The 72,089-nt window shown below is 33.2% G+C and overlaps 1 protein-coding gene and 1 non-coding gene across 2 annotated transcripts; both read right to left on the bottom strand.

The window, feature by feature from the left end:
- Nucleotides 1–33,891: 33,891 nt before the first annotated feature.
- Nucleotides 33,892–48,070, bottom strand: LOC108330623 (callose synthase 5). The gene is made up of 42 exons (XM_017565115.2): nt 47,890–48,070; nt 47,571–47,671; nt 45,507–45,628; nt 45,312–45,408; nt 45,079–45,189; nt 44,864–44,992; nt 44,698–44,790; nt 44,435–44,526; nt 44,192–44,318; nt 43,925–44,062; nt 43,761–43,837; nt 43,572–43,650; nt 43,368–43,493; nt 43,169–43,283; nt 42,681–43,015; nt 42,428–42,480; nt 42,267–42,327; nt 42,099–42,180; nt 41,970–42,019; nt 41,781–41,867; nt 41,413–41,535; nt 41,241–41,332; nt 41,026–41,113; nt 40,789–40,949; nt 40,276–40,399; nt 40,078–40,172; nt 39,858–39,975; nt 39,606–39,757; nt 38,993–39,102; nt 38,785–38,910; nt 38,631–38,699; nt 38,212–38,401; nt 37,989–38,100; nt 37,788–37,907; nt 37,598–37,713; nt 37,433–37,516; nt 36,874–36,986; nt 36,514–36,743; nt 35,378–36,175; nt 34,907–34,957; nt 34,640–34,825; nt 33,892–34,346 (listed from the first exon to the last, which is right to left on the bottom strand). The coding sequence occupies exons 1-42, from the start codon at nt 48,068–48,070 to the stop codon at nt 34,110–34,112; spliced, it is 5,751 nt and encodes a 1,916-aa protein (XP_017420604.1). The 3' UTR covers nt 33,892–34,109.
- Nucleotides 38,624–38,702, bottom strand: LOC128196419 (small nucleolar RNA J33). Its single transcript, XR_008248705.1, has one exon. It is a non-coding gene; the product is annotated as a small nucleolar RNA J33 (small nucleolar RNA).
- Nucleotides 48,071–72,089: the final 24,019 nt, after the last annotated feature.

Below are 72,089 nucleotides of genomic sequence, written 5' to 3'. Positions count from 1 at the left end.
ATGCACAATGCAGGAGATAAGTTGTAAATTATCAAAATAACTGACCAAATACTGTGATTGGCACTTAAATTATCAAATGCGTTCACTCCATCAGTGGCTAAACCAAGCCTAAGATTTCTACAATCTTGACCAAATTGAGAGAATTGTTGATCAATATTTTTCCATTGCTTTGAATCAGCTAGATGACGAAGCAGCCCGTCAATTTTTCTGTCATCTGCACGCCATTTAAGGTTTTTAGCATCTTTTGGATTCGCAAACAAATGCTTAAGTTTGGACACAATTGGAAGGTACCAAACTACTTTCAAAGCAGATACATTTTTTTGACTTGTATCGTGATAACCCACATTTTGGACACTTTTTAAAAAAAATTCAAACTCTTTCCTATATAAAATGTAGTAATTGGGACAAACATGTATCCTTTTATACTCCATACCTATCGGACAAAGAATTTTCTTCGCATCATTATTACGAGTGGGTAGTGTATTTCAATCTGGCAATATTTCATTCAACAACGTCAACAATTCTGTGAAACTCTTATTAGTCCATCCATTGGTTGCCTTCAAATTCATGAGCCTTAACACCGCTGAAAACCGTGTGAACTTAGTTGAATCGACATACAAAGTTGTTTCCGCATCAGTCGACATCGTCTCATACACATGAGCTTTGGAAAAATTTTCTACGCCAACATCACGGATCATGTCCTCTAATTTGTCTTCATCCACTCGATCTTCTTCCATGGTGGAATCAATAATATTTCAGTTTGAGAGACAGTCAGAAAGTGTATTTCTTCGCCGTGTCATATCCATGTTGTATAACATCATAGGAAACCATCACAGATAAGATGTTCCCTAATTTGGGTTGCGTTCAACTTTCTCTCATTCAAACAGTTCACACAAGGACATCTAAACTTCACTTCACCATCACGTCTACCCTCATTAAGTTGCGCAAATTGTATAAATTCATCTACCCCTCTCTCGTACTCAACACTAATGCGTGATAAATTAATCCAATTTCGATCCATACCTAAATATTAAAAAATTTTCTACAAAATTACAATCATACAATCATATAATTATACATATTCAACATTAAATCAATTCAATCATACAATCAATTCAGTCATACAATCATACAATTAATAAGCATTCAAATGATCAATTCAAAAATTCAATCACATATAATTACATATATTCAACAAAAAAAATTAAAAATTAACAAAAAATATATTAATAAACACAATAGGAACCTGAGAGCGTGAATAAAGAGACAACAACCGAGAAGAAACGACTACCTGTGTTTTGGAACACATCAAAATCACAATACCTACACACAAATACAACAAATCGTAAGTCTCATCATCCAAGAGAATAAAAAAACGCAACAAAATAATCAAAAAACATATCTAAACAAACCAAAAACACGAAAAAAAAATGAACAAACCACGACGACGACGACACAATAATGCTTCAAAACTGATTTTGATCGGTGCAAATACTTCCAAAATGATCACGAAGACCACGAAGGCAATAAAACATCAAGGATGATCGGTGGAAATGCAAAGAAAACGAGAGGCAAGGCGCGACGGAGGAGAGCTCTGTAGAGAGTTTGAACATTTTCGCGAAGAAGACGAAATTGTTCACTCTCTATAATATTATTTTTAACCTACTTAAATGTTAATACCTCGGTTCATTAAATAACCGATGCAATAGGGGGGCTATGGCCTCAATTGTTCAGCTAACCGAGGCCAAAAGTAATTTAAAACAAATTTGAATTTAATTCAAAATGGTAGTTTTGCAATATTTGATCGAACCTTTTGCCTCGGTTTCGCGCCAAATCGAGACCAAAATACCAAAAGTATATATTAAATATTTAAAATATGTCAAATGCGGGTCAGTTTTCATTTACATTTTCTAGGTTTCATCTTCTAAAATTGAATCCTTATGTTTGTGTGGTACTTACTTTAAAGGGGTTTGTTTGAGCATGTTATTTTAATCTCATTTTCAACTTGGCTTTCAGCTTACTATGCAGTTTGGGATTTCTGTCATGGTCATAGCCTGTCCATGTGCTTTAAGTTTAGCAACACTGACTATAGTAGTGTTACAATATGAAATTTACTTCGTTTTATTTTACCAATTTTGTGAGTCTATAGACAAGTCTCTATAGAAGAAAGGGAAGCCAAAGCATGCGATCTCAATGTCATGTGTTAAGACAAAATCGTCTATACACTTAGACGTTCTCATGTTTTGAAGTTTAACGAAATAACATTAAACAAAATAATAATATGGAAATAACATAGGAAGAAACATAAGACCTAGAACCAGAATTTTCAACATAGAAAAACCTTAGGAAAACACTTAAGGACTTTAGGAAACAGAAAAACAACTAAGTCAAAACACTGGGACGCTATGTTAAATGACTATTAAGTAAAAAACGTCTAAAAGAGTTGAAGCTAGTGTAAAGCTTATCATGCCCAAAGGGTATTCAATTTAACTATCGAGAAAATGTTAAAACACCAAAGAAAACACAAACAATGTTAAACGTTGTCTATATAAAGAAACAAATTCACAAGAAACGTTTACTTAGTCTAAACGATATCGTGAGCTAAACTATTATTTCATCTAACGATGAAGTCTTTACTCAACACTTAGTATCTTTAGAAGAAAACCCTAATTGTTAAATGCTACCTCAATGGTAGGAAATCAAAAAGCACTTTGTTGTTCTAAGCAAGCATTAACTGACATTAAATGCTTAACGTTCAAAAATAACAAAAGTGATAAGAGAAAAGACATATTTGCTGCATGCACAATCTACTCTATTCTTTGCAGATGAGCTACTCTACACGCATCGACAAGCTTCAAATTAAAATATCAGAAGTGGACGTTACAGACAGAAGAGATATTCACAGAGTGTTCTTTACTTGAAGCGGTGTCTAAAAGAAAGTACAACCTACTTCAAGAAAAGTACTGAAAAAGCATGTCTGCTCTGACAAGTTGACTTTAACCAACAATTGTTATAACGAAGAAAGATAAGACATAAGAATCAAGGCCAAAAGCTTAGTCTAACAGACACTTACCCAAAAAGCCTTTAAATAGAAGATCAATCAAATGAAGAATCAAGAGGATAACATACAACAAAATATTCATCCTTTAAAAAGAATTCAAAAGAAAAGAATAGAAAGAGCTCAAGAAAAAGAAAACATTTGAGGAGAAAAATAGAAGAAGAGGAAAAAAGAAAGGAAATACTGTAACACCCCAAAATCCAAAATTTTACGCCAGTTTTTTTTTTTGGATTAACATCGCGGAACTATACAACAGAAGTCTAGGCGTCTTACAACATAAGGTTGAAACCTTACAAATATCAAATTCATTATTCAATTCCCCATAGTATTTCCCATAACTCTCGACGTGCTACTTCATCTCTGCCTCATCTGCAACGCCATCTACTCCCGTACAAGTACGATCATCATAGGTTGAAACCACAACCACAACATGAAAGGGTGAGTAACTAAGAACCTAACATAGCATATAATTTCAATATCAAAATATCATAACTTAGATTATCCTAGTCACAACCTTCCAATACAACACAATATTCAACTCATAACTTAGATCATCACTACCCAGACTATCAAGGTCACAACATTACAATACGTCACAGTATTAAACTCACAACTCAATCCATTGACACAAGCTTCTGTTGTTTCCTTGAATTTTGTCGTACCAAACCTGTTTCGCAAAACAGGGCGATTCGAGTCATCTTCCATCGCAACTTCAGACCTATCTCCCCGACTCCTCAAGGAATTACGAGTAAAAACTTCGGTTAGGCGCACCCACCGAGCACTATACTCACACGAGCCGAAGTCATTGGGCGAGACATCCAACTCTCTCTAGTCCCCACCATGAGGAAAGGGTGACACTCGAATCTCAGCCTCCGCAGAGACTCAACACACTATTGTATCGCAATACGAACACCATCGATTCGACAAAAATTCTAAGGAAATGACAGAACGCTTGCTCTCACAATTTTACCATCACAACCATCACACTCGACCTCAATCTCCGCAGAGACTCAACACACTATCGTATCGCAATACGAATATCATCGATTCAACAAAATTCATTGACTAACAAATAATTAAATAACTTAATTTAATTATTTATCCCACTGTCGCACTCCTCTGAAACTACTAAATTCACACTTCCATAAACTAGAACAACATTTCTAGTGCACCCCCATTTTTACTAAATTCCCAACACCAAAGAAAACATCTAATATCAATACACCCATTTTTACTCTAAACACACTCCCTTCTACATCTAACTCTTCAAGTAAATCCCAAAACCATTAAATTTCATTTTCTCTTACTTCCAAGTAGGTCCTACATGAAACTACTAATTTCTTACCAATTCTCTCTTTCTCTATTTACATAATCCTTCACTTCTTTCTCTTTCTCTTTTGTTTTCAATACATAAATTTCATTCACTCATCTTTTATCATAAAGCCATGGATCCCATTTCCCACTTTATTTGACATTTCAAACCAAACAATCTCTTCCTCACACCAAAATTACGTAATCACTCTTCTTCACCCAACCACCTTACCCTTTTCTTTTTCTTAAATTAAATCCACCAACACTCAAGACCCCACCATAGTATACACCACTTTCTCCTTGTTTTCCTCTCTTCATTTCATTAAATCCATCAACACTTATGACCCCACCATATTATACACCACTTTCTCCTTGTTTTCCTCTCTTTATTTTTCCCACCACTTACGGCACTCCACTTTCTTCTCCTATCTTTTCTTTAATTAACCAACCTTCCACCAACACTCACTTCTAATTTGTTTAATCTCTCCTTGACTTTTCAATCCCAACTTCACACTCATTCCTCACTCCATTTACGTCCCACCCATGTAACTCCTTCTCCACACACCTAAACACTACAATTTTCATTTCACTATTCTCTTTTTCTTCATTTTCATAACATTCCAAGTCAACTCCAAGACTCTACTCCATTCCTTTCTTTCTCAAATCCTACCCCAAGACTCTCATTACTTCTCCTTGCCTCTATTGTAATGTGCCCATCTCCACCTTTCACTTTCATAATTCTTCCTTCATGTTCTTCTTCTACTCAAGACATACATAATCGTACATGACAATCCGTTAAGCAAACAACATTAATCAATCCAATACATATTACCAGACAATAACATTCCCAAGAGAACCACTAAACAACACAAAACCCCGTAACTCATACTTAGACAAAGAAAATGGCTTTAAAACCATCACCAACATTTCCGGACAGGTTCAAAACCCCCAAAACGACCTAAGAAACGTCCAAAACAGACATCTAGAACCCCAAAAACATTCAAAAATAAAGACAAAGCCACTTTCTACGAACACCTCGCACCCAGGCGCGCCTGGGGGGGCGCTAGGCGCGACTTTTTGCGAAAACCTCGCGCCTGGGCGCGCTTGGGGGGCATTGGGTGCGAACCGCCTCGCATCCAGTTGACAGCAACCATGAAATTTCACTTTTGATGCACTTGGAACCTGTTTTAATGGCTAAAGGGTTTCTCTATACATTGATTGATATTGATGGGAAACACGTTTATAAGTTGAAACAAACATCCTTTTGATCACTAGATCCAAGACTAGGTGTATCAAACCACTTTTGACACTTTAAAAGTCCAAATTCACTTCTACAAGTTGCCCAATTTCATTTCTATCCTTTAAAACCTTCAATTCTTCATACTATCAATAATAACACAGTTTTATATCAACAACATACCAGCTCAGAATTTGACATACATACAGATCATACAACATATTTTCAATAAGACACTAGCTCCTTTACCTTCTACCCATCATACACTATGTTATATCCCAACTTAAACCCCTTACCTCTTGAAGGCTTCCTTTGCAAACCTTGAATCCATCTTCACAAGACTTGCAGCACCTTGGCCTCCTTGCAACTCTAGAAGCTCTCAACTTCACATCTCTCACAGATTTTGCAGCAACAACTCCACTCCCACAAGTGCAGAACCCACTTCCTCCTTTTCCCACACTTGTAGATATGTCCAAGAGACACCATGGCCCCCTTAATCCACTAAGAAGCACTTAATAATTGGAAAGGAGGTCTGCCCACGCTCCTCTCTGGCCCAAGGGACAAACATTATGATTATGGAGCATATTCCCCAACTTTCCACGCAATCCCCACTCATTTCAGATCTGAAAACTGATACGCTTGCGCCCGGGCGCCCCACAAGAGGCGCTGGGCGCCACTTTTTGCGCAGGCCTCGCGCCTGGGCGCCCAAGAGGAAAGGGCACTGGACGCAAGTCCCCCAGCTGCACAATTGTCGCAACTTTGACCGTCCGGTTGACCGCCTTCCCGAAGTCGAAAATACGCGTATGAGTACTCAAATCGAAGCTCTTTGAGTCTACTATCCAATAAAAAAAGAATCAACTTAATTGATATTTTCTACAAAAAGTTATAATTAAAATAGTAAACCATGTCAAACTTTGACAGCATTAGGGTCTTACAAATACTCTCGAGCTTCATTGTAATATTGCTTACTGATTTTAAGAAAGAATGAAAGAGAAAAGAGAGAAACACCTGCGAGTGTATAGACTACATTGTATTGTAATCTCATCCTCTACGAGAGTAATAGTCTGAACGACTTGTAAGCAATCGTTGATTGCAATTCTGAAGAGAATTAAAACACTTGTTGAACTTAGTTGAGTTAAGGAAATCTAGACAGGGTTGCTTAGTACTAAGAGTGGTGCGAATACTCATTCAGTCTAAGGTAACAGGAGGTTATTTGCTGTCTGAAGAGACCAGGAGTAGTGAGAATACTCATCTAGTCTAGGGTAATAAGAGGTTATTCGCTCACTGAAAAGACCAGGAGTGGTGAGAATACTCAGTTGTAATCTTGTTGAATATTATAGTGGAACCCTGTGCTTAGGAGACTGGACGTAGCTCAGTTGGAGTGAACCAATATAAAAATATATGTGCAATTATCTCTTCTCTTGTAAAACCCGCAACTATGTTTTTATTTCTAAATACAAGAACCTTCTGCACTAAACGATTAATCTTTATCAATGGAAGTTCTTATAAACTCTGCCGTGTACATTCTGGATAACACGTCAAAAGAAACTATCTTTTATGATCACTTATTAGGTCGAGCATCTAAGCCTTTATTAGAAAAACACAAAACTCAACAATATGTTATATCAGAAGGGTTGCGAAAAGAATTTTTCCTTTAACACTTCAGTTGGTATCAGAGCTAACCTCGCGGGGTTAGTTCTTAACCGAACTCGAGGAAACGATTCTTAAATATGGAAAACAACAGGTGCAACCTCGATGGTCTCCATCATCTCTGCCACAACTTGCACACAAGGAACATCACAACTTTAGAAAACTTTAGGAGCACAAACTATATCCTTGAACATGAAGTAGATGACCTCATGTATCACTGAAATAGACAACAACGGTGAAATAGACTTTTTTGATCTAGAATCAGTCACTGAAGCCTATAATAGAGTTCTCGCAAAATGCACAAGATTGACCAAGATCTGTCAAAGATTGAAGATACAAGCTAAAGGAATTTCAAAAGAAAATGATGAGCTAAACAAAAAACTCACATCGTTTGAGGAGGAAACAAGGGATCTTCAAATGAGTATCAGCAAGATAAAAGATGAAATGGCTATCTCGATAAGAGAAAAGGACAAATCAATATTGAAGCACAAAAAGTTGGTCAAAGACACAATAAATGTGAAAGACATGAGATGCCTCAACCGTCTCACACAGGATAACCACATATTAGTTGTTGAGCTACACAAAATATATGGTGATTGTCGGAACAATCAGTACCGTTATAGAGTCGCGCAACGGAATGAAATATAGATAGCGAAAAGCGTGTTCGGTCAAACTTGTATTAAGATGGTCCGTTTTAGAAAATTAATTTTCTTAGAGAAAATTTATCGAACAGTTGATATGCGCAAAATGTAAAGAGTGTAGGGAGTAGAAAAATTCAACACAGAATTTTTATCCTGGTTCGATTCAAAAGAATCTACGTCCAGTTGTTAATCACTATAAAAAGTGATTGACGTTTTTCACTAAAATTTTTTTTCACAGATTTACAATGGAGTGAATAAAATAGAAAGATAAAACCTTTCTTCGACGAACGAACCGGAAGGGAGTTTCCTTCGACCAATCAATCGCAAGCAGGAATCTACATTTTCCTTCGACCAACGAACCAAAACAGTGCGAATAAAAATTTTCCTTCGACACACGAACCGGAAGATGACAACCTTACCAACTCGAAGAGAACCGCTCCGACCTTTGACCCACAAAGCGCGAGCTTCTCCTATTCACGAGACCAGGCAAAGCACTTGAACTAGCTTTTTGGAACTTCCTCAGACAAACTGTATTCTCAAAAAGCTCAGAGTTAACCCTCTAAGGGTTTTGGAACAACTATATAAAGGCAACTGATCTAAGTTTGAAAAGACAGATTACAACTGCCACTGATAATCGATTATTGTTAGTGATAATCGATTATTTAAGTCCGTTACAGGGTTTTTCAAAAAGTGATAATCGATTGTTCTAGCGACTTGGGCAGTTCTCATCAGGACCAGTTGATAATCGATTATTTGATGGAATAATCGATTATTCCAAAGCGAAATGTTTTTTCAAGAGTGCTCATGATAATCAATTATAGCTTCACACAATCGATTAAATGCATAACTTAACTAAAGATACAAGATTTTCTAAGTATTACATATTCAAAGACTTTCCTAATACATTTATATTCTACAAAGTGCTTTTAAAACAATTTTAACAGCTTCTTCAAGTCTATCTTCTTGCAGAATCATCAAAATTATTTATCTTCAAATTTACCAATGCTCCTCATTGGTAACAATCTCCCCCTTTTTGATGATGATAAAAAATACTTGTTTAAAAGCAACTTTGGTTAATCTGCAAAAAATACAAGTGGATAGACAATCTCCCCCTTTTTGATCATAAGCAAAAAGATGAATGAAAAATGCTCCTCCTTAATATGAGCTCCCCCTCAATTAAACAATGGATGCACTAAAATAAGAGATCATTTTATTCATGAAAAAAAAGGTTACATTTTCATCATAAAGAAGAACATAAAACATGAAGTCAAAACAAACAATCATCAAAGCATACTAACATAAAATCCTAAATCTAAAATTCAAGATTGGGTGGTTTTTCTGGAGGTTGAAGATTAAAGTGATTTTCAATGTTTCCAAGACGAGTATCAAGGTCATTGAACTGGTCGATCACATATTTTTCATGATTTTGTTGCCACTCATATATCTGTTCAAAGTGGCTTGTTGAGCAAGACGCATATCCTCCAGTTGTTTAGACATGTTTCCAAAATGCTTCTCCATAGTTAGTGAGGAAGAGGAAGGCATTTGAGAAGGACCAACATCAGCCGGATCAGCAGCTTGGACTGGGTTAGCCATATGGGCATCCATATCATCATTGTCATCATCTTGGTGATCATCATCCTTGTGAATGATCACGCGGTCACGAGCAATAAATCCCATTTGTCGAAATGTTGTCTCGTCAATCTTAGTTCCAATTGCTTGAATGGCTTGAGTGAGTTTGCCTTCCACACTTACGCCTTTGTACTCTAAAATTCAAGAGATAAGAAGTGCATATGGAAGATGATAAGCATGGTATTTCCTGGCCTTCAACATGGTGTCGGAGATGAGTGTTGGCCAATCAATGTGTATGTGATTTAAAATCCCATACAAGAGTAGAAGATCTTGCTCCGAACATTGAGCATGGTTAGTGGCACGAGGACATAGAAGCCATACAATCAAGTAGTGGATCATCCTTTCCTCAACCTTGAATCCACCAACTAGCAGCTGCCGACGTTTGATTTGTTGGTCAGGATGTTGCAAAAAAGATTGAAAGGCGAGGAGGCGATTGAAGTCCGGGACGCCTAGATGGACTTTGACAGCATCATCCCAGATTGTTAGTTGAGCAACAATCGTCCAGACGTCATCATCCAAAATGATTGAAACTCCTTTCACTTTTGTGGTGATGATGTCGTCACGATAACGCAGATTGAAGTAGAAGACACGGATAAGATCAGGGTATATACATCCCTTTTGCTCGACGAGATGCGAAAGACCTTGAGCGTGGAGCAGATCTCAAAATTGAAAGCCGTAAAATCTTTAAAAGTCAAGGCGGATGAACTTTACCGCCATTATCCGACGTTCTTGCTAAGAGTGAACGTACTCAGCATGCTTTTCCTCATCCAAGATCCATCCTTCGAGGGAAGCAGGGCGAATGTTTCTGGGACGAGATGATGAAGCACCAGTAGTCCTCCTACGTGGTCTTCTTGAATCAGCCATGGGAAAAAATGGGATAAGTGGAAAAAAGGGAAGAGATTTTGTGCAGATTGTATTTGAGCAATGGTTTGGGTGCAAAGGAATGACCATTAATCGATTATAGGAGAGTATTTATAAGAGAAAACGAGAATCTAGCCGTTTTTAGCCGTTTTATGGCTGTTAGAGTTCGTTGCAACGACTCTATTTTTGAACTAGTCACGTGATAATCAATTATTGTAAGTGATAATCGATTATCTATTCAAAAGTCATTTTCCAAGAATTGTATGATAATCGATTACTGATGAAGATAATCGATTATTTGTTCTTGAATACCCAGGTTTGGGTTTGAGTTAGGATAATCGATTATTCCAGGGGATAATCGATTTTCTGCGATTAGAACCTTTCTCAAAAGCCAAAAATAATCGATTATGATCTTATGAAATCGATTAAAAACGCTAAGTTTACGAAAAATGCGAAAATTTCAGAAATCTTAAATTTAAGACATGTCTAACAGTCCTAACTCTCTTCTAAGTTCATAGAATCTATCTTTAGGCAGAGTTTTTGTAAAGATATCTGCTAATTGATGTAAAGTATTATTCTATTTGGAAATCTCCCTTTTGAATATGATCTCTTAAGAAATGATGTCTAATCTCAATATGCTTAGTTCTTGAATGCATTATGGGATTCTTGGTTAGGTTGATGGAACTAGTGTTGTCACATTTTAGAGGAATGTGATCAAGGAAGATATCAAAATCCTCCAATTGCTGTTTCACCCATAAAATTTGGGCACAACAATTGTCAGCAGCAATGTATTCAACTTTAGTGGTAGATAAGGGCTACACAAGCTTGTTTCTTTGAGTGCCAAGACACTAAAGAACAACCCAAAAAATGACAAGTTCCACTAGTACTTTTCCTATCAATTTTGCAGCCACCGTAATCTGAATCAGAATAACCTATTAGCCTAGGTGAAGCATCAAAAGGATACCAAAGTCCAAAAGATGTGGTTCCTTTAAGGTATTTCAAAATCCTTTTAACAACAATTAAATAAGATTCCTTAGGATTAGCTTGGTACCTAGCACACACACATACACTTTGCATAATGTCTGGTCTACTAGCAGTTAGATACAATAAAGATCCTATCATTCCTCTAAACATGGTTTCATTTTCTCCTTCACCAGATTCATCCTTATCTAAATAGCAAGAAGTTGCCATCGGTGTGTTGGCTTCTTTACAAGTATCCATACAAAAATTTTTAAGCACTTCTCTACAATATTTAGTTTGGAAGACAAAAGTTCCCCCATCCATTTGCTTTATTTGCAGTCCTAAAAAGAAATTCAGCTCACCCATCATAGACGTCTCAAACTCACCTTGCATTATATGTGCAAATCCTTCACAAAATGAATCATCTGTAGACCCAAAAATAATATCATCTACGTACACTTGAGCAATCAAGATGTGTTTTCCTACTTTCTTAATAAACAAGGTTGAATCAACCTTTCCTCTACAAAAATTATTCTCAATCAAAAAGGTACTAAGTCTTTCATACCAAGACCTAGGTGCCTGTTTAAGACCATACAAGGCCTTTTTCAATTTATAAACATAATCAAGATATTTAAAATCCTCAAAACCAGGAGGTTGACTAACATAAACCTCTTCTTTTATGAAACCATTCAAAAATGCACTTTTTACATCCATTTTGATACAATTTAAACTTCATCAAAGATGCATAAGCAAGTAACAATCTAATTGCTTCTAACCTGGCTACTGGGGCGTAGGTTTCATCATAGTCTATACCTTCCTCTTGACATTAGCCCTTTGCAACTAGCCTTGCTTTGTTCTTTGTGATGTTTCCATCTTCATCAAGCTTGTTTCTAAACACCCACTTTGTTCCAATGATTTGATAATCATATTGTTTAGGAATGAGTTCCCAAACATCATTCCTTTCAAATTGATTCAGCTCTTCTTGCATAGCAACGCACCATTTATCATCTTGAAGAGCTTCCTTTATGTTCTTAGGTTCTATTTGAGACACAAAAGCTATTGTTAAGCAGAAATTATTAAGATTGTGTCTAGTAGTTACCCCTTTTGATATATCTCCAATGATGTTGTCCAGAGAAAGTCCTCTTGGTTGTTGATAGCTTTTATGATCAATCACTTGATGATCATCTTGAGTTTTTGGAGGATAGTTTTCATTTAGATACATCTCTTCAAGAGCCTCTCTCAAGTAATCCTCATCTCCTGCAATTGGTTTATTTGACTCAAGAGGGTTCACCTCAAGGTCCACAATTTCATCAAAGACAACATGCATTGATTCTTCAATTATCAAGGTTCTTCTATTAAACACCCTATATGCTTTGCTAGTTAAAGAATAACCTAAGAAGATTGCTTCATCTGATTTAGCATCAAATTTACCTAGATTATCTTTACCATTATTCAAAACAAAGCATTTGCATCCAAAGATTTTCAAATGAGACACATTTGGTTTTCTACCGTTAAACAGTTCATAGGGAGTTAGCTTAAGAATAGGCCTAATAAGCATCATGTTCAATACATAACAAGCAGTACTAACTGCATCAGCCCAAAAGTATTTTGGTACATTAAATTCATTTAAAAGAGTCCTAGCTAATTCTTCTAATGATCTATTTTTCCTTTCAACAACACCATTTTGTTGGGGAGTTCTTGGTGCAGAAAAATTATGAACAATTCCATGTTCTTCACAAAAATTTTCAAAGGATTCATTTTTAAATTCACTACCATGATCACTTCTCAAAGTTTTGATTGTCAAATCCTTTTCATTTTGAACACGTTTTGCAAATGATTTGAGTGCTTTAAAAGCTTCACTTTTCAACGTTAAAAAGAATGTCGAAGTAAACCTAGTGTAATCATCAACTATCATAAGAGCATAGTAGTTTCCACCAAAACTTTTAATTCTAGATGGACCAAACAGGTCATATGCAAAAGTTCTAAAGGTTTTGATGTAGAAATCATGCTTTTAGATGAAAATGAGGATTTGGTTTGTTTTCCCTTTTGACATGCAGAGCATATTTTGTCTTTTTCAAATTTTAATTTAGGCAAACCAATCACAAGATCTTTTGAAATCAATTTATTCAAATGTTGCATATGAATATGTGCAGCTCTTTTATGCCATAGCCAATGATTTTCCTCTTTAGCAACCAAACATGTTATACTATGACTAGATGCACTTTCAATATCAATCAAGTAAATGTTATTATGCCTAACACCTTGCAAAGCAATATCAGTAGAATTTTTAAAGTATACAGTGCATTTATCACTTTCAAAAGCTACCTTGAGACCCTTGTCACATAATTGGCTTATGCTTAGGAGGTTGTGTTTGAGACCTTCAACATATAACACGTCCTTTATTGTCAGTGTGTTTCCTCCTCCAATGTCTCCAGTTCCAATGATTCTACCTTTGTTGTTATCCCCATAGGTCACAAATGCTTGCTTTTTCTTCTCAAAAGATATGAACATTTTCTTGTCACCGGTCATGTGTCTTGAAAAGCCACTGTCAAGATACCACATGACTTCTTTGACTTAGTAGGTTCCTACAAAACAAATTAGCTAGAATTTAGGTCCCCAATCTCATTATGGGTCCTTGGGGTTAGTTCATGCAAACATACATCATTTCACAACTTTAACCCATGCATATTTACCATTTGGAACACCAAAATGTTTAATATTGCATTTGTTTGAGGTATAACCATGTTTCATGCAGTAAAAACAACAAACCTCATGCACTTTATTTTTCACAAAAGTCCCTTTTTCTACCCAAACTCTACGAGTTCTTTTCACTTTAGACTTTTTGTGTTGATGCATGTTTCCATTTCTAGCATTGCTTCTTTTAAAGTTTGTTTTAGCATGTGAATTAGGCTTGGTTGCATTTGCAAGTAAGTTCTCAAGAATGTCAATATCAAACATATGACTTTTACACGATAAACATTCAACAGGTTGTACAATAGCATTAGATTCAGATAATTTAGTTTCTAGATTACTAACTTTGTTTCTCAAAACAACTTCTTCATCTAGCACTTTTTCATACTTCAATTTCAATTCATTATGCTCTTTCTTTAAGTTTTTATGAGCAACATCAAGTTTTTCATATTCATTTAACAAATCAAGAAATACCTTTTGTAAATCAAATTCATCACTTGACTCTAAACTAGAATCACTTACTTGGCTTCCAGCATCTTTTGAGTCTGCCATTAAGCACATATTAGCTTCTTCATCTGAATCGCTTGAGCTTGAAGAACTAGAAGCATTTTCCTATGTAAGCTTTCTTCTTCTTTGGAAACTTTCTTTGCTTCTTTTCTTCACTTTTCCTATTCTTAGGACAATCAGTCTTCACATGTCCTCTTTCTCCACATTCATAGCATTTGACGCTTGATGGAGATCCTTGATTATCTTTCCTTTCTCCACAGTAATTGTCTTTCCCTTTTGCTCTCATAAATTTATCAAACTTCTTAATCATAAGGCTCATGTTTTCCTCATCGTCATCGGAATCATCATCCTTAATTCTTTTAGAACTTTTTCCTTTTGAGATTTCAGACTTGAAGGCAAGCCTCTTTCTTTTGCCTTGATCCTCTTCTGCAGTTAATCTTCTCAACTCAAGCTCGTGCTCACGAAGCTTCCCGAAGAGAATTGCCATTGACATTTGAGTAAGATTTTGAGACTCCGATATGGCAGTCACCTTTGGTTGCCAAGACCTGTCCAATGATTTCAAAATTTTAACATTTAATTCATCAGTGTCAAATGTTTTACCCAACCCTAACAAGTGATTCACTATGTGAGTGAAATGCTTCTGGATATCAGAAATTGTTTCTCAAGGTTGCATTCTAAACATCTCATACTCCTGGATGAGTGTGCTCTTCCTTGCACGTTTAAAGTCATTTGTACCCTCATGTGTGACTCTGAGGACCTCCCACATCTCCTGTGCTGTCTTACACACTGAAATTGTATAAAATTCATCGTACCACAACAGATGAAATAATATTACGAGCCTTAATGTCAAACTGAGTTCGTCTATTTTCTTCAGCAGTCCAGTTAAAGTATGGTTTCTCTACTTCTACACCATCAACTGTACTTTTAGGAATATATGGACCATTTTGTACGGCTTCCCAGATGCCTTTGTCAACAGACCCCATAAATATTTCCATTATGACTTTCCATAATGCATAATTATCACTAGTAAAAAGTGGTGGTATGTTGATGGAAGCACCTTCGACATACGCTTGAGTTTGATGACCGGCCATTTTCGCAAAAGTTTGAAAGAATATCAAAGCAAGCTCTGATACCAATTTTCGGAATAATCGGTACCGTTATAGAATCGCGCATCGGAATGAAATATAGATAGCGGAAAGTTGTTCGGTCAAACTCGTATTAAGATGGTCCGTTTTAGAAAATTAATTTTCTTAGAGAAAATTTATCGAACAGTTGATATGTGCAAAATGTAAAGAGTGTAGGGAGTAGAAAAATTCAACATATAATTTTTATCCTGGTTCGATTCAAAAGAATCTACGTCCAGTTGTTAATCACTATAAAAAGTGATTGACGTTTTTCACTAAAAATTAGTTTCACAGATTTACAATGGAGTGAATAAAATAGAAAGATAAAACCTTCCTTCGACGAATGAACCGGAATGGAGCTTCCTTCGACCAACGAACCGGAACAGTGCGAATAAAAATCTTCCTTCGACACACGAACCGAAAGATGACAGCCTTACCAACTCGAAGAGAACCGCTCCAACCTTTGACCCACAAAGCGCGAGCTTCTCCTATTCACGAGACCATGCAAAGCACTTGAACTAGCTTTTTGGAACTTCCTTAGACAAACTGTATTCTCAAAAAGCTCAGAGTTAACCCTCTAAGGGTTTTGGAACAACTATATAAAGGCAACTGGTCTGAGTTTGAAAAGACAGATTACAATTACCACTGATAATCGATTATTGTTAGTGATAATCGATTATTTAAGTCCGTTACAGGGTTTTTCAAAAAGTGATAATCGATTATCCTGAGGAACAATCGATTATTCCAGAGACTTGGGCAGTTCTCATCAGAACCAGTTGATAATCGATTATTTGAAGGAATAATCAATTATTGTAGAGCGAAATGCTTTTTCAAGAGTGCTCATGATAATCGATTATAGCTTCACATAATCGATTAAATGCATAACTTAACTAAAGATACGAGATTTTCTAAGTATTACATATTCAAAGACTTTCCTAATACATTTATATTCTACAAAGTGCTTTTAAAACAATTTTAACAGTTTCTTCAAGTCTATCTTCTTGCAGCATCATCAAAATCATTTATCTTCAAATTTACCAATGCTCCTCATTGGTAACAGTGATAATAGGGGCTTGAAACTGCTTATCAGAAAAATCCAAAATCATACGAATGAAGAAGACATCATAGACATCAACTACAAATTAAATCATGTTGCAAGAACAAAAGAAACCACTCCCAAACACATATTTTAACCATGTGAAAAGTCTCTAGCCAACACGACCAATAAGAAAGAATACAAGGTTAGGTGGGACCAAAAGCTCAAATTCTCAAATTTTGCACAAAAAGTTCAACCCACGTGTACAATCTTGCATAATCCTGCATTTTTGTTTAATGTATTATTAATTCAATGAGTGATTGTGTTGAATGAAGTTGATGTTATAATTTTCACTAGTGATGACCTTAGAAGTGAATAATCATTTCATTCAATTGGTTTTTATCGAAAATGGTCCTGATATGTAATTTTTGACAATTTAAGATGGCTTTGTTGAAATAGAATAACGTATATAATGGTTAGTTAATATGTGAATGTACAAAATGTTGTTGTTTTCCATTTTGCAGCTTCTGTTAATATTTGTCTTTTGTTTGACTGTACAGGATTTATTGAGGTGGTCCCAACCCATCCCAATATGACATAAACCTTATCCCCATGCATACACAAATCTTTTCCCAACAACAACAAATCATATTCATAATTATTCGCACATGAATCAAAACCAGAATTACCAATCAAGATAATCAAGAATTACATGGCATACAACAAAAAAACAAACATAGGTAAGCTTCCCTACACCTTTTGGTCAATCCTAAAGTTTTATCCACAATACCAAAAACACTGCCAATCTTCCGTTGAACTAAGGGTTTTTTTGTTGCTTTTTCTCTTCTCTCCCAAACGTCTCTCTCTCTTATGTTTTTCTCTTTGATTTAGAGTTTCCAGGATTTTTAAAACACAAATATGTCTCTTTCTCTATATCTTAATATTTATAAATCAACCCAACTTTATCTTTAACATTGTATCTCTTATTATAATATATTTAAAAAACCAAATCTATGTAAATCTTTAATTCCCTTCTAGCTCAAGTCTCCTTTTCTATCCTTTTAATTTATTTTATTTAATTCAAACTCTTTTACTTCCTACACCCCTTAATTATATTCTACACCAATTAAATAAAGATAAAAAGCTATTTTGCCCCTAAAAAATATAAATAAAACAAAGATTTCCCTTAACTCCCTTTCTCCCTAGAATTGAACTCACACTCATTCCATCCTAAACCACCCTTCCATTAAAAAGTCAACATATCACATTGATAGTATCACACAAACACACAAATTATCCAATTATCAACATACCAATCATGTGTTGCACTTTATTAATAATATCATGAAATAATTAACATAGCAATTATAATTCTATGAAACACATAAATTTCACCAATTACCAACAATAATGTTCAAAACTAAAATAACTTAATTCCCTATTTACTACATTTTTCTCAGATCTTACAAGAGGTTCTATTGTTTAGAAGGGGAGCTTCTTTCTTTTTTTCTTTTCTTTTAGAGTTCCTTTCGTGTAATCTGTAAAGAGTAGAGTAGGTGTTGTAATCAGAGTAAGAGGATGAGTAGTGTAGAGTAGGATAAATTTTGGTTAAACCTTGTGAGCATAGGAGGTTTCGATCTGTGAAGAGTACATAGTCACCTTGAGGAATGAAGCTGATTTTGCGTGTGATTTTTGTACATTTTTTTCTATTGATTTCAATACTATTGTTCTTTCTTTTCCTCATTTCAGTTTCAATTTACCTTTATTAGAATTAGTGTTAATGCTTTCTTTTAATTTTCTTGCAAGGTTTATATCATTCTACAACTCTCTTTCATTTTTTCTTTTACTTTTATTTTGTTGTCTTGTTTCTTTTTTTTAAAAGATTTATTTTTGCTTAGAATCAATTTTCTAGATTTTACATTTCCAGTTCATAGCTTAATGTTTCTTTGTTTGTTTTTTGCAAATTGGATGATGACTTTGTGGTTTAAGATGAAAAAACAAAGAAAAATGAATGAAAAGGTAAGGTTTAAACCCTCGATTGGTCCTCATTTTTGTATGGTAATCTTAGTTGGGTCCTCATTTTTGAAATTGTCTCAATTGGGTCATATTTTTTGTAAAAATGAGCCAATTTTACCCTAACCGTTAAGTGCTCTCAAACGACGTTAAGTTTAGCTGAGGTGTATTTTATATTTTAATGGTGTGGCATTATGCATTAAAATTGAATGAGTGATGTGTTTTAAATCATCAAATTCACGTGGCGCCGATGCTTCTTCTTCCCTCCAACCACCGATCACCTTTCACCTCTTCCGCTCCTCCGCCCAAACTGCTTCCTTCCCACTCCCACCCTCAAACCCTCATTCCCCAAACACACACCCTTTCTCCCTCTCAAACTAAAAAACGCTGCCGTCAGGGCGCGTTTGTCGAACTCTTCTTCTCCTCCGTCGACGGAGAGCCTCATTTTCCATTCTCTCACTTTTCCTTTTCCCTCACTCTTTCTTCATTTTTCTCTTTCCAAAAATGGCATCAAAACTCTCATTCATGGTGTGTTTCATGGCTCTATGCGCCATTGATCTAGCACAAAGTGCATCATCCCCTCAAGCGCCAGCACCGTCCGTGGACTGCTCAACCCTTGTTCTCACCATGGCCAATTGCTTATCCTTTGTCACCAATGGTAGCACCGTCACCAAGCCAGAGGGTACCTGCTATTCTGGCCTCAAGTTTGTGCTCAAAACTGCCCATGTTTGCCTTTGCGAGGATTTCAAAAGTAGTGCTTAGTTTGGTGTGATTTTGAATGTCACCAAGGGCACCAGTCTCCCTGCCGCATGCAAAGTCTCTGCCCCTTCTGCCGCCAATTGTGGATGTGAGTAAATTGTGCTACTTTTTTTCTTTTCCCATTTGGGGTCTTTGGTTTCTCTTTGCTTTTTTCTTTTCATTTTCTTTATGGTAGATTTCTTCATAAAGATCAGTGCTTTGAACTTCTGGATTGGTTAAAGGTTTCATTTTTATGAATGCTCGAGATGGATCGGTCCCATGGTGCCTTTCATTGTCACGCCACTTGTGTTACCAGCGAGAAACACATTGAGAAGCACAGCGAGAAACAACAAAGAAGAGGGAGAAGGGCGTCTCCCCTCCCTACCAGGATGAATATGAACCAGAACCAACGGAAGAAGGAAACCTCCCTGTACAGGGACCTTGCATGAGACATGTAAGATCCTTGAAAATATTTGTAAGTTAGATACTAGATAAAAAAAAAGTGAATAGTAAATTGTGAATAGTAAAACAAAGGAAAAATATATATATATATATATATATATATATATATATATATATATATATATATATATATTTTTGGACAAGATAAGTGTTCCACGTAGCTTTGAGATCAGAATTCATCAAATTGCAAATAAAAAATTATTTTTGTAATAGTAAAATGAATAAAAAAATGAATAGTTAAAATGAATAGTAAAAAATGAATAGTAAATTTTTTTGCTATAAATAGCCAAGGGGGGGAGGCTGAAAATTTACACCAAAGAACTTATAAAATTTTTTAGAGAAGAGAGTTGGAAGAATTTCTAATTGCAAAGGAGATATTCTGGAAGTTTTCAGAGAGCGAGGAGATTAAGTTTGTAATAGAGGTAAGGGAAGCCATTCTTATACTTTGCTTTTATCTAATCCTAAATCTTGAATATAGAGTATTTTGTTTCTGTATGGTCTTGAATTTTGAATGAGAACATTTAATTGTTTCTTTTGTATTTTTGGAAGGACGAGAAGTTGTCTAACCGGCTCTGCCAGATTCAACTTCTTGTTTCCCCAAAGCTTTTGTTGTTTCTTATATCTTTATATTGTATTTTTGGAAGGACGAGAAGTTGTCTAACCGGCTCTGCCAGATTCAACTTCTTGTTTCCCCATACCTGTTATTTCTTATTTATATTGTATTTTTGGAAGGATGAGAAGTTGTCTAACCGGCTTTGCCAGATTCAACTTCTTGTTTCCCCAGAAATTTTATTCTTTTATCTATTCTTTATTGCATCTTTCTGGAAGGATGAGAAGTTGTCTAACTGGCTCTGCCAGATTCAACTTCTTGTTTCCCCTGAATTTTTATATTAATATTATTTTGATGGTAAGGGCAACTAATTATTTTTGTATGAATTTATATACATACGAATGTTGAACTGGTGTTCTCTTGTGAAACTGTTTTATGACTTTTATTATATTGGGTGTTATAACTGAAACTGTTAAATTGTACAGGTTGTGATGTGATGAATTTAATCTGTTTTGAATGAGTTTGTTGGCTGAAATTGATCTTGTTGGAAGGTCTGGAGTAAGGGTTCTGTAATAGCTTGTATATGGGTATTAAATAGATGTACAGATACTGTTTGAGGTTGTTGTGAGAGGAAGTAAAAATATTAAAATTAGGCATTTTAGATTTAGAGCATAAGAGAACAAGGTAGATAATTTAAATAAATAAATTGTTAATTATTCAGGGCCTCCCTTTGTTGGTAGGATAGAGGAACCTTAAAAACCTGAGTTGGCACATCCCTGATCATAGAGCAGCCCTGGCCTGGTCCAGTCAGTTGTGACTAGTCATATGTGCTAGCGTCAAAGGTGAGTTTGATGCGTTCAGACATCTGGGTCCTCTCCGGTGACCAATTGGGGTAAAGAAAGATCTCTACTAGGATGAAAATAAAATAAAACAACTTGATTGTAGATGCATATAGTTATCATGGTAAAAACTTCATATATATTTCATTTATCGTTACATTTAGCTCAGACTTTAATATGTAGTTGCTAAGATATGTTGAAGTGTTTTGGCTGATCTACGATCTTTGATTGGTGAAAATATGTTGAGTTATACTCGTCATGGTCAAAATGAGTTTATAATATGAAGTATGATATCTGGCAATATGTTTAATTTATTGACACCAAAATAGGTTATTGTCAAATTATGATTAGAGAATGAACATGATTGAGTTATGTGGATAAGAGGTTAGGAATTGTTGATTTGATGAAATGTTGGAGTGGATTTGAGGGTATGAAATGTTGATTTGATGAAATGTTGGAGTGGATATAAGAAATCATTGCTTATGAAATTATGTTTACTACGGGGAGTAGTATGTTCGATTTATACCATGAGAGCTTGATATGAGCAAAGTAACACCTGAGGTTCATGAAAGCAGGCAGAAAGTGGTCTGACCATAAGGCTTTGACATAAATATATGGTTCATAAGTTTTATAGAAGCAGGCAGAGAGAGGTCTGACCTTAAGGCTTCAGAAAGTAAGACATAGTATACAGGTGAGGCTTAAGGAAGCAGGCAGAGAGCGGTTTGACCATAAGGCTTCGTGAGTAAGCATGGTACACTTGTAAGGTTTATGAAAATGAGGAAGATGATTTTGATAATGATGAATTAATGACATCGGGATAATGATATTTTATCAATTGCAGAAATACATGATTGAAATATTTTTATTACAAGTTTGATGATTTATATGATATGGTTGGCTTACCCTTATTTGTTTGTGCTATGATCATATAACTCATGTTATATGTGAATAGATAATGTTGCAGATGCGGTTTAAAAAGCTTAGAGATGAGAGAGATGCGGGGAAAAACTTTCAGGGATATTTTGTAAAAAGAATATTTGTATTGGAAAAATTATGTTGTGTAAAACTTATAAGTTGAAATTTCGAATTTATGTTAAGTGGTGAAGACTATATTGTTTGAAGTTTGTAAGTTTGGTATTGTACTTTGGGAGAATTGAAATAAAGTTTGATTGTTTATAGAAGATATCAAATTAATTTAGTCTCTACTATCAGTAATACCCTTTAAAATATTAGGGTGTTACATTTTGGTATTGAGCAATGGTTTTCGAAAATATTTTGGGACTCTAGGAGTGAAATTATTATTCTTAGTAAAATTATTAATGGTTTATGATGAAAATGACTATTTGAGGAAATTGATATCATATGCTAAATTGTATTGTTATCTTTTTGAAGAAATCATTTAAAACTCGACAAAGATGCAGGCTGACTCTTGGCTAAGGCAGAATTAGAAGATTTTCCGGTTGATGACGGTTCGTGGTGAGGCTGTGAATTGGGAGAACTTTAAGATAAGGTTCCTGGAAAAATATTTTCCAAATAGTGCAAAATTTGCAAGGGAGGCAGAGTTTCTGACCTTACAACAAAGAAGGCTATCAGTACAAGAGTACGTAGTAAAATTTAATTATCTCTCAAGATTTTATACTCAGAATATCACAGAAGAATGGAGATGTCAAAAATTCGAGGGAGGACTAAGGCATGAACTGAAGAAGGTACTTATGCCATTGGAAATACAAGAGTTTCCAGCACTGGTAGAGAAAGCCAGAATGATAGAATTGTTAGAGTTTGATCCAAGTAGAGTTTCCATACTTGCAAAGGGAGAATCTTCAATAAAATTCAACAAAAAGCCTTATGAAAAACCACAATTATCATATCGAGGAACAATGAAGTGTTTTGAGTGTGGAGGAGCACATTTCAGACGTGACTGCCCTAAACTTATTGGAGAAAAAGTTGAAGGGAAGAGATGTTTCATCTGCAATGATCCGGGACACTTTGCTCATGTTTGTCCAAAGAAAAAGAAGGTGGGTGAACCACAACAACAAGATTCTCCTGAAGTAAAGCCCCAGGCAACAGGAAGAGTATTCGCAATGTCTGTAGAAGAGGCTACTAAGCCAGGTACATTAATCTTACACACCTGTATGTTGTTAGGAGAATGCGTATATGTTTTGTTTGACTCTGGAGCCACACACTCCTTTATATCCCTAGCATGTTTAGAAAGACTCGAATTACCGATGCTTGATCTAGGGTGTGAATTAGTAGTTTCTACACCAGCATCGGGACCAGTTGCGACCAGTTCAGTCTGTGTCGGATGCCCGATCCAAATTGCAGGACGCAAGTTCAAAGTGAACTTGATCTGCTTACCCCTTCAAAATCTAGACATTATTTTGGGAATGGATTGGTTGACTGCCAATCACGTTCTTATTGACTGTAGGAAACAAAAGATAGAGTTTCTAAATTTGAACGATTTAGAACTAAGCTCAACTCGAGTCGTTGCGAAGGATATCAAAGATGGAGCTACCTGCTATGTGGTGTTAGCTCAGGAGAAAAGAGAGAATACTGAAGAACAAATCATCGGAATACCTGTGGTAGAAGAATATGTTGATGTTTTTCCAGAAGAAGTGCCAGGTTTACCACCTAGTCGAGAGATCGATTTCACAATAGATCTAGTGCCTGGAGCTGGCCCGGTTTCTATGGCTCCATACAGAATGGCTCCTGCCGAACTAGCAGAGTTGAAAAAGCAAATCGAAGATCTGTTGGAGAAGAAGTTTATCCGTTCAAGTGTGTCTCCATGGGGAGCTCCTGTATTGCTGGTGAAGAAGAAGGATGGAAGTTCAAGGTTGTGCGTGGATTATCGACAGTTGAACAAGGTTACAATAAAGAAAAAATATCCTTTGCCAAGAATCGATGATCTATTAGATCAGTTGAGAGGAGCAGAGGTGTTTTCAAAAATTGATCTCAGATCTGGGTACCATCAGATTCTTGTCAAGACCAAAGATGTACAAAAGACGACTTTCAGATCTCGCTACGGACACTTTGAGTACGTAGTAATGTCGTTTGGCGTGACGAATGCTCCAGCGATTTTTATGGACTACATGAACAGAATATTTCGGTCATGTTTAGATAAGTTCGTGGTAGTATTTATAGACGATATTCTTATCTATTCAGAGAATAAGGAAAAGCATGCAGAACACTTGAGGGTGGCGTTGGAAATTTTGAGAAAACATCAACTGTATGGGAAACTGTCAAAGTGTGAGTTCTGGATAGAGAAAGTACAATTTTTGGGTCATGTGATTTCTGCTCAAGGAATCTCAGTGGATCCAGCAAAAGTGGAAGCTGTGCTAAAGTGGGAGCGGCCGAAAACTGTAACTGAAGTACGAAGTTTTGTAGGATTAGCCGGTTATTACCGACGTTTTGTCGAAGGGTTTTCCAAGATTGTAGGTCCTCTAACTCAGTTAACTCGTAAAGATCAACCATTTCTGTGGACTGACAAGTGCGAAGCCAGTTTTGAAGATATGAAGCAACGACTAACGTCAGCACCAGTATTAATCATTCCTGACTCTAGCAAATCTTTTGAGGTGTACTGTGATGCGTCATATCAAGGATTGGGGTGCGTTCTAATGCAAGGAAGGAGACCTGTAGCTTATGCATCTAGGCAGCTAAAGGCGCATGAGAAGAACTACCCAACGGATGACATAGAACTTGCAGCAGTAGTATTTGCATTAAAGACATGGAGACACTACCTCTATGGGGCAAGTTTCCAAGTTTTTAGTGACCATAAGAGTCTAAAGTATTTGTTCGATCAAAAGGAGCTGAACATGCGACAAAGAAGATGGATAGAATATATGAAGGACTATGACTTCGAGCTTTTATATCACCCAGGAAAAGCCAATGTGGTGGCAGATGCATTGAGTAGGAGACAAGCTCAGATAACAACAATGATGGTGAAGGAATTAGAACTGTTAGAAAAGTTACATGATATGAACTTGGTGTTGCAGTTAACCCCAGATCATATATGGTGTGGTCATTTAGTAATCACTAGTGACTTCTTAGAACAAGTGAAGGTTGAGCAGTCGATGGATCAAGAGTTGCAGCAAAAGATCAGGTTGTTGGACACCGATCAAGCTAAGGAGTTCGTTCTAAGTAAAGATGGCATCCTTCGATTTAAGAACAGAGTGTGTATACCTGCAAAGAGTGAATTAAAACATTTAATTTTAGACGAAGGCCATAAAAGTCGTCTTAGCATACATCCAGGTATGACTAAGATGTATAAGGACCTGAAAGAGTCATTTTGGTGGAATGGAATGAAGAGGGATGTGGCTGAGTTTGTAGCAGCCTGCTTGGTGTGTCAAAAGGCAAAAGTGGAGCATCAAAAACCGGGAGGGATGTTACGACAGTTAGACATTCCTCAATGGAAGTGGGACAATATCTCGATGGACTTTGTAACACATTTACCAAAATCATCAAAGGGTCACGATTCTATCTGGGTTATCGTTGATAGACTAACCAAGAACGCTCACTTTTTGCCCATTAATCAACGTATGTCACTAGAAAAGCTGACGGAGTTATACATCGGGGAAGTAGTGAGGTTGCATGGCATACCTACAAGCATTGTGTCAGACAGAGATCCAAGGTTTACTTCAAGGTTTTGGAAGACGCTACAGAAGGCTCTAGGAACACAGTTGAGGATGAGTTCGGCTTATCACCCTCAGACTGATGGTCAAACAAAAAGGACTATTCAGTCTTTGGAGGATTTGCTAAGAACTTGTGTATTAGATCATCTTGGAAGTTGGAATGAGATACTACCATTAGTAGAATTTACTTACAACAACAGTTATCATTCCAGTATTGGTATGCCACCATATGAAGCTTTATATGGAAGACGATGTAGAACCCCGTTGTGTTGGTTTCAAGATGGGGAAGCACTGACAGTGGGACCCGGGCTATTACAGCGAACCACAGAAAAAATAAAATTAATCCAAGATCGGATGAAAGCAACTCAAAGTAGACAAAAGTCATATGCCGACAAAAGAAGAAGACCGTTAGAATTTGAAGAAGGAGATCATGTATTCTTACGAGTAACACCAACTACAGGAGTCGGGAGAGCTATCAAGATGAGGAAACTGACACCAAAATTTCTCGGACCGTATCAAATTCTCAAAAATATTGGGCCAGTGGCTTATGAGATAGCATTACCACCTCGATTGGCAAATTTGCATAACGTTTTTCATGTATCCCAACTGAGGAAGTATATTCCAGATCTAAAGCATGTGTTAGAAGTTGATGAAATTCAGGTCAAGGAAAATTTAACAATGGAAGTTGGACCAGTGCGTATACTAGATGTTCAAATGAAAAAGCTAAGAGGGAAGGATATTCGCACGGTAAAGGTACTTTGGAATGAAGACACAGAAGAAATGACTTGGGAATTGGAAGAATTTATGATAAAGGAATATCCATATCTCTTTTGTAAGTAATCTTTTGTTAAATAGTCTTTGTTTAAATAAATAATTTTCGAGGGCGAAAATAATTGTTGTTGGGGAGATTGTAAGATCCTTGAAAATATTTGTAAGTTAGATACTAGATAAAAAAAAGTGAATAGTAAATTATGAATAGTAAAAATTGAATAGTAAAAAAAATATACATATATATATATATATATATATATATATATATATATATATATATATATATATATATATATTTGGAAAGGATAAGTGTTCCACGTAGCTTTGAGATCAGAATTCATCAAATTGCAAATAAAAAATTATTTTTGTAATAGTAAAATGAATAAAAAAATGAATAGTTAAAATGAATATTAAAAAATGAATAGTAATTTTTTTTGCTATAAATAGCGAAGGGGGGGAGGCTGAAAATTTACACCAAAGAACTTAGAAAATTTTTGAGAGAAGAGAGTTGGAAGAATTTCTAATTGCAAATGGGATATTCTGGAAGTTTTCAGAGAGCGAGGAGATTAAGTTTGTAATAGAGGTAAGGGAAGCCATTCTTATACTTTGCTTTTATCTAATCCTAAATCTTGAATATAGAGTATTTTGTTTCTGTATGGTCTTGAATTTTGAATGAGAACATTTAATTGTTTCTTTTGTATTTTTGGAAGGACGAGAAGTTGTCTAACCGGCTCTGCCATATTCAACTTCTTGTTTCCCCAAAGCTTTTGTTGTTTCTTATATCTTTATATTGTATTTTTGGAAGGACGAGAAGTTGTCTAACCGGCTCTGCCAGATTCAACTTCTTGTTTCCCCATACCTGTTATTTCTTATTTATATTGTATTTTTGGAAGGATGAGAAGTTGTCTAACCGGCTCTGCCAGATTCAACTTCTTATTTCACTAGAAATTTTATTGTTTTATCTATTCTTTATTGCATCTTTCTGGAAGGATGAGAAGTTGTCTAACCGGTTCTGCCAGATTCAACTTCTTGTTTCCCCTGAATTTTTATATTAATATTATTTTGATGGTAAGGGCAACTAATTATTTTTGTATGAATTTATATACATACGAATGTTGAACTGGTGTTCTCTTGTGAAACTGTTTTATGACTTTTATTATATTGGGTGTTATAACTGAAACTGTTAAATTTTACATGTTGTGATGTGATGAATTTAATCTGTTTTGAATGAATTTGTTGGCTGAAATTGATCTTGTTGGAAGGTCTGCAGTAAGGGTTCTATAATAGCTTGTATATGGGTATTAAATAGATGTACAGATACTGTTTGAGGTTGTTGTGAGAGGAAGTAAAAATATTAAAATTAGGCATTTTAGATTTAGAGCATAAGAGAACAAGGTAGATAATTTAAATAAATAAATTGTTAATTATTGAGGGTCTCCCTTTGTTGGTAGGATAGAGGACCTTAAAAACCTGAGTTGGCACATCCCTGATCATAGAGCAGCCCTGGCCTGGTCCAGTCAGTTGTGACTAGTCATATGTGCTAGCGTCGAAGGTGAGTTTGATGCGTTCAGACATATGGGTCCTCTCCGGTGACCAATTGGGGTAAAGAAAGATCTCTACTAGGATGAAAATAAAATAAAACAAGTTGATTGTAGATGCATAAAGTTATCATGGTAAAAACTTCATATATATTTCATTTATCGTTACATTGAGCTCAGACTTTAATATGTAGTTGCTAAGATATGTTGAAGTGTTTTGGCTGATCTACGATCTTTGATTGGTGAAAATATGTTGAGTTATACTCGTCATGGTCAAAATGAGTTTATAATATGAAGTATGATATCTAGCAATATGTTTAATTTATTGACACCAAAATATGTTATTGTCAAATTATGATTAGAGAATGAACATGATTGAGTTATGTGGATAAGAGGTTAGGAATTGTTGATTTGATGAAATGTTGGAGTGGATAAGAGGGTATGAAATGTTGATTTGATGAAATGTTGGAGTGGATATAAGAAATCATTGCTTATGAAATTATGTTTACTACGGGGAGTAGTATGTTCGATTTATACCATGAGAGCTTGATATGAGCAAAGTAACACCTGAGGTTTATGAAAGCAGGCAGAAAGTGGTCTAACCATAAGGCTTTGACATAAATATATGGTTCATAAGTTTTATAGAAGCAGGCAAAGAGAGGTCTGACCATAAGGCTTCAGAAAGTAAGACATAGTATACAAGTGAGGCTTAAGGAAGCAGGCAGAGAGCGGTCTGACCATAAGGCTTCGTGAGTAAGCATGGTACACTTGTAAGGTTTATGAAAATGAGGAAGATGATTTTGATAATGATGAATTAATGACATCGGGATAATGATATTTTATCAATTGCAGAAATACATAATTGAAATTATATTATATTATATATATATATATTGTAATTTTATTTTAAATATGTATTAAATATTTCTTTTTTATTTTTTGCGGGTATCTGCGGGTACCCAGGGGTTTTAAAATACCCGTGGGTAGGGATGACAACGGGTCGGGTCGGGCACGGATAATGTCTACCCGTAACCCGACCCGACAAAAAAAGTCCACCCGCTAGCCGACCCACTACCCGCACGGATACCCGCTTAATAAATATTCGCGGGTATTTTAAAACCCGTGGATATCCGCGGATACCCGCAAATATTTAAAAAAATATATTTTAATAAATTATTAAAATAATTTAAATAGAATTACAAAAAATATATAAAATATAATATAAATTAAATTAAATCTTTTAAATTCAATTTTAATTAAATTTAAGCTTGTAAAATATAAATTAATGTTAATTTTAATTAAATTTAACTTAATAAAATATAAATTAAATTTTTATTTGTATTTTTTGCGGGTAGCGGGTATCCGCGGGTACGGATAGTATAATACCCGCACTCGACCCGTTTATAAGCGGGTATTAAAATATCCGCTACCCGCGGGTTGCGGGTAGTAAATATCTGCGGGTATCAACTATCCGTTGCGGATTTTTTTACCATCCCTACCCGCGGGTATTTTTTAAACGGGTACTCGGCGAGTAGCGGGTACAATTTTATCTGGCGGGTCGGGTTGCGGGTAGGCACTACCCGTGCCCGACCCGACCCGTTGTCATCCCTAACCAAAATTGACTGCATATTGCCACATTTAAACTAACCATTGGGCCAATCGGCTAATGAACCCATAATCTAGACTCATCTAGGTAAGGGTCCATGGTTAGTAAAATATTCCTATAAATATTACTTTAATCAAGTTTTGACTTCACTTTTTCATTAATCATACTTTGACCAGAATCTCTCATTTAGAACATTGACCTGAGCATCAGAGAATCTTCTGTAGGCACCCCACCCACTCATTTTGTAGAGGACGAGTACCAAGAAGACAAAAAAGGTTTGAAGGACAAGTACTCAATAGAGAAAGTTTTTGAAGTGGAAGAAGACTCTTTGTATTCGACTCTCTAAGTACAAATAGTTCTATCATACATTTTTAAAGTAAAAAATAATTAATAGATTCTATTAATCAACTAAATCGTTTATATGAATTAATTTAAAATATCGTTCAATTTAATCCATATTTAATCATCAAATCACGATTCAATATATTACTAATTTGATAAACACAATTTAGAATAAAGAGAAAAACTAACCATAATAAAGAGCAAAACAAAACTCGAAAAAAAAAATGCAAACTCAATTCCTTTGACATTGACTTTATTAATTGATCCTCAAGATTTAGTCATCAGGAATGAAGAACACCAAACAAACTTTAGAAAAGACAAACTTAAAAAAAAAAAGAGAAGAGCAAAGAAAAAGTCAAAAACAAATTTCAAAGAAAAAAAAGAAAAGAAGAGACAATTCCTAAAACTCTAAAACTTATAGCAAATAATTTACGTCTATTAGTTTAAAGCACATCTAAGCTATTTAAATTCTCTAAAACCTAAAGCAAATATGGGTTTATTGTGGACTCTAATTAAGTCCATAAGTCTAACTATAAAAATTTAAGTTAATACAAACAAAATCTAATCAGCATGGGCTCTTTTACGAAATTTGAACAAATATGGGTCAACTTAAAAACAAATCATAAAAAAGAGCAAAGAATTACAAATCTATCAAACCATACATCAATTTTAAATCCCTTGAAAACGTAAAATCCAATTCAACTCAAATAAACCAAAAATAATATCTAAAAAAAAATATGGTCGTATTAGCTAAAATCAAATGAGTTGAAAATAAAAATTTAAAACAATTATGTACTTAACATAATTTATTACTATTAAAATATGAAAAGTGAATTCACTTTACAATAAAGCTATAAATGTGTACAAAATATCTGTTATCAAATTTTCTCACTAAGTTTTTAGCACTTCCAAAAAAAAGTAAAAAATTAAGAAAAGAAAATATGAACACTAAAAAACTAAAAACAAGAAATGAAAACTAGAAATCAAACTTCCTAAATGGATCTTGAAAGGAGAATGTTATGAGCAAAAAGGAACAATAAATCATACATCCAAAGTGTTAAATAATCAAGACAATAAATATTTATTTCAGAATATAAATGTAAACAATAATTACAATTGAATTAAATCATGGATCAAGAATAGTAAAATCCTCACTAGTACGTGTATCACTATTCTCTAAAGTGTCTAAGATGGTGGTTACACTCATAGGCACAAAATGAAAAGTAAGAATTACAGTAGGCTTGACAAGCCTCTACTGTACTTGAAACACATATACACCTAAAGATCAAAAGGACTTTGCATAAGCTTGTAAGGTAAAGGCACTAGAAGAAGGAATAAAAACTGTCAACCAAAGAAGAAAAAGAAGTAATGGGGAATGAGTTAAGATAAGTAGAAAGTTATCTATCATGAAGCTAAAATCCAACATTTACTCTCTTTTTTTTTACCTTTTAGGTTTAAACCCTCGGTTGGTCCTCATTTTTGTATAGTAATCTCAGTTGGGTTCTCATTTTTTAAACTGTCTTAATTGGGTCATATTTTTTGTAAAAATGAGCCAATTTTACCCTAACCGTTAAGTGCTCTTAGACGACGTTAAGTTTAGTTGAGGTGTATTTTATATTTTGATGGCGTGACATTGTGCATTAAAATTGAATGGGTGATGTGTTTTAAATCATCAAATCCACGTGGCGCCGATGCTTCTTCTTCCCTCCAACCACTGATCACCTTTCACCTCTTCCGCTCCTCCGCCCAAGCTGCTTTCTTCCTACTCCCACCCTCAAACCCTCACTCCCCAGACACACACCCTTTCTCCCTCTCAAACTAAAAAATGTCACCGTCGTGTGATAACAGAAACCCCAATCTGGAATAAAAACGCCGCTCTTCGGAGGTCGTGCGTTGAATGATCAAAATTAAATGGAAAACATATAAATGCAATGTTTTAATATCATTAAAGATTTATGTTTAATCTAATTTAGAAGGAATTTATTTTTGACATTCTTTTCCCTAAACTTTGTTGCTTCCCTAAACTTTGTTGTTGTGGTTCGCGGACAACCATTTTGTTTCTTTCCTGTGTCTTGTAACACCCTAATATTTTAAAGGGTATTACTGATAGTAGAGACTAAATTAATTTGATATCTTCTATAAACAATCAAACTTTATTTCAATTCTCCCAAAGTACAATACCAAACTTACAAACTTCAAACAATATAGTCTTCACCACTTAACATAAATTCGAAATTTCAACTTATAAGTTTTACACAACATAATTTTTCCAATACAAATTTATTCTTTTTACAAAATATCCCTGAAAGTTTTTCCCCGCATCTCTCTCATCTCTAAGCTTTTTCAACCGCATCTGCAACATTATCTATTCACATATAACATGAGTTATATGATCATAGCACAAACAAATAAGGGTAAGCCAACCATATCATATAAATCATTAAACTTGTAATAAAAATATAAATATAATTTTAATTTTAATTAAATTTAACCTAATAAAATATAATTTTATTTTATTTTTAATTAATTTAATTAAAAAATATATAAATTATTTTCTTTTTAATTTTTCGCGGGTAACGGGTACCCACGGGACGGATAGTATACTACCCGTACCCGACCCGTTTAGAAGCGGGTATTAAAATACCTGCTACCCGTTACCCGTGGATAGTAACTATTCGCAGATAGTTACTACCCGCTGCGGATTTTACCCGTGGATACCCGTGCCCGCGGGTAAAATTGTCATCCCTAGTTTTGGCTAAGTTATATACTATGTTGATGTCTTCAATAAGCAGGAATAAGTCTTGGTAAGCAACACCCGACTCTAATGAGGAGCGCGTCCATCGATGGATGACATTTAGTGTTTGGTTGAGGGAGCACGGTACTCGATGTCTACCATCGATATTTAATATATGATATGTTGAACTTACTCCTTTAAGATGCAATCCTTAGTTTTCGGTAGGTAGCTTTACCTTTACAAGGTATTTAACAATCGACATGTGACCTCTATTGGTCACAAGATACCTGGTATTAAGTATCTGATATGAGATATCGAGTTTGTGTTTGGTTAGTCAATCATATTAAGGTCGGAATTGACAGGGTCAAAGGATATTTGACTACGTATATAGTATAATATTTTTTTGATTGATTTTGTTTTCATCTTTATCATTTTCGGTACTTAAATTTGTATTTTTTGCAGTTTTAAAATTTTAAATCCCTAAACTCCAACTTAATTTGTATATACAAAATATTAAAAATTGAATATAATAAATGCTTCCTTCGAGAAAATCAACTTAAATTATATTATATATTTCAAAATCTTAAAGAAAATTTAGAACATTTGATTCCATGAACAATAATGAAAATGAAGTGTACATTCAGGGAAGTAGTCAGACCTTTGAGTAAGAAAAGTGAGTGAAATTAATAAATATGCATTCAATGTTACTTAATTGCAGATAATGTCATTATTGATATCAAATTGGACGTGGGTAACTTATCCTTCACAAGTAAAAAAGTTAAATTGTGATATAATTAGTAAAAATATCGAAAATTTAAGGATAAAGTTAGCTTAAGATGATACATTTATTTTCAATGTGAAAGTAATATTTGAATGTATGGAGACGGAGCGTGACTATTTTAATTTGTAATATAAGAATAAGTTTAACATCTTACTAGAGAGATAGATGGGAGTAAAATCAAGGGCAGTTCAACACAATTTGAGTAGTATGGAATTTGGATATAGTTTTGTTATCCGTACATACAAATATTTTATCCGGACGTATCCACTAACAAAGATGCAGAGCCAGATTTAGGAATTTGATAGTATACTGTACTGATGTATGCAGAAAGTACATACGCAAGTATATATTCCATAAAAGTCTGTCCTAGTGTGCCTGCGATTGTAACAAAGAGCTAAAGGGTTATCAGTTCTTCTTATCCTTCTTGCCGCCGGCCAGAATGCGCTGGATTTGAAGCCCTCGGCTGAATGCTTGGTTGAACAGCAGCCTAGTTTGGAATTCTGAAACAAATGGGAACCATGCCAATATGGCCACCGGAGCAAAAATAACCACTCCCATCAAGTATTCGTAGCCTCTTGCTAAAGCTTTCACAGACCCCCACATTCCAATGCCCTTCACGAATGGTCTGCATGCTTGTGCTATCTGCATAACACCAATCAGAAAGAACCGACTTTACACTAACTTTTTTCTTCTTATACCTCACTTGTAATATAATATTTAAGAGTATAACAGTTAATCGAGTTAGACTCTGCCATGATGAGTGAACCATAATATTCAAGTCAGACATATTTACTAAACAGGCACCTAGACAAATTTTCCAAGGTTCCAACATATGGTCAAATGTGTATGGGACACATATTTATGTTTTATGTATATTTCACATGATAAAATAAGACAAGAACCGAAGTAAGAGGCTAAGACCTCTAAGCACGAACCTGAATAAGTGCCCATGCTGTTGGCAAAAAGGCTAGGAGGCTCGCAAATATGTCTCCAACTGTAAGACTTAGCAGAGTAAACATTAAACTTAGAACAACAATGGCTCCCATGAACAGAAACAATTTGACAAGACGAAACATCAACTGGAAGTCTGCGCTGAACTGCTTTCTACCCATGGACACAATCTGCAGTTCAATTGTCACAAATTAATAAGATCATTATAAAGAACTTGCAGAAAGAACTTTTTTTTATCTCATGATACCAACCTTAAGAATAATCATGACAGCTACCATCACTATCCAGGACAAAGCATAAACCTGAAGAGAAAATTTAAGTCAGAAAACTTGTCTCTCTCTCTATCCATATATATATATATATATATATATAGTCATTTCTAATATTATTTTATTTTATTGTTTTTGGCAGAGGGGAGAGGAGATAGTGATCTGTAATGTCATGGTATTTAGAAGAGGGCTAAATTCTTCTATATTTAAGGGATTGTGATAAGAATTTGAGTATTATGAATAGTTTGAAGTCCTACATAGAATAGAATGTTTAGCTAGTTTTTTGTAGTTCATTACCCAATATTACTTTGTCTCATCCCAGTTAACAACACTTCACTCACCCTCAATTACCGGAGTTAGTAGTATAGACATTGGTGATAAATAAGTTAAACCCTGTTGTGTGGTTCCAGACATGAAAACATAAAACGAAATCAAATTAGCAAGCATAATTACCAAGATGCTCTTGTCACCTCTGGCTACATTGAGATGATACACAATTCCATATTGATAGACAAAGAAACGCAGGTCAAGAATAATCTCACATATCCGCCCCAGAAACCCAGTGTTCTGCAGATGTTCCTGTTCTTCATTCCACCATGACTCCCAACTCTTGTTTGAAGGAACACCAATACCACCTCGAATACTTATCCACTTTTGCCAATCATCCCAGTCCTCAACTATCTTCTGCCATTCAAACCCTGATGGATTGAAAAGGAAAGGTGAAAACAAGAATGAGCAGACCAAAAACCACATTGACCACGACAGAAGGCCAAATGTTGTTGAATCTGGTGCGGCTGATCCATAAATCCAATAACATATGAGTAAAATTGCGAGCTCAATCCCTTTAACAAAGTGACTTCTAGAGTACATCCTGTAATTTTCAGCAAATTTCTCATGGCGAACAACAAAACCACGGCCAGTTGCTCTATACTTTGCCCCTCCATGCAGAAGAGTGCGCCCAAAATAGTGCAGCTTTGTCCCTAGGGAGAAAGTGAAGAAAACAGGTGCTAGCTGCAACTGCATTATTATGAGATCCCCTATAGCAGTTCTGAACCCTCTCTCTAGTCCAATTTCCATGAACATGGGCAAAGTCATTACGATTCCTATTTGAACAAGGGACTGGGAAGCTAATGCTGCCTTTAGCGGTTCATTTCCCCTTCTCTTGGCCAACTTTACTATTTCAGCCTCAAATCCACTCAAAGACAGGTATAGTTTTCCATATAGGAATGCATAACATGTGAGGACCACAATCTACGAATAAAAAAAAGAAAGATTTACTTGCATATGCAGAATTGCAAAATGGAGAAAAGGAAATACAAAGACATTTAAATAGATATATAGCTAAGACAAATTAAATAGCTTCCCTTAAATTACGAATTGTCAGTTCTAACTGTAACAATACTCTGTCAGGTTTTCATTTTGGGGGAAGCACACAAATGGTTTGGTGTTCGTGTGATAAGAGATTAATTTGCGCATGCATTAATGATATTAGAATTTATTTGTTTTTAAATACAAAGTTAGTGTTAGTTTAATTTTAATGTCAAAAGCAAGTACTGTTTATGTAATAACCTAAATGCATTAGCCATTACCATTGAACTTATATAAAATCCAATGGTCGTGAAATAGCATGATAGCATGCGGAAAAAGTCAAAACGATGTCCCAGTCTGTAGATATCTCTGCTTAATGTCTGTTCTCCGTTACCACAAGCCACTTTTGCTTCAAAAAGTGAGATTTGATTGAGCCCAACATCTCTACCCTTTCCGCATTGGATGTATTCATGATGAGTGATATTTCCGCGTCTTAGTATGGAGTTGAATCCTGCACAGGCAAACGCATATGATGAAGCGTTCCAAAAAAAGCACATGATGCAATGTACCCAAAAAAATATATCATGCCGAAAAGGAAATATCAAATCTCAGTACAAAGAAAGATGTTTCAAGAAGGGTACCAGCAAAAATATCCTCGCTCAAATTGATTCCACAAGAAGCCTTGCTAAATCCTCCTCGAGTTATGTGGAAAATTCTATCAAAAACATCTGGATGACCGTAGTGGAATCGCACCCTAGAATTGAAGAAATCTAGTATAAGCCACAAAATTATCCTCCGCGTTCATTCTAATAATTGTCTTGCAACAATAGCAGAATATAGGCCAAAGTAAAATTTGAGAGTTCACTAATTATTGTCTTCGAAAATTGAAACATGGGGCTATGACACTCAAACAACAAGAGCAAAATAGAGGGGAGAAGAAAGAAATAAGCAAAACTCATAAAAGTATCATTTGAATAATACTTAACTTGAAAGTAAACATTTATATTACTTGTAGTTCCCTTCTAAATAAAATCACTGTTGTTTTCTTTTTTGGGTCAGCAGAAAATAAAATCACTGTTTTAACTTGGGTGGGATAATGTTTTAGCCAATTGTTCTGCAGGAGGTTCCTGATTTATTCCTAGAAGTTAAACAGGTACTTACAACTCAACCATTTCATTAAATCACTAGAGAGAAACTTACTTCAGTGGTCTTGCAAGAACTCTTTGACCAATTGTGACAAAGCTTGTTTCTTGATTTGACATAAACCAAGCCAAGGAAGAGACACTGTAGCAGGTGATAAAATTAAGCAATATGGTAACTTAACATGACAGAATGCTCACTGTATGCGAATAAAATTCATCAGACCTGCCAGTAAAGATGTGTTCACGTACACCTAATATTGTAGGTCGTCGCACCCCATGATCTTCATTAAACTCTTCCAAAAGATTGCGCATTTTTAAAGCTTCTTCCAAGTAATTATCCTAAGAAATTTGCACCGTATCGACAGGTCAAAGTTTACAACGTTTTTCACTTACAAAATGTTTATAATTTTTACCTGGTTCATGTCAATAGTCTGAAGAGCTTCGCCTCTTGTAAAAATGATGGCATGATTTTGATTTTCAGGCTTCCCTTCCCCTATCTTTGCTGGACCCGGTAGTTTTATTCGAAATATTTCCTTCAGAAAAAATAATAAAACCTTCATTTCTATGTTAACCACAAATTAATTAAATTACATCCTGAATCGTTATGCATTTACTTGGTCAAGATTGTCCACAGCTTTGATTAGTACAGAGTAATAAACTTTCTGAACTCTCCCTCCCTCTCTTTCTTCAACTTCATCAATATAAGCCACACGAAGTGAGGGATTGCTACAAATGAAGAACTCGATATTATATTCTTAAATCAAGCGGACTTCAGAAGCCAAAGGCAAATATGAATTGCATTTGAACTAAGTTCAGTTCATGAATTGGAGAACATACTTAACCATCAAATTCAGAATGTCTGTCGCACGGCGATCTCCATTACGCTTCTGATTCCCATAGTTCTGACAGGTTGCGACGTATGTAAATTTCATGTCTGCAACGGCCTCTAAACTAGCATATAAGGACCTATGGCTCCTTCTATCTTCCTCGGACGGGACAGTAACAGCTTTATAGCCATCAAGTATCTCTGCCCACAAGATAACATAAAACCATAGAATCATCTATTCTTTGTAGGTAACTACTATTTTGTCTATCACCATGAAGAATATGGTAAGTAATAAATTTCATATAAGTGATTGTTATGCATAAACCCTGGCCCTGGATTTGAAAAACCTATAGAACACTAGCATGTCATTGCCACAGTAGCAAGCAACTAGACTAAGCTAAATAGCTAAGAATAGAAGAATCACATTTACCCTTTTCATTTGCCATATCAAGAAAAGCCTGAAGCTTAATAGCCCGCCGGTAGTACATCATTCCCCTAACTGCATTAATGAACACGTACAAGAGGGAAAATGTTAATCACCAAATCCTGTTTGTGGGGATGAAGAGGGTAGAAGTCACAGTCACCTGTCCTGCTAAGAGTTTGTCCTCGTAACGAGGCCCAGTGACGTAGCTGTAATATGTGTTCATCTTTCTCCCATATCTCACTATCTTTCTTACAACCAAGACGTTCCATGAAGTTGTTCCACTCATCTGGTAAGATAAGTACAATTTAGCCAGTCCTTTCGCTACTAGCAAATTACAGTCAAGATATATAGTGATAGTTGTTACGCACCAGGGTAGATCTTTTGCAGGTAATATATGATTGACACGCCATCTTCATTTTCAACCTCAAGATCATTCTTCGAGTAGACAGTCTCTTCACTGTAGTATGGAGTTAAGACACTGCAAATAAAAAAGCAAAATGCTATTTATAAGCTCAAAACAACTTCGGAACACATCCGATTCAACACCAATGCATTCCAAATTGCTTTACAAGTAAAATATTCCATAAACCTGGGAAAGATAATTTGTGTAATAAGAATTACGAGATTAACCCTGATGATCACATATTCTCTAAACTCTGGAAGGATTTAAATATTCAATATGAAAGTTAGCAGAAAGGATGATGTTTCTGCAATTTATTATACATGACATGACATTTGCATACATCTTAATGGCCACAAGTTCTATACAAAAACCAAGCATCAGACCTTATTGGCAATGGATTCTATTTCAAGGGAACTAATGTCTATATAGATGAATAGACCGATAGTGACTTATTATTTTCCTAGGGAGTTACATTTTTTTTCCCCTTAAATGCAACTCATTTTAAAATTATTAGAAATACTCATGCTGCTGAGTGGTTCTGCACTCAAGCATTTCACCAAATCCAGTCTTCAACTAACCTGAAGGATAGCATTTTTCGGACTCGTGGAGCACGTGGCATATCCATGAACAATGAATTGGTGAAGAATGCAATCCTTCTGCGTGCTTCAAGATTTGTTGGAACCTCAATGGCAGATTCCTTCACCGTCAAAAGTAAATAAAGACGTCTAATCTGAAAATCGAAAATTATTTGTAAGTCACAGAAGTATCTGAAAATTTACTAATAACGGAAACTGTAAACGATAATGATAATAATAATAATACATTATTACCTGTTCGTCCCATTGTGCTGTAACTACAGGAGGGAATAATACAGCTGGTTTTGCATCTGTACCGGCAAAAAGTTGGCGTCCAGTATCCTTACTACTATGGTAAAGTTCTGCCAATTCACTGATGAACATCACAATATGAAAAACACACATTATTGTTATTAATGGAAGAAACATATACGAATTATTATATTCCAAATTCAGTGCAGTCAAGTTAACCAACCTGTTCTCATTTACGACCATATCACGTATAAAAACTTCTAACATGTCTTGCAATAAGACCACCACTGTACCTTGTTTAGATGCATCTGCATCTTTCTGTAACCAGAAAAGGATAAGTAAGCATATAAACAAGATAGTTACAAGAAACCCTTTAAGACAACAAAGGTTATGTATGATTAGTTTTCTTTATTCAACTCACCAAGATTTCCACAAGCTCCACAAACTTCTTACAAAGGGAAGGCAAAAACCCCATTCGGAAATTTGTGAGAAGTGTATTCTTATAGATGCTGTTTTCAACTTCCTTAATGATGACAGAGATTGTCCTGTTCCATCACAAAGAATTAAGCCTAATGATAATGACACACATTTTAATGGAGTGAACCATATGTTCATTCATTTATCTCGAGTCAGTTACCCAGACAGACAGATCAAATATAAATAGATAAATAAATGAAAAGTATATGGACGTCAAACAAGACTAATTGCTTTCGTGAATTAGAAACAGTAAGAGCCAAATTTATAGTCTTCACAAAAAAAAGCTTGGGAAAAGAAAGCTTGATAGAATGCTAATGAAACTGGATCACAGTTTTGCTACACAAAAAAAAGAAAAAACATGGTTCGGATTAGTTATAATCTTACATTGATAATGCTTCTTGTATGAACTGTAAACGAAAATGGACAAACATCTATAGGGATAGATACTGAAAGCTACCTCGTTTCAGCTTCTCCTACTATCAAAGCATGCAGGATGTTTTTAAATGATTCATAGCATTCAATTACAGCACACTTCATATATTCATCTGCACATATGCGCTTCCAAAGATCGAAGTCCTTTCCTCGAAATTGAGCTGCCATGTCCAGTGCTATAGGAATCTGCAAATGTAGACAGTGAGCCAATTATACTGACTGCTAAGTAACACAAGTATATTAAAAATTGAATTACACAGACCTTGCTTGCAAGCAGAAAAGGTGGCCACTGAATTGTTTTCAAGCTTGGATCTGATGAGTATGGAACCATCAAAAGATCCATCTCCCTGGAGTGATACAAACATAGTTTAGTCCTTAGTAGGTGATAAGTCACAAATCAACATAAGGAGAAAGAATAGAAGATATGATTTAGGACAAAAAAAGGTAACTAAAGAGTTTGTTCTATGGCCTTTCCTATCACTTATGATATCTTCCTCACGGAAACTACAGATAACTTCATTCCATAACTGAGCAAATTTAGCTGCTTCACTCCTTCTGCTTGCAGAAATCTATACAAAAACATAAGTGGAGATAAATAGTTATATTTAGTTTACTGTAGTTAGCACCAAAGTGAAAATATGATAGAAACCTCGTCAAATCGCTTCGATAAAGAAAATTTCTTCTTCTGCTTCTTGTCAGTAGGAACCAAGTATGCGTTGAATGCACCAGGTAATGATTGGAACCGCGATCTCAGCATGGTCAGAGTGCGTATCTGTGTAAGCAAATTGATATCAGCATTAACTGGTCGGTAAAACATTGTGCTTTGAAGTACTATATGTATTTTATTCCGTGACTTTTCCAATGTCAAGTCTTCCATAGAATGAAAAGGGAGATTCAAGTGTATTTACTTTATAGTTTTTTTTATGCATACATGTTTTTCAAAAGTAAAGAAAGCCAATAAAATAGCTAATTTGCAACTTCTCTCCAGATATATAAATAAGATATATTGACAGTAACCTCTCCTAGACGATCAAAGGCTCCAATAACACCACCGCAAATAGTTGAAAAGATGGAATACCAAATTTGAGTGTCCATGAAATAAACCTGCATTCAAAATGTAACCTGAGATGTTTACATTGAAATTTATCCCAAACAAACGAAAAGATTGATATACGTGAGTATAACCACGAAATATAGCATACGCACCATAAGTACAGGGGCCCATAGAGCAATAACTGCACCATAGTTATTTTGAGCTGCGTAGACGACAAATACTAGATCAATAAATTTAACATGAAGTTGCTATGGTCTCATAAAATATGTGAAGAAAACTACCTTCAGGGAAAAATTCATGCCAGGCATAATCAACATGCCGAATACTCATTATGTCCTTAGTTGGCTGAACCAGAGGTTTGATCTGAAGAAAGAACAGTTATAAAGAGGCTCAACAAATTCACAAGACGTTATTAAGAAAATAACAACTACAACCATTTTAATAATTACCTCTATAAAAAAGCTGAATGAAAATTTAGCAGCCAAAAGAATCACCCAAAAAAGAGTGTATCTGAAATTTTAAAAGAAATAGATGATGAAAAAATTTCGAATTAATTATAGGAGCACAAACCTTAAGTAACTTGGATAACATAGTATTCTGCGAAACTCACTTTAGAAGAGAAAATTGACTCTCATGCATTCCTCTTCCCACATATATTCTTGGCTGCATGATGGTTATCAATTTATGTTAGAAATTTAGTCAATGATTCAAAAAAATTGCTTCCAACTGATTTCTATAATCAGGTCGGTATATGCATTAATTTCAACATTGAAACAACAAATTGCACTGAAACAAGAATCACACCACTATAATAATTTCAATTTATAATGAAGAGAATTAGTTAAATGAGAAGACAAAAGTACCTGTGACCACCATAAGAGAAATCTAACTATGTGCCAGTCTGAGTTTTCAATCCAACGCCTAAGCATTGGAAAAAGAAAGAGAACAGCTGCTAGTAAATTTGGAAGCAGATAAACTGCAACTGCAAACATATACAATGGTGGAATCCCCTTTATACTATGAAGAAAAGAAAGCATATCCTTCATAAAGTTAGGGGCATCCTTGAAGGAATGCACATAGAAGAGTGGAAGAGCAATAACCCAGAAAAGGCTAACAACGACTTTGAGACAACTTCGTAGGACATCAGTGAATCTCCAACGATGATAGCCTGGAAAGTTCAAAGCCAGGTCCAAGATACCTAAATAAAAATAAAAATGAACAAATGCGATGTCACTTCTTCAACTACTAGCTTAAACAAAAACCAGAAAAAAAAATAAAAAATACTGAAACTATTGGTTCTGGTTAACAGTATGATAAATTATACAGAGAAACCTGAATCAATGTATCATACTTTGAAGTAAGCGTAGAACGGCTGCTGTAATGAATATGCTAGAGAGCTTATATAAGACCTCTTTCTGAAAGATATCCAATAATGAAATCCCTTCCCAGGCAATAATGAACATCATCTGCAATAAGAATGTTATGATCTTTTCAGAGCAACAATCATGGGACATGATGACATAATCATTTCTTCTGTTCAAAACAAATACCTGCAAAACTAGAAGATAGAAGGTCCAAAGACGATCAAAGCTGCGGAAGATGTTCCAGAATGATCGGGTCTCAACAAAATTTGTTTTGCCAGTTCTTCCAGATGTTTTTTGAACACCCTTTCTTCCCTGATATAAAATTCATATAAGTATTGGACTAAATAAATATCTTGTATTCAGGCAAGTGACTCCTAAGAGACTAAATACCTGTGTCATATTAAATGTTGATCTAAAAAATTCACCATCATCACGCATGGGCCATCCCAGAGAAAAGCAATCAGGTGACCTGAAACCAAATGCAGCCAAAGTTAAAACAACAAAGGCAATAACTGAAACATGAAAGATGCGAAAGGAAGTCAGTTTGAATAAGAACTAAAAACTAAAAGGCAAACGAACCAGAAATATTCATTTAGGTCATCATAGTTGCACCAGGCTGAGTGAGGGGCTGCTCCATGTCTGCTCTTCTTAGCTTCCTGTGTTGATTAGCATGGTAGTAACTTATCACCGAGAAGAAAAAGCATCTCAAGTAAGTTGACGATCCAGTATCTGAAAAACCATACCTTTTCTATTACTCGGTATATAGGAGTTATAACCTTGCGCAAGAATGCCTCATCACCACCACCATAAGAAGGTTTGATGTTTTCACCAGTAACAATGCTGACATTTCCAGCCAATAAACCATGAAGTTCATACGCCATCTGAAGTTGTAGTTAACTATTATTAGTACGTGCAGAAAAATAACTAACAAATAAAATAAAAACGTTACAATTCATCAGCAAACACATTCTGGCAAAAGATATTGTAACACTTGAAAAATATGTACCCACATTATGAAATATGTAGCAAAGACATTCTGGCATGAAGCGAACATTGGATGCTTCACCCCATATGAGAAGATACAAGCCCATATAAAGTAACTTCCTTTGTTGTATCTCTTGACGACCTTGAGGGTATCTGCATGAAAGAATACCATAGACACTTTAGCATAAATATTTTCAGATTTATTATTAAAAATATGATAGGAAAAGGTAGGAAAATTGTTTGGTAAAGGAGAAATTGTTATATCTTACCGTAAGCTATGTCTTCGTCCCAAAAATTTGCACCACGTTTTGTAATTCTTAAACAGTTTATTCATCACTGCATCAATGGCGCGATCATCAAGCTGCAGTTGTTTAAGAAAATCCAAATACAGTGAAATTTAGCTAAGGCTCAAGAGCAGAGCTGGCTATCCTATATATAATTTTGATGGGAGTTCTCTGTATTTCTGGTTTATCTCTATTAAACTTATAAATGATTTGCTAAGTACAAGAAGAGGCGACATACAGTTACATACCTTGTTAAGGGTCTCAGGTTTGGGGTTTAGCCTTATGTGAGCATTAGCAAGAAGTAGAATTAAATGCTCTCTCTGGTTCCTGACGTTGTCCCTCTGAACAAAAATAAACCAAAAAGATTAACAAATTGCGGGGGCAATAAAAAAGAAGAATTAAATCATATCATACCTGGAATCCAAACATGGCTCTAAGCCACTCAAGCAGATCCAAATCACCATTTCTCTGCCTTTGTTGCTCAAATAAAGTAGGCCAATTCAGGCCATGAATATTCAAGAACGCCGAAACAGCTGCCTTAATCTAAAACGCAGAAAGATAACCACAGAGTTTGGTACAAAGCTAAACAAAATACTAACTCTAAACATCAATCGCGGCAGAAGGGATACCTCTTCAAGCTGCATGATAGGCTGAGAAGCCCCTGCTGAGTCCAACGGAAGAATGTTGAAAGGTGCATATATCTCCGTCTTTTCCTGGACATCTCTTGCAGCAGCAATGATCTGAATGCACAAAAATACTGCTGTCATTTACACCCTTCCAGCAAAACTTATACGGCAAGCTACGTTTGTCACAAGATAAAAATGAAAATGAAAATGTACTGTACATATTAATCAAGACAGACCTCAGGAGCTACTTCTTCGACCTTCTCGGTCTTGTTAACGGCACAAAGAACTTCAAAAAGCACCCCGGCGGTCTGGTAAGCTTTCCCGAGCTGTGCTCTAATGTTGAAAATAAAAAAGGGGGAGATACAGAGTAATGTTAAGCATGAAGGAGGTGTCCTTAACGAAACATAAAGCTTAAAGAGCGTGTAGTTTACCTGTCTGCCCGTTCTCCTTGGTCAAGAGCTCTGACATAATGCTCATAGTATTGCTGATAATAAGCCTGGATTTCCCTTGCATCTGTCTTCTTAACTCGAAGGGCAAGACTGTGTGCATTGTCCTAGAGTCAAGAAATCATGTGAGAGAAGCTCGAGTAGGAGAACCAAAATGCAACTCTTTCTATCTCCCTTTTAACAAAGGAGAAAATAATAATAATAATAATAATAATAATAATAATAATAATAATAATAATAATAATAATAATAATAATAATAATAATAATAATAATAATAATTTATTATTATTATTCTTATTCTTATTATTATTCTTATTCTTATTATTATTATTTATTATTATTTATTATTATTATTATTATTATTATTATTATTTACAGTTATCCTGTGCTTAGTTCACTTATAGAATTTCATAATTCTATTTTTAGAAACACATAATGCTCATACTAGTACTAATAATTTAAATAAAAAACGGATGAGTTGTGATTTATATTATTAATAAATAAGTAAACGCTTTTAATTAGAAATGAAAATGTCTCGTTAATAAAGTTCACGATAAAACAAAATAAAAAATTATCAATACTTCTAATTTAATTTTAAAATATATTTATTTGTTTGTCATATAAAAGAATAATAATGATAAACAATAATGACTTTGATTTTATCCCAACCCATTTTAAAAGTATGAAAAATACTCAAACTACCACGTTAAATGAGAAATTACCACGATAATAATAATAATAATAATAATAATAATAATAACAATAATAATAATAATAATAATAATAATAATAATATAATAATAATAATAATATTATTATTATTATTATTATTATTATTCACTTTAAAAAGAAATAAGTAATAATTGATTATGCAACATAAATACATTCTTGTTTTAGTAACTGCAATAATGTGGACATCACTAAGATACAAGAATTAAACTTTGAAACAAGCAAAGAGACACAAGTCAATTTTGGTAGCATGACATGCATGTATTTGATCATCAAATTTTTTTAGCTATTTACTATTAATTTTAATCTAAGTATATTAGTAATATAAAAATTTAATGTAACTAGTTAAGTATGTGAGATAAACCAATTATATTTCATAATAAATACTTTAAAAATAATACTTAAATTGATTTTATAATAGTTGATAGTTTAAATAACCTAGAACATCTACAGTCCATGCATATGGTTACTCAAATAAGCATCTTAATTTTGTAAGTCTTACAATGGCAGATATAGATTTAAGCATTCTATACAATTTACTTCAATACGGAGGGTGTTAAATTAAGTGAATAACCAAATTTGGTATATCTTTAAAATATTAGTTTTTCCCGTTCAAAGTATATTATTATATTTAAGACATATTTTTAGACAAATAATTATATTTATATAAGTAATTTCAATATTTTTTTACAATAAAATGTCTTAAACAATAAATTTATTTCACCAACCTATATATGATGATCTTGTAAAAGTAAAACTATTGTTTCTATAACTCTTTGGTTTGTTATAAGTGAATCTCTCATATTGTGTGAGATAAGTGAAAAATATATGTTTGGGATATCAATGATTTTTAAGAGAGAAAAATAAGAAAAAGAATGAAATATGTTTATTTATAATTTAATTAAACTTAGAGTATACATAAGTTAGTTTACAAAAGTTTTCTTCTTTAGTTTTTTTTAAATTTAAAATAATTTTAATTTTTCCTTCTAAATTTATTTATGGTGTTATATTTTATTAATAGGAATACGATGCGAATTTCAGAATAATAAAGAAAGAGTTTATTACAGATAAGGTAATTATTATAATAAAATTATTATTTGCAATGGTTTATACTGCAATGGAGGCATGCGCCTTAAAATATAGGTTGCGGAAAATCCTTAGAATATAATTTCTTATGTTTTAGGTATGACTACTATTGTTTCAGAAAAAAGTAATACTGTTTCTTCAATAACCCTAAACTTTTAGTTTTAAAAATGACGCCATATATTTTTTGACGTGATAGTTTGAGACATGCGAGGGAAAAGATTTAGTTACGTACCCTCTCCAATCGCTGCAACAGCAGCGTCTTAAACTGCCTCACACCACGTCCGCTGGAGCTCTGATCCAACCGGTGCGCCTTCTCGAAAGCATAGAACCGACCTTACAACAACCAACAAACCAATTTCGGCGATTAAGACAATTTTCTATAAGATTTTCGTTACAACAAATTTGCTACTAAATAAAACAATATATATTATCGATGTAGTAAATTATCAAGGAGATAGGCAAAAATTATCGATGTATGAATTGCTGCACAACTCTTTCAGGCAAAACCGTGTCAAATACTAGAAAGCTAAGCAACATTGACGACAACATACATAGATAAGCAACCCTAGGGCGTTCGCTTTCGATCTCATTGGCGACTCGGAGAATCGGAGAAATGGAAGCGAGAGCAGACGGAACAACCTCATTGTCGAAAACCTCTGTGGAGAACGTCGTGGCGCCACTCCTCGACGGGCGCCGCGTCAGAGTGTACGGTGCCCCATCCAGACCGGGCATCGTTGCCCACCACCTCGACGTTCCCTACTTTACCTCTTTCTCCTCTGTTACAATATCACGTGAACAAAATTAACCGATTAATCATAAAAAAAAATAATAAAGCGTATAAAATGAGAAGAAATTGAAGTGCAGTGGTGACGAAAACCTGGGAATAGAGGAGAAAGGAGGTTTCAGATGAAGCTGAAGCCGGATGCTGGTGATGAAGGAAAAGGAGAGAGGAGATAGGAGATAGGAGAGAGGAAGAAGGAGATGACACGTGGCAGTGGGAGAAAGGAAATGATTGGAAGAACAGGTTTTACGGAAGCAACACAAAATGAATATGAGAGTTTGAATTTCTCTTTTATACTACCGAGGGTATAGCGGAATCCTGCTATCTAGCGAATAATGTCATTACACTCACAAATATCACACCTTGATGTAATGCATTTCTGTTAAGGAAGTAAAATTTTTAGAAAGATGATTGATACACAGCAAAGGGAGAAACCTAACTATCAAACATTTGAAACTACCTTGACTACTATTGGGATGGCAGTTATCATGGCTCTACTGTAACTTTTTCACTCCATAAACCGCTGTGTCCAGTTCATTTAATTTACATAAATTATCAATTACTATTGGCCTCTGTTCATATACAGATGGATACATAAGAGCGAAAAAAAAATTGTTATTTGACATTATTTGCCTGTTGTTTGAAATCTTTATACAGATAAAATTATTTTAACACAAGCTAACTTTTATACTTTTAAAGAAAAAAAATAGATGATAATGAGAAACAGTATTAAATGGATAAAAAAAAGTGTATAATTACTGTTGTTAAAAAAAGCATCAATCTTTATAGTTAATGATATTTCCTCATCGACTGTATTACAAAGAACAAATGCCTAGTAAGACTGCTCCAACCAAGATGATAAAAAATATGGAGAGCTATATTTTGTTGGAAGTTCCTTACATTTTTATTTTTACTAAAGTGAAAGGATTTAGAAAAAAGTATAATAAGTAATAACTCGTATTTGACATTCCTGACTTTGTATAGAAATCTCGTGTTTTCAAAATATACAGATTCAACTTTACCAAATCTTAATACATACATAATATTAAATATTTTTTCCTTATATTTTTCTTAAGAGACTTTCCTCACCATCTTGCATAATTACCATTATCATTAATTTATCAAAAGTTTTCCCAAAACTTCAACATTTTAGACAAATAATATATGTGCAATAAATAAAATTAACAATGGAGTCAGGATGTTGGATTTAGTTTGTAACTACAATAATCTCATAATAAATCACGTTAATAAATAATTTTTTTTATTATTTTATTATATATATATATATATATATATATATATATATATATATATATATATATATATATATATATATATATATATATATATATATATATATATATATAATATGTGTGTGTGTAAAGGTCAGTTTTAAGTATTAAAAATGTTTGACTATACACTTTCGGTTTCTTATTTTTATGCTATTTTTCCTTGCTACTTCATCAAATTGTCAGTGATAGTTGAGTTCCTTGACTTAAATCTTACCTTGTAAAAGCGAAAAAAAAGGTCTCATAGTAAATCACAATTTATAAATAATATATTTTGTTTTTTTTTTATTTCACTATTACCTGATCAACTATAATTCCTTGTTAAAGAGAGTTTTAAATCTTTATATAAATCATAATTCCTTTAATATTTTAAGTAATTAACTTGATTATTAAGAAAATAAGATGATAAAAACAATTTGATTTTATCCTTAGAAATTAAAAAATGTTTACTTAAATTGGGATTTAAAATTATTTATTCCTAATAAAGGGTTTTAGGGATTCATGATTCGTCTAAGTGTCATTGTTTTGATTCCAAGTTCAACGAGTGACATTGAAGTATTTAACTATCTTTGGCATCGACTCTTAAACGATGATTCGTCTTAGAAACTCGTTATCGACGCTATTGTGGGTGGCAATGTTTTAGTCCCAAGTTTGAGTGATATCATTAGGGTCACCACTCATATGAAATATTGTCTACCTTGGAACTTGTGTTTCATCACAATTTTGTCTTTACCAAGTGACATCGTTAGATCAATTACCCTTCATTCAAGGTATTATCTCCTTTGGAGTATGTGTTTCGTCACACGATTTTGTCCTTAAAAGATATTTTAGAGTGAAAGGAAGAAGGAGTATTCAAACTATTTTTGGATTCGACATTGGAACTATTGGACATGATAGAAACAAAAATAATTTTTTTAATTATATTGTTAGTCCAAGATGTGAACAATAGAAAGATATTGTGTATTGGTGAAATGAAAACAAAAGAGAGCAGAAAATAAATAGAGTCATGCATGCAAGCATGATAACATATACGTTAACTACTTTGCTTAACATGCTCCTTTAAATTTAAGGTGGTGGATGTATAGCATTAACCCTAACTTTAGTACGAGTCAATAAAAGATCCCCCAAATATAGGTTTAGTAAAAGCATCTATGATTTGAAGACGAGTGGGAATGTGTTTGACAAAAGTTATTTCTGTTAGAATAAACTTAAATTTTAGGGATATATTAATAATTTTGTTTGAATCTTATTTTATTAGTTTGGATCTAGTAATATTTAGTTTTTTGATAAAGATAAAATAGGGATATGTAGTTTTGATTTTCCATTTATTTAGGTGTAGTATTATTATTTTTTTATAAGATAGAGATAAATTAAGTAGTTGTTTTTATTTTGAGTCGTTTATATTTTTATTTTTAGTTTTTATTATTTGTACAAGGCCCTATTTGCACTTATTTAAAGGGTATCAAGATTCAATGAAAATTACCACAATGAATTGAAGAGTATTATATATTATAGTGTGTGTCAAGTTTCTTTTTTCTACAATGTGGTATCAAAGCTTGATGCTCTAAGTATCGAGAAAGAGAAAAAAAATAAAGGAAAGACAAATAACATGAGGGAAACAATGAGAGCTTGAGTGTTTTGTGAGAGAGATGACAAAGGTAGTCAACAGAATGAGTGCCACAACTCACGAAAAAAAAAACCAATTATGATAATTGGTGCCTACAAATGAATGTGTTATTAAGATCCCAAGACATTTGGGATATGGTGGAAGACAGGTACAATGAACTCAATGAAGACCAAAATCAAATGGTGGCACAGATGACCGCATTGAAGAAAACACGTGCAAGAGATGGGTCAACATTGTATTTTCTCTACAATGTAATAGATGAGATGGGATTCAAAAATAGTGAATGTCACATCAGCAAAGGAAGCTTGGGAGATATTGAAGGCTGCATAATAAAGGTCACAACCGCATCAAACAAGTCCAAATACAAGCTCTCAGAAGAGAGTTTGAACAACTGAAGATGGGGCCTAAAGAGCAGGAAACCAAGCACATAACTCGAGTGGAGAAGGTGGCCAACCAACTCGGCAGGAATGGAGAACAAATGTCACCTAGTCAGGTTGTTGGGAAAATCTCTAGATCACTCACAAAAGATTTTGAAAGTATCGTGTGCACCATTGAGGAATCGAAGGACTTGTCAGTTCTCATAATGGATGAACTTGTTGGGTCATTAGAAGCCCACGAACAGAGGAGAATGATTGGGATGAAAGGCTTGAACCTCTCGATTAATCATTACAGGTACAATTTGACTCGAATGAAACTCAAAATACTCAAAGCCAAGATGATGGAAACCTATTTAGGGAAATTCATTCAAAGGAGCATCAACTTAAGATAAGGCTAAGAAAGGAAAGTAGAAGAAGGATTTCTAAAACCTCTTTCTTGTTTTTCTCTAAGCCTTAGAAGGATTCTTACCACTAAATACTTGTAATTCTTATTTTTGGTAGGTTCAATAAAGCTAATCATCCAAGTTTTGTTAATCATGTGTGTTGTGTGTTGTTTCGTAGTGTGATTCCCAGTTTGCAAGAGTGTGTCTTATTATTAGGTATGCCTCTTTTTATAAGTGTTTCAAGAAGTTTATGGTTGTTTGTGTTTCAAGAAATTGTATGTAAAGAACTCTTGTAATTTCTAAATATAGTGGAAAGCTAAGACCAGGTTTCTTTGGCTAAACTGGATGTAGCTCTTATGAGTGAACCAATATAAAAATTTATTGTTATTATTATTCTTGTTTTTATCAATTATAAGTTCTTTATCTTTGTATCAAGAAATTTAATAAGTTGAAATTGCATGACTTGAGTGTATAACCAATTAATTTGTCATTCTAAAATAATTTTGATAATTCTTTGATAAAATAAATTGGTTGTGTTTGTCACAACTTGCTTTGCAAAAATAACCAAGTATTCTGTCAAAATTTTAGCTAGATGTTTGTTTGTTTCAATCGGTTAGAATTTGTGTGTTTAGTAATAATGTGTTCTTGAATTCTTTTTGGTCAATCAAGATTAAACAAAAGTTTTCATAAATCTTTAATTGACTATTGTTTTAACCAGGTTAATTCAACCTCAATTTTTGGCCTTGAACTCTTTTAGTTTTAACAAGTCTTGATGATTCTTTTTTATGTAATGACTTTGTTGATGCATGTGTAGGTGGGTCTAGCTTGCCTAAAGTGGTGTTGGTGATGGATTCCACCTTGAGTATCATTAAGTTGTTAGTGACAATGTAGAAGTTGTCAATAACAAGTCTAATGTGCAAATAATTGAGGAATGATAACGAGGAAAATTTGTCACCATTAATGAGTTCATACAAATCATTACTGGAAGGAGCAGTTTGAACATATATATCAATAATGTGTGAGATCTTATTTCAAAACATGTGATGATAAAGGAAGATATGTTGGTTCTTGAATGAGTATTCAACAAAATTCCAAAATAAATAATATGAAGAAAGGAACATAAAAAAAATACTATAAAAACAAATAGTTGTTTTTAGAGTTGTCACCACAATTCAATAAAATAGTTGTGTCTGAATTGTATAGGAGATAAATTGAAGTTTTTGTTAGAAAAATTATATAAGATTATTTGTAATTTTTGTAAAAAAATTGACACCGTTTATAATTTTTGTCATTGTATAAGAAAGTTTGTAATTTTTTGCTAAAAATTATAGGAAAGTTTGTAATTTTTTCAATAAAAAAAACTATGTTGAATAATAATACTTTTATTAAGTATTCATGAAAATAGATATTGAAGTATTGAACTACATTAAATTTAAGTTCTGTTTTTATTTTTGCTTTCATTCTGTAGGTGTGCTTTTACTTTCTTATTACAACAATTGTATTGGTGAGATAATGATTATGAGCACATATTATTGGGTTATGGTGTGGAGAAATGCTTCCACGCAGTTTCGGTGAAGGAGAAATGGGTTGTGGCACAAGGGAATCGATTTCGGTGAAGGAAAAATTGATTCTAGAATGGATTCATTGTCCAGATAATAAATTCTCATAACAGATTTGCTTTAGAATCGATTCTGGGCGCTTATGAAATGCATGGAATCAATTTTGGTGTCCAGGGAATCAATTTTCCTTCGTAGAAATCGATTTTTCTACGTTTTTTAACGTGTTTTTAATGTGTGTTGTGTTGTAGGTGCTGCATTCTTTTGGAGTTCTCGTGATGGTGATGGTGTTGCTTTAGAATGATTTATATTTGATTTGTGTTAATGGTTTATATTCGATTTGTGTTAATGGTTTATATTCGATTTGTGTTTAAACGTTTTGGGCCACTGTTGAGCTTATCATAAAGTGTGCTTTCCAGTCCGTTTTAAGGATTGGGCTTCTCTGCAATTTTGCCATCAGACCGATAAATATAACCTAGCTTCTTTAAAGTGAGAACATCTATATGCTGATTTTTCAGAGGTAAATTTCATCATAGAAAAAAAATATATCGGTATTTAAGAAGACAAATTTTAACACTAAAAAGGTGAAGCTTTGATCTATTATTAAAAAATATTAGCATAAAAGGAAAGTCCTATCTTGATTAAAGATAAAGCTAATTTAAAATGGTATCTCGTTTTATAAATTAGTTTTATAGAATAGAGTTAAATTTAGAGTTAAAAAAGAATAAGTTGTTGTAAAATGTAAATTTAATGACTACGAATACTAAAAAGGTAAAATGGGCAGAGAAATAGCATTGTGTGAATAATGTGATGGGTCCATTGGAAGTCTTTTCAATTTCAATCATACTTCCTTTTTGTTCGTGGGAAAGAGAATCGAACGTGAGAAATATGATACACGCTATGGGATTTTGCCAAAAGGTGCACAATGCAAAATGTTGAACTTCTGCGTGCAAAGTATTTTGAATTACAAAAATGATTCCTTAGCGTATATTCATTCAAAAGGAGAAACAAACATAAATTCGACATCACTAGTCATAAAATAACATCTCTTTTTGAAAAAGCTAAATTTCTCAAACAAAATAGATATTAAAAGATTGCATGTCTTAATGACTCAATTTTACTATTAGGACTTTTAGGAGTTTGACACAATTTTATTTATGAGCTATCTTCCTTTTTTTTTTTCATTTCTTCTTTCTGCTCCCGTTATCTTATATTTTTATTCTTATTCTCTCATTAATATAACTCCACAAATTTATATTTATATATATCAAAATCCAATGTCAATCATTTCTAGTTGTCACGAGATAAGGTGATATATACCACCCTATATGACGACCACACCTCACTTTTTGGGAAAAATGCAAAAGAGGGAACTCATTGCAATCCTCTTTCTCTATGCAAAAGAAAGCAAAAGGCAAAGATAAAGAAGGAAGGTTAATTTCGGGGATTATCTAAAAAAATGATTTGAAAAAGTATTTTGTTTGAAGGACCAATAATGGCCTTTTGCATTGTTGTTAAACTATTTGAAGAAAAACAAAATAAAGAAGAGTATGGATGATGCGTGTATTTTTTTTTTTAACATAAAGTTAGTATTTATTCTATAATATAATATTCCATGACTTAAAGACAAAAGTGATTTGGAAACACATGTAATCATGGATGCCCATGCTCATTAAGCTCCTTCTGAATAGTGTATATATATATATATATATATATATATATATATATATATATATATATATATATATATATATATATATATATGTTCATTATTTGTTATGGGTTTATAAGAGTAGTTAAAAGGAGTTGGTGGAATGAACATAATTTAGATACAAAAATGGTTCGCCCACACCATTTACAAAAATCCATATATAATTCACTCACCCCACCACAATAGAAATATATATTAATTTTCCCTTCCGTGAATCCAGCTTGGTTTTGTTAGCAAAATAAATATGAATAAAATTAATGGATCACAAATAAAAGAGTCATGCATGACCTACCATATATATTATGGAGTACAGATTTCTGAATTGTGAATATAAAGCCACGATTAAATAAGCTTCCTCTTATTCAGTGAGGCCTTGTTCTTAATAAAGAACAAATTAGGGACTTTCCAAATTTCGGTAAAGAAATTCATTCACCATATAAAAGTATTTTATAGAAGTATTTTATAGTTATTTAATTGCAATTTATATTAATGTAAATATATGAATTAACTATCCAGAAAAACTATAATTATATCAAATATATAAAATTTTATAATTTATAATCATTAGTAGAAAAATCTTTGATTATCTCTTTATAAGAAAAAGAATGATAAATAAAAAGTTTTCATTCAGTAAGTAACGTTTTCGCACATGCCAACAATGAAAAAATATATTAAATATGTTTTTAATTTTTGAATTTCAACACAAAATTTAAATTTGTCCTTATCTAAAACTTCAATTTAGTCCCCAAACTTTAAATAAAAATGAATAGTTCAATTACGTTAAATCTTTTTGACTTATTAAACACGTTTTTTAGATAACATTGAAGCAAAAGCATGTCAAACGATATAAACAACTTAAATGTTAGCATGAAAAGTGTTTAACACAAAAAAGATTTAACATAATTGGGTTAAAAGAACTATATTCATTCATTTTTAAATTTGTGGGAACCAAAATGTATTAAAATTTCGGACACGAAGGAATTTCAATATCACATCAAAATTTAGGAACTAAAGACATTTAACCCCAAGAAAAATTGTACATGAACAATGTAATTCTCTTTAACGTCCACAACATAAAAAATGTTATCACATTTGTAACGAGTCCCTATGTGAAGAAGGTAATCACACCACCAAGTGCATTGGTTCAATTGTAGTACCAAGTGTGGTATCTACAAATATTTGATCAATTTTTATCAAAATCTATACTTCAAGTTAGATTTGTAGTTAAACAAGTTGGTTGTCGAATAGAAAATGATCTAGAACTCATAATCAAGATTTAAGAATTCAATAATATAAAACGTATTGAGATTGGATTTCACAACTCTTTACTTAAGCATAGTTATTGTTTCATTGAATTAAAAAGTATCATTCATTGTTCTTGGAAGTAAACTAGTCTAATCCTATATCCATGTTTGCAGCCTAGGATCTAAAACCATTTTAACTCAGGGTGAATTCATGTCCTAGTGAAGAGGCTTTTGCATTAAGATTAAAACTCTTTAACCAGTTAAAACATATAGATGCGTGTTTGTCACCTAAAAACATTAGATTATTCAATTGGATCAGTAAGACAAATTAGCTTTCGCGTAACTCAGTTATATATGCAATGCATGAGTGATTAGTTCATCACATATAAAAGAAAATTGAATCACTAACATATGAAAGAACACTTACATAAAACAATATAACAGTACCAGTACAAAAGTTCATAGTGCTACATCAAATCCCAACATAAGGAGATTCAGCCACTCATGATGATTCTAACATTCAATCCCAGCAGTGTAACCTCCTCGTGTCTCTCCTATTCTAAAAATATGACAATGAAAGTATGCATATCAAAACAAGGGATCTACTCCTTAATTTATAGATTTTAGGAAATTGGTTGCAATTCCAAACATGATGTCCAATTTTGTGATCTTTCCTTCAATGGTGGATTTCCTCTATCGTTGAGCTCCAAAATCGAGTGCTTTAAATTGCTTAATGGTGAAATTCTTTTTGCATGGCTCATAAACCATGTTTTCTACTTGAGTTGTAGAAGCAAAATTTGAATTATCTTTAAACCACCTTTAAGTGCACAAATTGTGATTCTGAAGCTCGAGCTATTATACTTTGTTTCTTCTAAAATTGTTAAAATTCCTAAGAAATTGCATTAGTTTGCTGCTCATGTTCATATCCAAATGTTTGTCTTAAATTCTTTAAGTATCAAAAGCTAAAATCTCATATATGTAACAAAATAAACAAGATAAGTGCACAAATAAAATATGAATTATGAGTAAAATAAGCACTTATCAAAGTGGAATGGACGAATTTGACGGGATTTGAAAATAAAATGTGTTGTGTTTTGAAAGGAATTTGGAGGTGATTTATAGTAGATTTGAAAGTAAACTTTGTGAAAGTTTGTGAGGAATATGACTAATGTGATAGATTAAATAAAATGTTTTAATGGATAGAAAATAAAGATTACTAAATTGTCATTAATAGTAAAAATAATATAAAATGATATTTATGAGTAATATATTATTATTATTTTTATTATATATATATATATATATATATATATATATATATATAATATGTTATTATTAATATTATTATTATCTCGTGTGCTCACTAGACAAGGAAAAATAACATTGTTAAGTCATGTGATTGATAACAAGGGAGGAAAACTAAAGCCCAATTCATAAACATTACAAATGGTGAGCCATGAAGTTCTTTGGAAGATGAAAGAATAATATGACAAAAATGCTTAAAAATTCCTCAAATCCCTCTTGACTAGGGTTAGCAAAAAAACTCGTGTCATCGCAGGTATCTACGAATAAAATCTGTTACGGATAGTTAGTATCCATAGATATTTATTGGTTTAAACCCTTTAGTTGTCCCTATTTATGTCAGTTTTTCCCATTTTGATCCCCTTCTTATTAGAATCTCCAATTGAGTCCTTAAAAGTGCTAATTTGAATCAGTGGAGCCACTGCCATTAAATTTATTTAACGGGGTTAAGTTTATGCACAGGTTAGAACGTTGACGTGGCCAGTTTTTTCCACATCACTCATACTACGTCAGAGTCATCTTTTCCAACAACACAAACCTAATTTCCCTAGTGTCACCGCCGTAAAGCAGCTGCGAAGCCTTCAGTCTCGCCGTCACCACCTTGCTACGCCGCAACCGTGAAGCCATCGTGAGAACGCCAGTAGCGCCTTTGCTGCACTGCCACCTTCTTCATGCATCCACCATCTCGTCGCGCCTCAATGTTGAAGGAGTTTAGTGGTCAACGACAAGAGTTAGATCCAAATACAAAGGCAAAGTTAGATCCAAAGGCAAAATAATAATCTTTGTTTTCTACCCTCACACCTCTTTACTTTCTTCCTCTTCTCATCTCTTTTCGTGTCTGTACTTTTCAGTTCAGAGCCAGACTCAAGGAGTTCAAAGACCTCAACTTTGGATTTGATCTACAAAATATGATGTATGTCCTCTATTGCTTTTCAAGATTTTCTGGTCTTTCTAGTCCCAAAAACTACCACAAGGACCACCACCACAACAACAAAATGAATATTCTTATGGTGGTTCTCATCATCAACAATCCAACAACAAAATCAATATCCATTCTTATCATTTCTCAGACACTGCAACACTGAAACTGACATCTTTACCTTCTACCTTAATGCCCTTCAACTCCAAGGTATCATTTTTCGTTTACCTTTGGTTCCAATTTTTCAATCGATTCACGTTAAAGATGGTATATTTTTTTAAAATTAGCATTAGTTAGAGAAAATTAAAACAAAGAAGGATAATAGGTATGGTAGGAGATTTGGAACCAATGTGAGTGGATTAAAATACAGATTAGAAGAAAAAAGTTAACTGTTTTTGTTGAGAATGTCTTGAAGAAGAACAATTTTGTAGGCTTTGATTTGAATGTTAAATGGGGTTGCTGGGTTTGTTTAGGATAGAGAATTTATGTGCAGATCAGTTTGATCTGAATGTTAAATGGTTCTTCTAGTGCTTCTAACAATGCTTTTGGTTGCTCTTTTGATGTGGTGAACTCCATGGCCTTTGAGAATCCTCTTCAATCTAAAATGGGTGCCAGGAATTGCTCAAATCTCTTCAGGCAAAAGAGTTCCCCTGCTGGATTTTTCTCCATTGAAAATGGTTTCTACTGTTGGGGAAGATAATTTTTCTTCATTTACCCACATAAATATTAAATTATTACATTTTACCAAATTTTAGGTCTCACCATGCCACGTTTCAACTCTCACCATGCCACGTCTTAAAAAATAGACACATCAACCTTCCACTTGTGCACAAACTTAACCCTGTTAAGTAAATTTAACGGCAGAGACTCAATTGATTCAAATTAACACTTTTAAGGACTCAATTGGAGATTCTAATAAGAAGGGGATCAAAATGGGAAAACCCTACATAAATAGGGACAACTAAATCGGGTATTTTAATACCCGTTTATAAATGGGTCGGGTGTGAGTATTATTATATTACCCAACCTGCGGATACCCGCTACTTACAAAAAATAAAAATAAAATTTTAATTTATATTTTATTAATTTAATAAATAAAATTATTTTATATTTCATTAGGTTAAATTTAATTAAAAATAAACTTTAATTTATATTTATATATATATTATAATTTTATAATTTTTTTTAATATTTGTGGGTATTCGCGACTACCGCGAGTTTTAAAATACATACAATGTTTTTTAAAATAAGTACTTATACTGGAAGCAGACGGATTACGGATTAAATTTTCATTTATACATCAAGTTATAAGTAAGCATTATCCGTACCCGACTTGACCTGTTATTATCATTACTCCTTGCCAACAATGCATGTGAATGTTATAAATCCATCCGCAATATCACTTTCAAATCAGTTCATACAATCACGAGATGTTATTCATTTTTCATCTTCGTCAATTTGCATGCTCACAGTAATATGAGCTCAAATAAACACAACGTTAATGACAATCATTAGTTTTCGGTATTTTTCCATGGTATTTCAAATCCCTGTTAATTTTATTTGTTACATTTATTAATGCGCATGCATCTTGAAACAAATGAAAAACAATAAAAGGCAATGATTTTAAAATTTTGATATTTATAATTGAATTTAACATTCATAAAAGAAACAAAGACAAAGTATATACAACTTCAAGCTAAAATAATGTAACAATAATGTTTAACTGTTTAAACAAGTGAAACATTATAATATCATTTGTTCCTAGTCATAAAATTTGAAATAATGAAAAATTAAATAACATTTTTCAATTTTGTTAAGAACCCTTCTTTAACCAAATACCTATAATATAAAAAAAAAATAAGCATAAGGAACTTTAGATTACAATATAAAATATATATTAATTTAATGAAGTCGGTGATGCATAAATAATATGTAAAGATACATTGTTGTTAAACTGAGAAACCCTGTTATGAGCATTGTTTGTTAAATTTCAAAGAGTTTCTTGCATGCCAGGCTCATAGGATTGTTCAAAAATTGTGGCTTCGAGAAAGGAAGGTTCTGGCCTTTTATTTAAAATATGGTACCTTGGTGCACAAATTGAACATGGAATTTTGTTGGATCATGTTAATGGGATTGTTACAATATTTCCATTTCTAAAGAACAATCAGATTTAGTATAAGAGCATCCAATTACAAAAGTTCCCTATATAAACAAGTAGATTATGTCAGAGAAAATGATCACTTTGATGGCAACAGACGTTGGTTCAATTGTAAGCATTCAAGCTACAGAGATCTATGGACTTGCAAACTTGTTTCAACTTATACTAGCCATTTCAACCTATGCCCTTTTTAGATTATCTCCATATCTACCTTTTCTCCAGATAAACCAAACACTTTAATTTGTCTAGTTTTTTCTACATTTCCAACAATAATTCCATAAAGTTGTATACAACCCCAATAACTTAGCTACACCAACTTCAACATTCCTAATTTCCACTCTAAAATTATTACTTTCCTAGTCTAATTCCAAAAGCATTAAATATAATTATACAACTTTTTAATCACCAAAATACACTACACCACAACATCTTAATCCTTAAAGTAATAAATACACAATTAGTTTACTTCCATTTTCACCAACAAAGTTTCAATTAAAGTCCAAAAGTAACAAATACACAATTAATTTAAAATTAACACAAACACGACAATGAAAAACAAATCAAGCTAAGGTTTGCATTAAAAATCTCCACTAATTTCAAACTTGTGTGAGGCATCAAACCTGCAAAGTATTGGATTCAAACACACAGTTATGAAAGAAAAATGCACACAATTCTCGAAGGAAAATGCTCCATGGGAGAACAAAATTGTTCAAAGAAACAAACAATGCACTAAGTTAGGCCAAGAAGTGATAGCACACGATATAAGGGGAAAGTGAAACCCAGTATTGAAAAACCAAATAGGATAAAGGAAAAACGATTACCAATTGGGAGACCCAGTACAAACAGATGGAAATGGAGCTTCAAAAACTTTCTAAATCAAATTTTTCCTACAATTGAGGGATTGAGATTTTAAGAGACCTAAGGCTGATTTTCTAGGGCATGACCACAAAGCAAAGCAATATACAACATTGAATGTACGAAACATGAGAAAAGAGCAAAGGCGAAAATTCATTAACAAAAAATAAAAATACGCCAAATTTTGCAGTTTATAAAAAATCGTCAACACTTATCAAGGGTTAAAAAAAAAACCCTCACTGCGCATGTGTTTCTTATTAAAGATTATTATAACATTTGTTAAGTGTATGACCAACTTATGACTCTTGTTGGTGAATTTTTCCAGTCTATTTTTTCTAGAAAAAACCATAAAAGTAGTATAAAAGTCATTTGAAAATTTTTGTATTTTGTATTGCTGATTTAGGTGTTTAAGATTGATTACAAATATTGTTTTGATTTGTTTCTTATGTGTTGGAACATATTATTACTTTTTTTTATTGATGTTTTCTATTCATTAAATGGAAAATTTGATAAAGTCATGATGAATTGAATATATCCATGTAAAATTGATTTGGAAGTTTGGACCAATCAAATTTAGTTTGCATGTCATGTTTTTTTAGTGTTTAAAATGTATGAGAGAAATTAGAGTTATTAAAGATCAATGGTTGAATGTTTTATTTATTTGACAATTTTAGTTTTTTTTTTTGCATTTTTTTCCAAACAATTTTTTTTAGCTTGAGTGAAAAACAAAATGTTTGCAACAACTTTTTTTATTTTTGGAGTTCTTTTACATTAAAGAGAAATTTTTCTCATTGCTTAGAATATAGCTTATTTGTTCATATAGTTTATGGAAAGATTTCAACAAGAGACACTTTCTTTCTGATGTTGTTTTTTATTTTCTAATTCATTTTAAACAGTTTGATTTACAAAATATTATTTATATTCTTGACTTCAAATGTTGTAAAATGTTTCTTCATAACAACTTTTCATATACATCAATATTTCGTTTAATGCTTCTTATAAAACATCAAAACTTGGATTGCTTAAAGGGTCTATTCTTTAGATGATTTTGTCTTAACAAAGTGGATTGAGAGTAAAAAAAATCCTAATTTTGTAACCTACAATATGTGAATTTACATTCAAATTAAGGAGTCAATGCATCTTAATCACTACTTCATTAAATTTGTTAATCATGTTTTGAATCTGTTAATCCTAATCTACCAAAATCTCCCTGACTTGTGTTGAATTGGACCCTTTGATTGAGAACAGTGGTCATAGAAAGACAACCTTAAAAGAATTGAGTACTACATTTAAATTGTTTATTTGATTAAATACGATCTCGGTTAGTGCACACTCATTATAGTATCACATTAATAAGATTACTTAAGTTGAAGAAACAAGTGAAAGAACTACTTAAGAAATAATTTAAACCTTAGTGTTTCACCATGATCAATATATCAATATTATTTATAAAAAAGAATAATGTGGAGTTAAAATACCCATTAGATTAAATAAGAAGTTAAGTAAAATAATAATAAAAACAAGTATCCATTAATTAGAAATTATGAGTAATTAGATACACAATAGTGCATTAGTGTAATACATTTAAGGTAAACTATACATCTTTCATTTTAAAACAACTTTAATTTTAATTTTCAAAATACTATAATTTATTAAAGTTCTTAATTTTTAACGGTGTTAATTTATATTCTAATAATCTCATTATTTATTTTAATCGAGTAAGGGAATGAATTAAGGGGTGATCTGAATTCAAATTTTCAAAATCTAATCTAGTTTCAATTTAAATCCAATAAAATATATTGGAACTAAAATGCAGATCCATTTTAATTAGATTAACTAAATTTGATTTTTTTAATTCAATTTAGATTGAATTGAATTTATATTAAATCCACTTTTTTAATTACATTAAATATAGTGAGATTGACCCAATAGAACTGCCTATTAGGTTTACTAGACATGGGTTTGGGCTAATTTGGTTTGCTTTGAGCTTGAATAGACTTGACTTCACCTTGGCTCAATCCAACTCGGCTTGGCCTTTGTATTTGGTCCACTTAGCTCAACTTGGGACAGGTTGACTTCATATGGGCTTATACCAACTCTACACGACCTTCGAAATGGAACGAATCGACTCTACCTTCAGGTCAGGCCAACTTAGTTAAACCTTCGACCCAAGGAAACACGTTTGGACTTTTGGTCTAAGTCAACTCAACTTAACCATTACACTCGCACTAAATCAACTTCACCTTAAGCTTGAGTTGATTAAGGTGGACCTTTATCCCAAATTCACATATCTCGACCTTTGACCCAAGTTGACACATCTCCACCCTTGGTCGACCAATACGACTTGACCTTCGACTAGGGTTAACTTAGCTCACCTTCGACCGGGGCCAACTCGACTTGACCTTGTGCTTGAGACAACTCGGGTCGACCATTAGATAGAGCTTACTCGAGTTAACCATTAGGTTGGACTGCCACGACTTAACCTTTAGATGGGGCTTACTCGAATTGACTATTAGCTTTGGTTGATTCATCTCTCCCTTCAGTCTGAGCAGACTCGATTGGACCTTCGACTCTAAGAAACTCGGCATAATTGTAGGCTCATGTTGACTTCACTCAACCTTCAACCTTGTAGATTCACTTCAACCTTCAACACGAGCCAACTCGACTTGACCATTGGTTCAGGCTGACACGACTCAACCCCTATGCTGACTCAACTTTACCTTTGACTCGAACATACTCGACCTTTAACACAAGTCAACTTAAGTTGGTTTGACTTTACTCATACCAAATTGGCTCAATCATTAGCCTAAGTTGACTCATTTCAATCTTTGGACCATGACTCACTTTACCTTCGATTAAATAAACTCGACTCGATCTTCGACTCGTGCTAACTTGACTCGACTTTTGACCCAAGTAAACAGGTCTCAACCTTGGGCCCGGACTGTGTACCAACTCAGCTTAGCCTTTAGTCTAGACTGACTATGCTCGACCTTTGTCTCTTGCTAGCTCAATATGACTTTCGTCTCAGGCCAACTTGGCTCAAACTTCTATCGAAGTTTATTTGGTTCAACCTTTGGGTAGTACGACTTTCGACTCGAGTTAACTCATTTTGAATTTCAACCCAAGTTATCTCATCTCAAGCTTTGACCTGAGTCATTTTGACCTAACTTCATCCCACATAAATCTAATTAATTTGGGTCAAATCCAACTTAGCTCAACCTAAATTCAGACTGACTCATTAAGTTCTTTGATTTTGATTTACTCGAATTAGTCACGACTTAAACTAAATGAGATTAACTTTAATATATCTTAATTTTTAAAATAAAAAATATTATTAAATTGAGATTCAATTCAAATATAATAAAATGGATAAGTCTTAAAATTTTAAAAATTTAAATTTATGATTAATCCATAGATTTATAAACTTAAAAAGTAATATAAATTTAAATCATTATAGATTATATTTAAGAATTTGTATCATTTAGAATGAGTTTATTGACAAAGTAAGGTTATTTAGTAAATTAGGTGTGCATTTATTATAGAAATTGTAATAGTTTTTTAAGATCAATTGTAATAATAAATTATGAAATCCCTATCTCTTGAGAACTCGAATTTTAACAATAATAAAAAGAGAGAGTAAAGATATGAGTGTAATGTAGAACAGGTGTTATAATGAAAATTTACATATTCAAATGAAAAGTAAACCATATTGCATGCATGGAATTTCCGCGAGGAAACGTTTTGCCCTCTGGTGTGTTGTCCTTGTCTTGATGTATATTCATATTATTATTTCCATACACGTTAATTAAGGTGAGGAAACGATGGGTTGAAAAGAGGAAAGAGTTTCTTTTGAAGAAAATGTATGAAGTTCTAGAAACTAAAAGAGATGGCTGGAAGTAGTCATCATCATACGAAAATTCATGACACAGTCCAACCTAAAAAAGCAAATATCTAACACTTTATTCCATAGGTAGTCTTAATAAGTTGACTTAATTCACTTTACAAATAATAAGTATGGTATATATTCAGTTAATTAATTAACTAATGACAATTCTCTATATTAAGTTTAGGACTGGTTCAAGGATAAAACAGGTAAAGTATTTGGTTTAAGCCTGAAAACAAAATTTTTAAAAAATTAATACTAATAATTTTCTATTAAATTAATTATAATATTATGTTTAATAAAAAAGTCTCAAAAGTTCATTTTAGTCTTAATATATCTTTATTATATTAATTATAAAATTATGTTTAGTCTCAAAATTTTTTTATATAATATATTTCTATTAATTATAAGTTTATGTTTAAGAATAAAATTTAATTAAATTTTTATTACTGTTTATTGGTATTAAAAATATTATTTTATTAGTTAAAATATTTTTGTTTTAAAAATTATAATTTTGTTTTCAAAATAATAATAATTAGTTATCTTTGTTATCTTATAATCAATTTAATTATATTTTCTTCTTTTATATCTGTAATCTCAATTTTGATTTTTTTTTCTTTCTATTTCTATATCTATCTCACTTCAATTTTAATTATATTTTCTTCTTTTATTTCTTTCTAATTTTTCATATAATGATTTCATTATTTGTCTTTCTTTGCTTTCTTTTTATTCTAGAGTTCTTCTTTTAAAGATTTTGATAAATTTTATTCTTTAAATCTTATATTACTTGTATGTATTAATCTTTTTATTCTTATGATTATGTTTTCTTTCTATTTATGTTGATGTTATTTTTATTTTATTTATTAATGATTAATCTTAAAATAAACTTTACATGTTTATGAAAAAGTTAAGACTTGAGAAAAAAAGACTTGAAACTTTGAGATACTATATAAATCTACAATCAAGTTTACTTCTTTTTTTAGTGTTATATATATTATAATTTTTTATTTTATATAAAAATATAGATATATCAAATAGAAAATTTGAATCATACTATTCAAAAATCAATAAGAGAAAAATTGAGGTTTTAATTGCATAACAAAAAGGAGCTATGAATACATTTATAAAAATAGATCAAAACAGTGCATTAGAAAATAAAAGTGGGTGCTTTTTAATAAACAAGATAATAACAATATAGATATAAGGGAAAGTAACAATATAGAAAGAAAATTAGTTAATGATGAAAATAAGGACTTTAATATACTTTTAAAGCTAAGCATTTTCAATCATAAAGATCATTCATAACATATAGTCATTAAATTCTCTTAGCTGTCAAAATTGCAATTCGGTTCACCACGGATTTGAGCCGGGTCAAGTGATACAAAAATTATCAATATTAAAAATTTATTTGTTCGCCTTGTGTACATGTCTTTAAATTACGCTTGGATTGTATGATTTTTTATTTATTTTGAATTGTCTTTGGAATTTAACGTCATGTTAGTGTGACGTTTATTTATATTTGAGTTAAAAAAATTGTAATTTTTTTATTTTAAAAAAACTTATAATTAAATGAGCTAGTGAGTCAACCCGTTTAACTCACCAATCCGTGGTGGGTCGGATCAAGTTCAAATTTTTTCAGCTGATTAATAAGTGAGTCGGGTTAGGTTGACTCACTAAGTGATCAGGGTTGGGTTGGCTCACTAAGTGACCAACCCGTAGTGAGCCGGACCAGGTCGAGCTGGATTACCCGTTCTCTCTGTATGTATCATTTATGTATCACCACCTTTTAGAAACTAAAGGCTCAACGATCACATTGCATTTGATTCAATATAAAGAGTTCAACTAGTGAGTGTTTTTCACTTAAGGTAATCACTTTTTTCTTACTTATACTATCTAATCCAATAATTTTACTTAAACATAGTAGAATTCTTTTGCAGTTGGATCTTCCTCTACTAAGGTCGGTCTACTTTGCAAAAACACTCTTAAGTATTAGTCACATGTCTTGTCAAACTCAAAATTTAAATCTAGTAAAAACTAGTATGATTCTCAAACTCGTAATTATGAAAAGATTGAGAAACTAGATGATAATTCTACTCTTGATAAAAATATATATAATCTATGCAAATGAAAAAATATTGATACATATTTAACAAATTTAATCTGTAGAAAAGTGTCCTATTAAAATATCTTCAAGAATAATTTAGAATTGATTATATTTTTATATTGTACATAAATCAATTATCAAACTTCAAAATAAATTTGAATCATTTAAAATATATGAAGATATTTTTTTTATTTAGTGTTAAAAAAATTAAAGTCGTTAGATTGTACATTTAAAAAAAAAATACTTAAACCTTGAATTTTTTTTAAAACATGATAATTAGTTAGATCTTGATAAATTTGATTTATTTTCATAATTAAATATCTTAAGGAAAATTTTGGAAAATAAAAAACCAATTAACATTCTTAATTATATTAAACAATATATATATATATATATATATATATATATATATATATATATATAATTTCCCAAATACATATATAGTTTATAAAATAATATTAACAATTTCAGTATCATTTATTTCAGTAAAAAGAAAATTCTCAAAAATTAAAGATAATAAAAAGTTATTTAAAATTAACATTATTTCAATAAAGATTAAAATGATTAGTTCTATTGTCTATTAAACAAAATTGTTAAATAAAATTAATTTTGATAATTTAATAAAGGCTTAAATGCTTACTTCGTCCTCATGTTAAGAGGTGAATTTCTATTTAGTATCCGGTTTTAAAAGTAAAGACATTGGGTCCCTGTATTATGAAAAATGTATGAATAAAGACATTGGGTCACATGTCAAACCCTCATTAGTGCAACCATCCTTAGTCAACTTTGGTCCTAGCCACGTCAGCCAATAACTGCAATGTAATTCACTAATTGGTGATGTGTTGTTAACGATTTAAACGTAGTTAGTCAAAAGGATAAAATTGAACATAAATTACGATATAAAAGACTATATTGAACATTAAAAAAATAGTCTCATATCAACAAAGCTGATAAAAATAAGGATCAAATATTAAATCTAATTATTAAGATGAATGAATAAATGTAGAAGTAGTCGTAAATTAAATAACTATTATTCTGTTTCTAAATATTGGTTATAATTAATTAGATGAAAAACAGTTAATAAAAAGATGCATAATTAATTTGAAAAGTATTAAGTGTATGTTCGAATAAATTATTCATTAAAAGAGTAAAATTATCTCTTGCATCAAAATGACCTTTTTATTTAATTTTAAAAAAGTATTACTTTTAAGCATTTAAAATAAACTACACTATAACCATTTTTTAAATAATAAAAGAGATTGCAAGTTTCATTGTTGTGTGGACCTACATTCCATTGATATGTTAATAGCTGGCAAATAAATTTTACCAAGTCCAACCAAATTACGTCATAGTTCATATTCATTGGACCCAAAAAGGGAATTTTAATGTCACGCTTATTCAACTCGCGTTGGACTCACGCACGACTTGCTTGTTCATTGTAACAAAGCTGTATATTTTCCTATATTGTGTAATTTTCACATATTTAAGTAGCTATCCTAATATCTATCAAATAAAATTAAATTGTAACATATAAGTAAATATAAATTTTAATTTATTATGAAAATAAATGGTACCTTAAGAAGTTTGTGGATCCTACTAGATCTTTCATTTGACTGTAATTAATGTTATTTTTTCATTTCATATAATATTTGTGATTTGGAAGATTTTTGGGAGTGAAATTTTGGTTCAACATTTTATATAAAAATGTCATCAAATATAATTACTCCACAAATGGAATATGACATGATTATTGTGATGGTAAGCTCACGTTAAAATGCATTTATACACATTATATTTGTGCACATAATGAGCTTCATTATTTTCCTCTCTCTTTCACATCATATTCACTTTGTCTCTAAATATATTAGTGATCGAAGACATACATAACCACCTCACATTCCTAACCTCCAACAAATGAAGTCTATTATTCTTTATGTCTAAGTGGTGTGGTGGGAAGTCACTTGGATTAAGACTATATCAAACTAATTATATGATAAGTTACTAAAAGTTAGGTTTTTAAAAATGTTGATAATTATGATTATGTTTTAGGTTTAATCATTTCGCAAGTTTCTATTTGTGCATATTCGTGTCAATTAGATCCTCGTATTTTGAAAGAGTTCAATTGAATCCCTTTTATGTAAAATTGAGTTAATTATGACTTTACCCGTTAATGGTTGTGGATGACATTAAATTTGGTGTCTAATGACATGCTGAGCTAGAAATTATTAAACATCTGACATAGTGAGGTCTCGTTACACCTAGAGAACCCGCCGGCACCAGGAAATGATTCTCTTCGGCCCTATGTCCCCCAAAAAATCAACCCACGGCGAATCCCCCTACTGGAAGCCTCCGGATAGTCAACCCTATTGCCTCCTCGTCGATCTGACTCGGAGCCCTAGTTTCCAAATCGGAAGGAAGCTCGTGGTAGCACATTGGACACAAGTTTTGCCTGGAGAGCCACAAGAGGATGCAATCGGAGTGGTAAATATGTTTTCGGAGTAAATCACGCGCCTCCGCGTGGAGCTCAAATGTCTCCTTGCATACGGCACAGTGCGCCTCGGTCTCGACCTGCGCTTCACCTCTACTATGATATAATTTAATATCTGAACAATATCACATTAACATTAACTAGGAAGTTCATTAATCCTGGATAAAAATTTAGTCCTAATAAAATTACAGGCTTTTTCTGCCTTATCAAGACATCCAAAAAATTACCAGAAAGAAGAAAAACAAATTTACAATGTTTCGAGATGCAATAACAAATTATGCAAAAGTTTGTGCCAGTAAACAATGATTGTTGCTGCAAATTCCTAGAGTAAAGTGAACTAAACGATTAGAAAAGACAAGTAATAAAATAATATTAGGTTTTGGTCATCAAAAGTTGAAGATAACTCTTAATCCACTCAAAAATGTTGTTCACCATCGCTCTCTTGAGACAACAAAATATAAGCATTCTCAAATACCTGAACCAATCGATTAATAACCCAGGCGACCACTGAAGGTGGACATCATATGGTCGTCCTTAAACGATCGTCCACTTATTAAGAGGAACGATCGTTTAGGTTACCTGAAACGATCGATTAATAACCCAGGCGACCACTGATGATAGACAACATACGGTCATCCTTAAACGATCGTCCACTTATTAAGAGGAACGATCGTTTAAAGACATCCTAGGTTGGTCTCCGCCACCCTTGACATCAACCGTCGTAAGCGATCGTTATCTAACGATCGTCTATTGATTGAACTAAAGGGCGGTCGGTCAGTTTCAGTCAAAATTGACATCTTAATCCTGAGAGAGCGGTTGGATGTAGCCGGTTATAATGCCGCAAATCACGGAGTCAGCTGACCTAGTATCTAGCACGACTTAACGGTTGTGTTCTCCAGAGCTAGATTCTCAACCAACCGGAATTTAAGGTAAACAGTTCATTATTACTAGGATAAATATGCAAAGTAAGAGAGAAAAAAGGTACGTTTTTCCCCTTGAGAAATAAATGAAGAAAGAAAATAATATCTTCTTCTTCTTTTGAACTAAGAACAGTTAGATTCATCCTTTTTCTGACTTGAGTATCAGAGTGCCTTCGTAGGTACCCAGCCCATCTTCTCTCAAAGAGCTTTCTATAGGAAGGAGACGCGACGGCCACAGTTGTTAGCAAAATAATGCACATGAAGTTTTGATGATGTCCAAAATCAAGTCAAGAAGAAATCAAGATTCAAGATGTTATGAAGACTTGTATTGCTATGGAAAGCTTTTGTAATTTAGTGTCTAGGACTTAGACATTTAGTGTTTTTGATTCCATGTAATTCCATACTATATAATCAAAAACCAGAGTCCAAAGTGCACTGTTTTAATCGATTAAAATGGGTATTAATCGATTAAAACGAGGCTGACACTGAAAACCAAATTGCCTCTGGAATAATCGATTAAAGCTTGTTTTAATCGATTACATAATCGATTAATCCTGAGAATAATCGATTAAATAGAGCCGTTGGAGGTTCCAAAGTTGAAGACTAGCCGTTGCACTGGAATAATCGATTAAAGCCTAAAATAATCGATTAGTTAATCGATTAAACCTGAGAATAATCGATTAATACTAGCCGTTGGGGGTTTCAGATTTGAAGAACTAGCCGTTGTACTTATTTTAATCGATTAATACTTAAGTTAATCGATTAAAACAGTCAGATGGCTCATTTTCGAAGATTGGAAGAGCCTTTGGTTGAGTCTATAAATAGACTCTCATTTCCTCTCAAGGTTATCAACTACAACTCTTCCCTTGTGCTCAAATACTCAGAAACTCTTGAGAATTGTGTGCTCTTGCTCAGCTAAGGAAACTCTGTCTGTAGAGTTGGTGAAATACTGCTACGGTGATAGAGGAATAGCTGGTTCATCCTTGGTGTGTCTAAGGAAGTGTTCGGAAGAGGAAGTCATCCTTCGTGAAGTATTCGGAGGAAGTGTTTCATCCTTTGTGAAGATTCAAAGGAGGTGTTGCTTCATCTCTTGTGGCATCAAGAGAGGTGTTTTCTAAACTTTTACAAATTGTATCTGTGTGATTGTAGTTTGT

The sequence above is a fragment of the Vigna angularis genome, chromosome 4 (assembly GCF_016808095.1).
Source record: "Vigna angularis cultivar LongXiaoDou No.4 chromosome 4, ASM1680809v1, whole genome shotgun sequence".
Classification (NCBI taxonomy): domain Eukaryota; kingdom Viridiplantae; phylum Streptophyta; class Magnoliopsida; order Fabales; family Fabaceae; genus Vigna; species Vigna angularis.
This window is presented reverse-complemented; position numbering and strand designations above follow the sequence as displayed.

What these genes read in the sequence shown, in the direction of transcription:
- LOC108330623 (XM_017565115.2), bottom strand. Translation starts at nt 48,070, where the DNA reads ATGCCCGGTCTGGATGGGGCACCGTACACTCTGACGCGGCGCCCGTCG. An exon ending in CATTCAGCTTTTTTATAGAG is followed by an intron (nt 42,181 to 42,266) that starts GTAATTATTAAA and finishes TTCTTTCTTCAG; the next exon opens with ATCAAACCTCTGGTTCAGCC. An exon ending in ACAAACTCTTAGCAGGACAG is followed by an intron (nt 38,700 to 38,784) that starts GTGACTGTGACT and finishes TCATTAATGCAG; the next exon opens with TTAGGGGAATGATGTACTAC.